Genomic DNA, 70,899 nt, shown 5'->3' with positions numbered 1-70,899 from the left:
TCATTTGATTGTAGACAAGACTCTCTTTATAGATAAATAGTTTAAACGTTACAAGTCTTTTTTAGTTTAACATTAACAACAATAAATCTAATTTATCAATTTGTAACTTTTGTCTTTTGAGTGCTTGTAACTCTTGTCTCTTAATTGCTTGTAACTCTTGTGACATTGTCTCTTGAATTCTTGTAACTCTTGTCTCAATAGTAAGGATATCGTTTCATCTCCGCTCATCATAATAAAATTAAATTAAATTAATGAACCCTTAAATTAGTTTTTATACATAGGATTTAACCACTTTAATTAACGCATGTGACATAACAAAAACGTGCTTTGGAGATCAGACCTGTCAATAGCAATGGGCCTTACTGATATCACCCATATTTTGTTTGGCAATATACAATGTATAATTATATCATCTATTTGTAGGCCCATTTACAGAAAATTTCTGACAGAATTCTCAGAAGCCGAAGAGTACTGTTTGGATGGGTGAAGGCGAGAAGAGAAGGGGGACCATCATATATATCAGGTTTAGAACACGATGATGAATGCGGAAAAATAGATCAGTAGAAGTGTATACATATATGTACGTATGATGTTAATGGAACTGTCATGATCATGATATCTTACTCAAGGGGCTCTTTTGAAATCTTCTAGGCTGATACATATATACATGACAGATTCGATCACAAAGATGATAACATCCACGTCGATGTTGTTAGTTCTTAGATACGAGTGCATGCACGTGTGCTAGCGCCCACACGCAGCTAGCGCACCAGTTGTGAGCACTGCTGCCCCGACACCGGGGAATGGGGTTTGTGTTTAATGGGCCAAAGCCAAACTAAAATGTATTTGACTAACCCAATATCTTGAAAGAAAAAGAAAGTTGTTTTCTCTCTTAATGAATGTCTGCTTCTTTAATTTACACTGAAAAAAGGTGATCAGTCCATAATAATTCTTTCTTCCCTTTGGTGGGGACGATTTATATGTGTAGTTGATTTTTCCTGATCGATACTCTACCTGCATCAATTAGAGCGCATGATAAAGGCTGGCGTAGATGGCTCAGGAACACAACTTCGTGCAGTCATTGTTGCTTCAATGCCAACCACATATATCTGTCAGTTTAGTAAACTGTCTTTTTCCAGTTTTTACATGACTTCATTTCAGATTCTGTTCTTCTCTGACCCTGTTTTTTTTTTTAAATTATTATATATATATATATATATATATATATATAGGTTACGGTTGGAGATTGTCTTTAAAGCTTTTGTTTATTAAAAAATTTTGAAAAAACATTTTAGAAAAATGTTTCATTTTCAAGCTACTCCCACAACACAATGTTAGGCTTTTTTTTCTTTTTCTTTTTTTTTTTTAAATGTTACACATTGAATTTCTCAAAGTTACCACTCTTTAAGAGCATTTTCATTCAACTAATTATCCTTTAGTTAAATTTTAGTTAGAAAAATTACTTTTTTTATTTTTTTATTTTTTTATTTTACTTATCAACTTTTCAAAAATACCTTACATCTCACTCTCTAAAACTTTATCTACTTTATTAAAATAATTATTCAGTAATATTAAAATTTTATTTTTTTTATTTTATCTCAGAACATTTGCTTTCCAAATTTGAAGAGTACAAAAAATTAATTAAAAAAAAAAATAGAGAATTCTACATGAGTTGCTAGCTTAGATTTGGAGAGCAAATTAATAGCAAACCCCAAAATTATTGTAACAATAGCTAGTTTAATGCAGGAGTATTTTTAAGAATCCTAATTAACTAAAATTTGGCTAAAGAATATATATATATATCGATCACTACTACTTTAGCTAATTCAATGAAAATGCTCTTCCTTAAAGGAGGGGGCAGGCAGATATTAGTGGGCCATAGGTATTTTATGGCAGTCAAAAGATGTCGTAGCAAAGAAATTATTTTAATTAGGTTAAAGATACCAATGAATTAAAGAGTGACTTCCAAGCTCTGGAAAGGGGAGTGGAATGTATCATAAATTCTAAATCTCTATAATGATATACACAAAAAAGGTCAACTACTAGTGCCATAGCCAACAGGCACTTGAAAGCCAATTCCCCACTAAAACAGACTAGAACCCTAGAATCCAAGGAAACACTGTGAGCTCTTTGCCCCCCACCATCCCCAACAGAAGCCTCTGGTTTTCATGGCATGAGAAGGATAAAAAGCTGTTTCCCTTGTTCCCCACTCTCCGCTGTAACTAAAGCACAAATTCACATTATCTGGGTCCCTCCCAAAAACCTCCAAAAACACCTCCATCATATAATATTATAGACACCACAATTGATTATTATAAAGCGACCACTACTCTCAATCATTTCGAACCCATTAATCTCCTCCTTCTACGCTCCCCCCTGCCCTCTCTCCATATATACTTCCCCGCCCAACCTTTGAAACTGTGACATAACATATATATCCCATAAGAGAAAGTTTCAAGCTTCAGGCTTCAGCCATGTCCATCACCGCACTTTCAGACCCAGATAAATTCTACAAGAAATCATTCCACCGAAGGAATGATTCTGGCGAGCTTGACGTGTTTGAGGCTGCCAGGTACTTCTCCGGATACAATGAAGCTGCGGGCTATAATGGTACAACTTTTACTCAGAAGGTCATGAGAGATGAGAAACAGGGTTGTAGAGTAGGCAGAATGAGCTTAGACGTGCCAATGAGAAACTCTTTCCCTCAACAATCTCATGGAGTGGAGAAGCAAATGAAAGAAAAGAAATACAAGCAACCAAGCTCCCCAGGTGGGAGACTGGCTAGTTTCTTGAATTCTCTTTTCAGTCAATCGGCTTCTAAGAAGAAGAAATCGAAATCCACCACACAGTCTATGAAAGATCATGAAGAGGAGAGCCCTGGTGGAAGAAGGAAGAGGAGGATCAGCATTAGTCATTTTCGAAGCTCAAGCACCACCGATTCCAAGTCTATATATTCTTCTTCAAGTTCAGGTTTTAGAACACCTCCTCCTTATAATAATGCACAAACTCCTACAAAGAGCTACAAGGATTTTAGAAGCTATTCAGATCACAAACATGCGGTGTCCAATTTGTCAAAGCACAAAGTTTTACAACACAATGAGGTCTTGGATGTCGACAGAAAGAACAAGGACGACTTGCATTGGTTGGATGAAAAATTCGAATTCAACAAAGGGTTTTCAGAAAAATGCAAGAATTCCTGCAGCAACGTGTTCTTGGAGAAGGATAGGATTTGGGTGGATAGATATCATCCATCGGAAGAGAAGGATCAATTCGTGAAGTTCAGTGAGGTGGATGATGGTGGAGAAAGCGATTCAAGCTCTGATCTGTTTGAGTTGCAGAACTATGACTTGGGTTACTGCTCAAGCGGTCTTCCTGTCTATGAAACCACCGACATGGATAGCATCAAGAGAGGAGCACCAATTTCCAATGGCGCTCTATGATACTGTATATTGTTCCTGTGTTGATTTATTCTTACTTCTTGTTGATGTTAGAATCTGTGAGAAAGAAAAAAAAATCTTCAAGATTTTTGCTTTTCTTCTTCTTTTTCTCGTCCTCTTTGAAAGTTCTTCCAGTTCTTTTCTCTGTATGTACAGTTCCGAATGTTTGTTTGTCTTTCCTTTTTTTTCTTTTTTCCTTTTTTTTTTCTTTTGTTTTTTCTTGCTTTTCTGGCTGTGTTGGGAGTGCAAGAACATCAAAAGTCCACCAGTGGAGTGACTTGATTAGATTGTGCGGTGAGTACTAGAGATTTCCACTAAAGTAATGGAGAAAGAAAAATACAGACACGTACCTCATCACCCCATGCGGACCTCATCTCTTCATCTTTTGACTTTGGAGGAGAAACAATATATAATACTGCATTAAAAGAAATGATATAAATATATTTTTTATACATTTCATTTTCAAATTCAAGATTAAATTTATAGATCCACATTAAATTTCACAAATTATATATTTAAAATTTAATAATATAAAAATATGTAGAGATGTATATATATTATATATTTTTCTTGCACGAATATGTATGTGGAATTAGAGATATTATGTGCATGAAATATGTATTGAAATGGGAATATTGTAGGATATACATCCAGCAACGTAGAAATTAATTAAGGTGGTTTCAGAACTTGGAAGCTAAGGAAAAGCATAAAGTTCAAGTTCCGTACGTGCACAATATTTGCAGTGATGCACTTCTTTTTAGCCTGGCTCAAATAATTAGGGGGTTAATGAAATACATTTATGTCTAATCAGAAGATCAACATAGAAAGGCAACTGCTTATTCTATTTTCTCAATATAATTAGCGACAGAATCTAGACAAAGCAACACCTAGGTCCATTCAAGATCGATTTGGGATAACCTAAGGCACAACTTTTAAAGTTATAGAGAAATCTAGCCAAAAATGTCTTCTGTACATGCATGATGATAAGATTATGCTTGGATATTTTTCTGAAGCAAATGACATAGCCATGCATATATATTGTAGTATGTTATCAAATAAAGGTGAGCAAAGAGTTAGTCTTAGCTGTTTCAACTTCTCAATAGCCTGATTCTTAGACAAATATGACCTCTTAATTAACTTCCAGCATCTTAAGTTCTTAACTATGCTGCAAGACTAGCTAACGGGGTAGGTCAAAAACTTCCTTTTTTCTTTTTTTCTTTTTTTCTTTTTTTCTTTTTTTCTTTTTTGTAAATTACAATTAATTTATTCTCCAAATTAATGTAACCTAGACCTATAAATTACCAAATTCTTTCGAGTTACCCATATGTCAGATCTGGCCGTTAGTTAATTTGGATGGAAAACATCACACGTGACTAACACGTGTGTTGGACCACTTTTATGTGACTAATTTGCCCATATATATTTTGTAGGAAAACGCACCGTTTTGATAATTGTCAAAAAAAAAAAAATTGTTCCAATGGGGTAGTCTCACAGTCGTTGTATATCCTAGTCGATCAATTTGGTAGTTTGTATGTCTGAATCGCAGTGAGTCATAGTTTGAATGTATATGTAAATACAAATAGGGTGATAGTTTAGAAGTGCAAAGTGTAATTATCTTCTTCTTTTTTTTCTTTCATGTTCGATACTTCGATCTTCCAATAATGAATTAATTATCCACAAAAATTTAAGGCCAAAACTTGTCAAAACCAAAAGCTGGCAGAGGGTAATATATTGAACCAGAGTTGTCGGATTGACAAGTTGGATAACATATTGTCACTAATTAAGAAGGATAGGTCTGCATCTACAGATCCTATAACAGATTTGGTGAAGAATTGGCAACGTCAACGTGGCCTGAAGGACGGCTATTCCATGAATTGCCAATTTCGGAGGCTGCATGCATGCATATATGTATGTCAGTATGTGGGTGCATAAGCATATGCATGTTTAAAAATTAAGCTCAAAGCTGGTGGTAGCTAGATCGATGATCAATCATGCATCCCTATGGATAGGCTTTAGAAAGAATGACACACAACAATGATGCATGGGGCACCAAAAAGCCCTAGGAGGCATGATATATACTAAATGACGCATGGGACACCAAAAAAGTTCCGCCAAGCATGCATGTAACTATCCCAGTAAGTGGAGGGCCCAAAAATGTTATCATTGAAAGTGAGATGTTATTACGAAGTTTCATGCCCACACACCCATCACAGAGAGAGAGAGAGAGCGAGCGAGCGAGCTTTCCTTGTGGACAATCGAATCCTCCTTTATTTTGTAAAAGCTAATCTTACTAAAGTGAAAACAGAAGCCCCAACCACCATTGCTGCCCCCTCAACTCTCTAGTAAATTGGTCATAAATTAAGTTAAAATGAGTTTTTATTTTACTAATATCCAAATTATCCATCCTGAGTCGTTACAGTCAGCTTAATTCATTAGCAGCATTTTTGATTGCCTTATCTGCCTCTTAAGGTTCCTTCGGCAGTTGTGGCTGGATTATATTACAGTACTCAAGATTAAATTTTCTTTTTGATCTTTGTATTTTAGATTATATAATTTTCTGTTTTGTATCTGATTGTTTGTATTTTTTCTTACTATTCTCTCTCTCTCTCTCTCTCTCTCTCTCTCTATATATATATATATATATGAATTTTTTTTTACTTTCCCACCTGCTGCAAATAAGAACTGTACAGTGTCGATCGGTTCAACGCATCTTCATTTCTGTACCACCAATAAGACAATCAGCACGGCCTAAAATCCTCACCCATTCAACAAGCAAACAATAATTCAAGACATCGTGCCAACAACCAATATTAATCATTTAAGTACCCAAAAAAAATTCAAAATCTCCACTGTTTGACGTTGGGTATTATTGTCATCATTGTTACCACAACTTTTTATTCATTAGTTCAATCGATCGTTTCATTTTTTTCGATCTTACCTATATATGCTTCAAGCAGTTTGATTCTAAACATATATATTTCTCCAAAGAGTTCATAGATCGAGCATTATCATCACCAACATAAACCCCGAAATGATAATTAATCACAAGAGTGATCATGAGATCACAGCAAGTCATATAATTATAAGGAATATAATCATTTTGATTATACTGTTTTGGGAGATCATTTAAGACGTACGCTATGAATAACTGCATCACCCTCCACCCTCCATCGGAAAGTCTTAACCCAAAAAAAAAAAATGCAAAAAAACTATAGAGGGTGAAAAAAAAAAAGAGATAAAAAAGTAGGGAAGTAGGGTTGGGCACCGACTCCATTGGGGTCGGAAATAGGATTTCCAACTTCTTTCTTCACCTGAGTAGGAGGCATTGAAAAACCTGCAAGATGCCTAATTTCTTAGCTGCCTCTACCTCCACTTCCGACGATTCAGCCATTTAAATTAATACACATAATAGCTAGAAACTAGGTTCGAGTTCATTATCTTTGTTATATCATGTTAAATCACCATTGTCCTATAAATTTAGGCTGATATGAAATGATAATTTAATCATTTAAATTAATATTCTAACACTATTAGTTTCAATGGTAGTGGTGGGGTGAAAAAAAAAAAAAAAAAAAAAAAAAAAAAACTTAACCCATCAATCTTATCCACGGTGGTGCTGGAGTGCAATAGTGATTTGTTAATTGGAATATGTTCAAGGGCATTTTGCTCCAACCCTAGGTTATTGGATGAGTCACAACCGAAAGTCCTACAAAAATATAGCTTATCTAAAAAGGAAAGACAAAGACAGGCTCATAGATGAGGCTTAATTAATTAGTGTGAACATAAAACAGCCCTCTCATTCAAGGATAAGCCAAAATCATACACGTATAATATATGCTACAAATTTCTTCCAATCAAATAAGTGCCTTCACTTTCTTCTTTCACTTCAATGTTGAGACTTGAGAGAGAGAGAGAGAGAGAGAGAGGCATAGATCATTTTCAGTCTATCTCTTTCCAACATGCCCCCCCCCCCCCCCCCCTTCCCGCTGCTAGTGACATCTGACAAAGACCAAATTTGTTTGTCATGTCATTTCTTGTTATTAATTATACATTAATCATGATAAATGTGCGTAAAGTAGCACGAACCACGACCATCTTGAATTATTTCCATATTGGATTAGGCTCGCACTCTCTTAATTATATAAAGTGAAAGTCCTAAATTCTGTTTGAAGCCTGTCTTCATTTGGGCGGGCCTCCGCCTCACGTTTTAGGCCCAATGAGTTAGACCGGACTTACAACATTATGACCAATTTAATAATTGGACCTTTCTTTCTTCTTCTTCTTTATTTTTTTTTATTTTTTTTATTTTTTCTCTTTCAACTATCGAGAGAGTCCTGTCTCTCCCTCTCCGCTCGTGTGTAGTATGTGCCACCACTTTTATTGTCTTTTTTGTTTGAGACATCTTTTACTACTTCGACATATAATTTTTGACCACTGTGTTCATGTGACAAGGTAGTCTCGTAGCTAGCTTTAGAGGTTTTTTCTTTTTTTATTTCTAAAAAAAAAAATTAAAAGTAAAAGTTGTCAAATGGACAAAGGTGGTCAGAAGTTGTATCTTAGAGTGGCAATGTATTATATCTCTTTTTGTTCACTTGTCAGATTATTGGTTTTTCCTCCATTTCCTTACTGGATTTCTAAAACTGATACCTTATTTTTGTCTTTGGAGAACCCCATATCTGGTTGCAGTCCATTTTTTGGTGTCTACCAAGCTTTTCCTGCCAGGTACCACATTTACCGAACACCAAGGTGAAGCTTCTATTTTGTGGCTCCGATCCAACTTTATTCAGTGTTAGTTCCCTTGTTGTGGAGCATCTTTTCACTTACAGCACGTAGTTCCGTTTATAAAACATTGTTTCTGCCAACCTCCCTTTGTGGTGGCTCCAGTTCACCAAATGAGTCGAGTCATTTATTTGACTCATTTCTAATAGTTTTAGTTTTATCACGATGATTTCCGGTTGCTTTGGGGCTCTTGTTTGGGTTGCCCATCTTTTTATATTGTAATTTTTCCTTTCCCCTTCTCGAATTGAATAGGGAAAAAAATATTTTTTATTTTTAAGTAAAATGGAGAGCCATTATCTTTTAAGCTAGGGGTTGGTAATTACAATTTTCAACCATTCAAGGAGAGCTTTTTTTTTTTTTTTGTCTCCATCTCAAACTTGTTAGATCTTAATTAACCCTAGTTGAAAAAAGATGTAGTGAAATATATTGCATAAAATCAGGCAATGAGATAGGCATAGCAAGAACAAAAGCAGGCTGCTTGAAGTCAAGAATGGGCCGGGCCACAAACGGTAGCTAGCAATTGATGTTGCCACTTTGTATTTTTCACTTCAAGGTTTTGGATGGAGGGGGAAGGTGGAGGGGATCATTCTCATTCTCTTTCCAACTAATTGCTATCATCCTTGTTGTTATCATTCTATAAATCACCCTGATTACAATTGGCTACGAAAGTAACACGACTGACAACATTGGATGACTCCCTTCCAACCAAAATCACATCCATAATTTAATAACAATACTGAAATTGTGATATTACTCTCTCTCTCTCTCTGTCTCTCTCTCACACACACACACACAATTTGATTCTAGCTTTGAGAGGGACTTGTTCCTTTCTTTTTCTTGGTCAAAATAGAGACTTTTTGTTTTAATAATAATGATAAAAAAGACTTTTTCAATTAATTAAAAAAAATCATTTTTTTTTTTAAAAAAATGTTATTGTTAAATCACTACTTGTCTAAAAAACTTAAGTTGATAAGAAGAGGTAAATTTAATCATTTAATCAATCTTTTAACACTCCTAATCACATGTGGGATCAAATTCCCTTTTAATAGGTGAGGCCCAATACATGAAATATTTAATTAAAATGAAAGATAAATGAATGAGAGACCGGGTTTGAACTCAGGACCTCTGCTCTGATACTATATCAAATACCAATATGACTAACTCACCCTCAAAATACACTTTAAGAGAGGAGGAATGCCCATTGCTTATAAACTTTACAAGTCAATAAAATCTTGACAATGTGAGACTCTTTGATATGCCCCCTCACATGTAGCATTATGGCCAAACACATGGAGAACAACAAGAAAGAAATCGTCCAACCACCCAAGGAACTTACTCTGATACCATGTTAAATTACCACTTATCTTAAAAGCTTAAACTAATAAAAATAAGTAAATTTAATTATTTAATCAATATTTTAATTTAACAGTTAGACCAATGAAACAGGAGGTCAATAATTTCAATCTCTTTTGCTTCCTTGGGCCGAATTGGCTCTTTTTTAAGGTCCGATACAAACCCCATAGGCCTGTTGAATGACCAAGTTAACTCAAAACGTGGGCCGGAAAGACTCTCTACTATGACACACTCTCTCTCTCTCTCTCTCTCTCTCTCTCTGACATCTCTGTCTCATGAAGGTTAGTGGGCCTTCATTCTTCCACAAAGCAAGTGCTGCTTTTTTCTTACAAAATCTCAGAGATCTTACAAATGGCGATAGTGACGGTCCGAGTCCCGACGGATGCACCATCTGGTGCAAATAGGCCCTCTATTCCGGAATGAGATCCCAGGGAGAGATACGTCATACAAGCAATACTCTCTCTCTCTCTCTCTCTTTTTCTTTTCTTTTCTTTTTTAAATAAAAAAATATATTTAAAATCACATTTTTTTTCAAAATTACTAACAAGTATATCAAAACACTCATTTTTCAAAATTTTAAAAACTTTTCACACATTATTATAAGAATATCATGAAAAAAATAAATACTTACCCCTAATAATTGGTGACCCTTAGGCTTGTTTGGTAAGCTTTTTCACTTCTCAAACGCCGAAAACTATTTTCAAATATTAGTAACTAAACAGATTTTCAGATGTGGCCTCTCACCCTCTAACACACTTTTCAAAAATAAATTACAAAACTCTTCTAAAAAAATAAAACACAACATTTTTTAAAAATAACTTAATATTATATAATTTTTTTTTAAGTGCAAATTATCCATGTAAATGAAAAATAAACAGTAAATTTTTGGTGTTGTGGCCGCTATTCAATTCTAGCCGCCCCACATTGGCCACTAGACAATTCTAATGGCTTGTGGCGGTTGCCAGATAGTTTTGGTGGGCACCCAGTGGATATTAGTTAGTTTTAGCAGCCACACGGTAACAACTAGTCAACTCTGCAGTATCTACCAAGGCCGCCAGATCACCACCATGGCAATAACAACGCTACCGTGGTGCAATTTTATTTTATTTTATTATTTTGTTTACTTTTAAAAAAAAAATCTTTTATTTTCTACGAGGGGTGCTACACATGCACCTCTCATCTCCCTCTCATCCTCCATTTTCATTAAACAAATTGATTTTAATGAAAAAGTAGTCTCTGATGTCACATCAGAGACTACTTTTTCATTAAAATCAATTTGTTTAATGAAAAGGGGGGCATGAAGGGGGGATGAAGGGATGTTTTTTAGCATTTCTCTTTCTCAAATGTGATTCCTATTTTCAATTTTAACATTTTTCAAAATCTAAAACTTAAAATACTTTTCAAAACTTTACCGCATGCCATAAACAAAAGAGTTAAAACCTTAAAAATATAGATAATATCAAATTGTCATCATGTATTTGACTCTTAATCAGAAACTCATAATCGTATTAGCCTAATTAAAAAAAAAATTAATTGATGCGAGGGAATTGGTAATTTGGTTAAAATACCGTGTCAGCCCTTAATGAGCGATTCCTTTCAAAGGATTTTTTGTTCACATCGGTCTTGGAGGACAGGTGCATAATGGGCAACTTCTGACAAAGAGCTGGCCGGCTGGCTTTTAGTGGGCACTCATTCAGTGGTCATTCCGAAAGTGAAAAAAGGGCAGTGTCAGGACACTCAAGAAGACCAGTAGCAGAGCACTCCCTTCTCCTTTTTTATTGGGCCACGTTGAGCCTTTCCCACGCATACAAATGGCACTCAGGGGTCTCATCGCACTCCAACAACTTATATTTTATCTCACCATCCATCAATGTGCTTCATGCATGTGTGGGTCCTCAAACCATATACCCCGAATAAAAATATAAAAAAAAACAATTCTATAATCGTGAAAGCATAAAAAAATCAAAAAAAAAAATCAAAAAAAAAAAAAAAAAATGTATGAAGCATAATAATATATAGGAATAAACAAATTACAATTGTGGTTAGGTGACGCACGCAATCACACATGGTGAAGCAGCTTTTGTATAAATATGATATGCCTTATCTTGAGGGGTCAGTCCCACCCTTTAGTGGAAGTCCAGTACAAGGAGTCCAAGTCATATAGAATGATTTTGTTACTCATTTCAAAAACTTCGGATGAGTTGTTCACATTAAAATAATAAAATTATAAAGAGCTAAATCACAATTTTGCCACTGAACAATAATTTGGGAGTCCCACGGACAAACAATCAATTAATCATTATAGATTTGCTGAAATCTTTGATTATCATATTTGAGGTGATTTACGTGTCAAATTTTAAATTATATCGAGTCATGAATTTAAGATTTTATAAATTAACTCTAATTTAATTTATTTAATTAAACGAGTCAAACTCTTATGTCACACGTCATATTAGAGTCATGTCGATGTATGCGTTGTATAAAAAATTACGAGTCTTGATTGCCACCCGTTAAGGTGCTCTACAATGTTTTTATGACCAAGAATGACAAATGGCAAAGCTTGCTTCCCTAGCTAGAGAAAGACCTTGTAAAAAGGGTGCAAACGGGTCACATTTACGAAACGAGATTTTTCTGTTATTAGATCGTCTAAATTTTAAAAAGAGAAAGGGCACATAACCCAACTATTCCGAATATATAAATCCCACGTGGCTATAAGCAACACAAGATAACTCACACCTCTATTGAGTTAAAATTGAAGCAACCTCTATTTAGTATTTAACAAAAACAAACACGAGGCAAATCAAAACAAACGCGCTCAATGGTTGATTATGGTTCTTCAACGACACGATGCCCTTTTCCCATTTGTCCCTGTAATAGAACCAAAAGATGGGTCCTAAACAGGAATTTCACGCTCTCTCAAAAGCGCTACAAAAAGACCTCGACATGCTTTTGTACACGGTAGTGGAAATCATGTTGACTCGCAGTGTATCTGCTTCGACCTCACCACAATCCTGAAAGACCACTCTCTCTCTCTCTCTCTCTCTCTCTATCACTGTTTACTCCGGTATTCAAAGAACAGCACTAACCCATTCCGTTGTCTTTTCTGCTATCTTTTTCCATTGTATATTCCGTTTGGTTCCCGAGAAACTGTAGAAAAAAGAAGTAAGCATGTTAATCTTGTAGCCACCAGTTCTTCTTATCTGAACATTTTCTCATTTACTGTACGTTTGATTGACCTTTTCTTTTTTCTTTTTTCTTTTTGGATGAATAATTGTCCTTTTCTTTTCTTTTCCTCTGATTTCCTTGCTGCCAAATGGAGCATGATTTTGCATTGTATTTTCCTTTTTCTCTCATGCCATAATTGATATGTTAGGACTTTGAGTATTCTTTCTAGTTCTGGGCAACCCGGAAGTGGAATTTTTGTTTGGTCTTTGGATAGAGATGGCATATGATCAATGTTCAGTGTCTTCAGTTTTAGTTCTGGGTCAGTTACAATTCTATGATCGTTAATGCTAAAGCTTTTATTTTGTTTCTGCAATGCTAATTGCAGAAACATTTATGATATATGTCTTATGTCTCTGTAATTTTTTTTTTTGATGTGTCTTATGCCTCTGTAATTTTCTTCCTTTTTTTTTTTTTTGTTTTAACATTTATTATTTATGTATGCATTAATGTGTCCTACCCCTATCACTTTTAAATGATAGAATTAGAATTTGGCAATTCTGGGTTGAATTGCAGACGGGTGATTTTTCTTTTGGTAAGTTGCAGAAGGGTGATGTGTGTTCTCTTTTGCTGAATTTTTGTAGGCAATTTGCACCATTAGATAAATTCTGCGACTTTGATTCTATTCCATGATGGAGTCTTGGAGTTGCAGTTCAGAAGGGAAAGGCCTTTTGTTTTCTGATGAAATGGATTTGCAAACTGATGCTTTTGCTAGAAGTAAAAAGACATCAATGGAATGGGACAATAGACCCACTTATTATTTTGAAAGCAATGGACTTGTTTCTGATAGAGAAGAGGTTGAGGGTATGGAACTCTTGGATTTGGGATTCTCTGACTTGGTGAGAAAACCTTTTCATGGTAACCAAGGAGTGGAGATGTTAAGTGGTGAGGTTGGTAGTGGTTCTAGTAAAAGAGCAGCTACTCCTACGTGTATGGTTACTTCAAATTCATGTTTTGAGGAAGTGGCTTCTGAAGCAAAGCTTCCAAGTTCTCCCATGGATGCCAACAGTCAAGATTCATCACTGATTGATTTGAAGCTAGGGACATTGGCTGATTGCAAAGATGCAGAGAATATCAAGGTCTTGAAAGAGAAACCGGTTTTGTCATCTGTAAGTCCATCCTTGCTGAGAAAGAGAGTGCGCAAAACAAGATCATACTCTCAGACTGCATTCTGCCAAGTCCATGGTTGTAACAAGGATTTGAGCTCCTCAAAGGATTACCACAAAAGGCATAAAGTTTGTGAAGTTCACTCCAAGACTGCCAAAGTTATTGTTAACGGCATTGAACAAAGGTTTTGTCAACAGTGTAGCAGGTTGGTCTTTTTACCCCCCATAGCTTTCAATTTGCTTTGCTTGTTCTTAGGCTGTGATAGTTAGCTTAGCACGTTGTTATATAAGGCCAGACTCTTATTCTCACGTTGGGTTTGGGATGGTCCAGTAGTAATTATCATAGCGTTTATTTCCTAGAGTATGTAGTAGAAATCGTTGTTGGCTCTGTGACCCAATTGCAAATTACATATTTATTTAGGCATTAAGATGAAAAATGATCTAGAAACCAAGAGAAGGTATGCATCCCTTGTACGCAGGAGTTAAGAAAGCCTGAAATGCAATCAAAGAAGCTCAAGCCTGAGATGCATCCCTTCACTTCTTTTCATTTAGGCCCCCCAAAACAGAGATTACATGAATTGCTAGTTAGTTTGAGGGGGAGGGAGATCCACACCCTTAAAACTTCTTTTTGTAATCTTTCCCTTCTGAGTGTACTACAATATGCTAAAAGTTTTGTCATCCAGATAAATGTTCTACTACTGATGTCCGAAATCGAACTCTAGATTATATCAACAATTGAATCCCCCAAACAAAGAAGAAGGCAATGGCATCATCTCGTGAAAAAAGGACAAAGGAATACCACATCAGCACTCTTCTTGAGAATCTTCTGTTTGGTGGCAACAATTAGGAGGATTTGCATGTAGATGATGATTCTTGGTTAACAAAAATGAGAAAGGAAACTTTCTCTAGGCTAAAACCAATCTATTATAGAATTATAATTTTTCTTTCTAAGTTTTTTTATTTTAATTTTTTTTTTTTGGTGGGGGGGAGATGGGTGGCAAGATTTGAGATATGACCTACCCCAACACCATGGAACCCTCTGGTTGTCTGCCTTGTTGACACTCAAATGATCTCGGATGAAATGATTGGATAGTGACATGAAACATATAATGCTTAATTTAGGTTTAGATTTCATCAAACAGGGATATACTATTATTGAGGTTTTTGGCAGTATGCCTTCAGGTAGGTTTTGTCTTTTGCTATATCAGTTGTCTTCAAGTTTATCTTTTAGGTATTTATTCAATAACTTCGTACTTTATCAACTTTCACTGTAATAAATGTAGAATCTAATACCAAGCAATCACTTTTCTCTTTGATTGATTTAATTTTTAAGATCATTGTCCACCACAACCTAGTAAAAGTTCTTACTTGCTATTCTGATATTCTGATATGAACTATGGTCTATATTGTTTAATTAGGTTTCATCTGCTTGTTGAATTTGATGATGGTAAGCGAAGTTGTCGTAAGCGCCTAGCAGGCCACAATGAACGTCGAAGGAAGCCTCAATTAGATACCCTTTCTGGTAAATATAAGTTGCTTCAATCATATCAAGGTTTGAATGCCAGCTAGTTAAACAAGATAGTAATGGTTTTAACTCAACTATAATCTGCCATCTGCAAAGCTAAAAAATCTTTTTTTACTTAAAGCTTGTGGTAAAAAGAGTAGTAGTATTCTTTAACTTTATAAAATTGATTTTATACAATTTTCTTCTAAAGTTATGCATTGGATGTGTTTCCAACTGAATTCTAATGTTTCTAATATTTCTTTTAAATTATATAACCTATCTATCCTTTAAAACATTTAATTGTTTCTTCTTAAAAATATCATTGTCAAGAATCTCTGGATGCGTGTTCCTTCATGTGGAAACTGTCAGACGTGAGTGTAAAAATTGTGTTATTGGTCATTAGTTAGTTTAATGAGCTGACTGTTACAGTGATAAAATTGGACTATATTTTTGTGCAGTTCAATTTCCTTCTTTTCCTTTGTGTCTCTTCCTTGTGACTGGATATGTTATGAGCCTGAAATTTAATGGTTGCATAACAGAGAACCATTTTTCATATAACCCTTGTAATGAGGACCAATTTTCAGATATGAACATCAGGCACTGACATGTGTTTCATGGCTTTGACACTATTCTTGAGTCCTACTATATCTTTGTCATTTATCAAAAAGTGTTGAACCTTTTGACCAGGGCAAATTTTACAGATAAAAACAAAAGGAGAAAAGGCAGTAACCTTCCATCTATAAAAGCTAAGGAAAAGTAGCCACCTCAGCCGCACATCGAGTTACATTTAGTGCTCTCTATCCAATGGTTCTTTTATTATATTTATAAACATTGAAGCCACTATAATGCACTTCTTAACAATTAACTGGCAAATATGGGGTTTATGGTCTAAATAAGGAATATGACCTATTTTTGCAGTTTGAACAAAAAAGAATGATATGAGCCTGTTGAAAAGACTTGTATAAGCAGTGATATGATTAATTTAGAATGTGACATATTTTTGTTGAAGAACTTAACCTCTTTCAGTCTGGATTGTCCAATGGTTAGAATTGTGATTTTTAAGAGCTATGATCATTATGGGATCATAAATTAAACTATGCAAAGGCCCTAGATACTCTGAAATTAGTGCCAAATGTGAAGAGTGTAGAAGCAACTTCAGGTTAGGTCACTTCTGATTGAAGCAGACATATAACAGTGAGCTGAGCTTCCATGTAAGTTTTCAAATGACATGTCAATTCAGTATAGTGAAGCAATTTTATTGTCTATATAATCCTAAAATGACTAGGAACCTGCATTTGAAGAGTGTAGAAGGAGACTATTAAAAAGGGTATATATGAATTTTCCTAATGTTTTCTTGCTTTCTTCCCATTGGTTGTGTATAGGCTGTCCAAAATCAATCTACTGACTACTGGAAAAATGTTTCATGATTAAAGTTTTGTCCATGTACTTGTAAAATCTTAAATGTCTGTGGGACCTTTTATGTTATGATAACTAACCTTTACCACAAGTTAGTTTTCATCTTTGTTTGAATGTAGATTTTTTTTTTTTAACAGATGCACTACGATTTTTCTGACATTGTAACGGTTTTGCAGGCACCAGATACTTGGATACTTCCTTGCCAAAGAGGACACCCTATATTTTCCAAGACATATTTCGAGCTGGCATTATTTGTCCAGGAAAAAATGAACAAGCTAATTGGTTTAGACATACCAAATTAGAAGGGGAGTCAATGTACAGTCCCCAATCAGCAATACCTATCACAAGTGGGCATTTGCTTCCGAAATCTTTTCTCCATCTCCATGGCATTGGCAAACAACATTGTTCTGGAGTTCCTTCATCAGGATCTGAAGACTGTACTTTTACTGCATCAACTGTCCAGGAATTACCTGGGGCCTCAATTTCCAGTTGTGCTCTCTCTCTTCTGTCAGCTCAGTCACAGGACTTGTCGAGCCATTCAACAGGACAGCCAATGGCTAGCCCCCAAATTATGCAAGGTCGCTCTGTCCATTGTGTTCTTGGTCAAACTGATAAACCTGTAAGGGTAAGCTCTGTGGAACAATACGGATCAAATGGACTCTATTCATATGGTATGAACTCCATGGAAGTTGGTAAGATAGGATCAATAATGCCTTCTGATGCTAGTCATGCTGCCGATTTTCAAGTTCACACCGATGGGATTTTTCAAGAGTCAGATATTTTGAATGCCAACTATTTTCCTTCTACCGAAGATGGACCCACTGTTGATTGGCTCCAATTGTCATCACATCTTCAAAGAGTAGAGCGACAGAGAAATTCAATTCAAGTAAAGCAGGAAAATGGGGACTCTTGCTATTTCCCAACCTTTAGAGCAGTGTGCAACCAACAAGGTTTGTATAACATATTCACTTTAAAGCTTTATTGATCGTCTTTTTTTGTGCACTTTGAGAGTGGCGGTACTTAATTTCCCTGGTAAAATTCTTGTATTGTGTGCTGATGCATGATAGGCAGGGGAGTGAGTATCCATGTCAGTGCATGTTGAAGTCGAAGAAAACTGAAGCCAAAAATAAGACTATCAAATATCAATAGAGCTTTTTAGCATATGGTCAATGATACTAAGAGTACATAGCTACTTATGCTGTTGAGTTGAATAACTTTCTGAAAGCAAAAATATGTTGATAGTTTGCTTTGGGAGTTATTAAAATTTAGTATCAATTTACAGAGGCTTTTAATTATGTCGATGTACCGCTTAAAATTAGATATCATAATAAAGATAAATGCCACCGAGAACAGGAGAAAAAACTATGAAGATCCTGGCTTCTTGTCTCCTCTTGTACGTCAATTAAACAAAATTGTGTTGAAGGTTAAATGGAAACATTTTTGTTGGTGCAGGTTAAGGGGAGGCAGTTGGCGATATGCTGCATCAGACTAAACTAACTTTATTGGTACTGTTTCAAAGGTTGATAGAAACTTCAGAGATACCATTAGCAGGAAAATTCCTTTTTTCCAAAAGGTAAATAAGAAACGATTTGTGGCTTTTGCTACTGTAAAGTGATGTAAGTTTGATTCTGTAAGTTACTCTAACTACCTTTATTCCCTTTATCTACAAATATTATGCCAATCCAAGGATTTTAATTATTGAATGAAACAAATCACTTTATCACTGGACATTTTTCAGCTATTGTTGATCTGAAGAATGTGAATGGATAACCTTGACCCACGGGAGAACTAATTTTGTTAGTTTTTATTAAAAGAGAAATGCTACACAAACCCTCTTTTTTTACACTCTCGAGTGCTTGCTTTGTAACATGCCAATTGCAGAAAAAGAGTAAGCAGATGAGATTAAAATACGTTGTAGTGAAAAGTTGACATGATAACTGTCACATTATGGAGTAAGCACTTGAAAGTGTAAAAGATGGAAGTCGTGTAGTATTTATCTTATTAAAATACGATGGAGGAGTGGACGTGAAAGTGGGAGGGTGGGTATATGTGGTTGGAACTTTGTCTTGATCACATGGTGATTATTCTTCAATTATATTTTATAGCCAATTCATGTGTATAAATGGTCCTAAGGTTCTGGGACCATGTCTTGCATATATATATATATATATCTTCATTTCCATCTTAGGTATTTCTCAAAGCTTATTTTACTTCCCAGTTGTACTTGTACTTGTAGTGAGTGGATTTAGGTCTCACATTATTTATTTATTTATTACTTTTTTTAAAAGATGTATTAATATTAACTTTATATACAAAATTTTAACGTAAAATAGAGATGGAGAATCATATTCCGTAAAGCCATCAATCCCCATTTGAATGGTGTTTATAATATTTGCAAAGGAATAATGTTGTTTGCATATCGACAGCCTTATGTGGCCAACCTGTCACTCTCGTGCTTCACGTTTAACTTTGTGGCAATCCAATAACGTCATTAATGACGCATCTTAATTAAAAGGCACTAAATCACCACTTGGAAGATTATTATATCATAGAAATGCCTCGAGCACATAATTTATAGGTGTTCTTGAAGCATCCATTACCAAATCTATGGTGATCCATTCCATGCCAGGATTTTCTCTGATTCTGTACAGTGTACTTCACCTTCTCATGGGAAAAAGGTTGGAAATGACCAGTGACCACCTCTGAGACAAGATGAGAATGAGATGACCCATATAAAAGATATGCACGAGCATGCAATGTAAAGGCTGCATGTATATATAGCTTTATTATTATCAGTGGATGGATCTGAGGTACACCATTGTTCACAATACCCTAGTGCGTATCATAATGGCGCTCGCACGCACGCACGCACGCATTATCAACTGAGTCCATCAACTCTGGTTTGTCAACCCACTTGGCCCTTGATCTCTATTCGATCTCTACAACCCTGAAGCTTTAGTACTTTTCGACAAAATTGTATCTGCCCAAGATGTCTGTGTTCGTTTGTTCCACCATTTACTGGGCTAGAGCAAAGATTTTTGTTGTCTTTTGATACGCCTGGGTTTCACCCGCTGGGCTTGGGCTAGGAAGCCCATTCCAACCCATTTCGGCAGCTGCAGAAGGATTGTAAAAGCCTGTGTAGCACCCAATCTTTTCTCTTGCCTGAAAGGGAAGCAACCCACGACATGTAGACAGATTTCTTGGACAGCCCATGACGAAGAAAGTAAGCGAACACCACTAGATCTGCTCCGTTACAGGGGCAATTAGCATTAAATGCTACAGGACCTGCAACATAGGAGAAGTTACTAGAACCTTACTAGATCCAGTGACCTACCCCAATGAATTCACTACATGCTAACTCCGAGGATGACACGCGGCATAGCTGTATGTGCGAGGGAGAAATGGCCATCGATTGGAGAGAATAGGGTTCAAAAAGGATGGTAAACACTTAACTTATTCATTCGAAGCACACACTAATTCGAAGCTTCTTCTACTCAAGAAAGATGAGCTTTCCGATCAAGTCTTTCATTGATTTAGACATCAAAAGTATCTCTCATTGGCTCACTTATACAGGCAAGGGCGGGGTCCGCATTTGAGATTTGGAGGGACAAAATTAAAAAAAGAAAAATTTGGAAGGCAAAACTAAAAAATATAAAAAAAAATATTTGAAAGGTAAAATTTGAAGTTTTTTTTTTTTTTTTTTTTGAGAAAACGTTGAGGATTGGGGGCCAAGCCCCAAATCTTAGGGCTAGCTCCGGCCCTGATACAAGCCTCTAAGCCACTCTTCTCGGTGTTTGTAGGTTTTTCCCCCCAACGAAGAAGTAGCCGTACGTACGTGCAAATTTCATCTTCATGAGTTGGTGCCGTATGTGAGAAAGAAGTTGTGTGCTATTTGTTTTTCCTTTCCCCTCTCTAAGATCGCATGGCTACTAGCCTACTACTAGGTTAATGAGTTCAAGAAGGAACGTACGCGAAGAACCCTAGGGGGGATCTATTCCCCAACACCAATGCATTTCCATTTTCCACCATGAAAAACCAACTCAAGCAAATGGACCAGATGATCGATGCAGCTGAACCAGCTCATCATGACCCAACTCTAGCGGATGAACCCATAATCGTCTCATCGAAGGGAGAAAAGCCCAAGTTCGCCCCCTCCGAGGGAAAATGAGATTGTAGACAATGAGAGCAATTGAGGATACTGAGAAGGGGAAAGTCAACCGAACCTCGTGGGATGGGACTATGGGAGTCAAAAGAAAAAACAAGTAGGCTCCAATGAGGTGGGTAGCTAAGTCGACGCTCGCTTGAATGACTTTCCGGCCAAATTGAAAGAAATTTCCCGAAAGAAGAATGGTAAGCACTCTTGATCTACTATGGTCGGGTTCTTGCAAAATATCAACCACTACTCATTCGTAGCTAAAATCACCGAGTTCCCCGGCCTAGCTAGCTCCCTGCAAAGTTCAAGGTGCCGGCCACCATGGAGGCATTTGACAGGATAAAGGATCCTCTCGGTCGACCACTTGAAAACCAATCATAGCTATACCCACATGGTCTCTTAATGAGTCTCAAGCGGGATCATGTACAAAGTGTTTTCCACTACCCTAAAAGGAGTCGCTAGAAGGTGGTTTTGCACGCTGCAGGCGGCCGGGCTCAATATGACCATTCGCCCAAGTGTGCAAACGATTCATGCATCAATTTGTACGAGTTCAAAGCAGAAAAATCACCAACTGCCTACCTTCTCACCCTCAATTAGCAGGAGGATGCATGAGACGTACGAATACATTGAGAGAGTATATGGCATGCATGCTTCAACAAAGAAAGGCTGTTGGTGGATTGATATGACGAGCGGGTGGTTTTAGAGGCCCAACTAAATTAAACCTTGGTCAACCTCTTCTCCATTTACAATATATATATAAAAGATCAAACAACAATAGGGCTTTTTTTTTTATTTTTTTATTTAGCAGTGAGCGCATCATGTTCAAAGATGGGGTTTGATCCTTACCCAACAGGTACGGTTGTGCACAAGTTTGTGCACCAAGCTTTTTCCTTCAAAGATTGTCCAGCATGGCATGGACATGGTTGACTTGGTGTGGACCGAGCTTCAACTCATGTATCAACCCTGAAGGGACGTTATCATCGCCTTGACTTTTAGTTAGCATTTTCTCCTTAAATTAACGCAATTCTAAAAATGATAATGCTAACGATAATAGTAAATAACAATTGCTGGTGAGATTTTAAATCTCAAGAATTATTGATTTCTTTAATTCACAAAAATTAAAATTTCTAAGAGTTGATATTATTTGGGAAAAACTTTACTTATAAGTTATAATATTTGATCTTTAATTACTTTTGAAAAAAAAGGTACCCAAACTTTAAAAAGTGTCAATTTAGGGTATTAATCTTTCAGTTTTTTTTTTTTTTTTTTAATTTCAATCATCCATTAAATTCTGTTAAAATTTTCAAAATACTCATTTTTTTTAGGAAAAGAAAAAAAAATTGATAGGATTTAAGTATTGGTCAAAATTTAACGGAATTCGCAAAAATATCCATGCCTGAATCTTTGAAATTTTTTATAATTTTTTTTTTAAAAAAAAAAAAACCACATGGATATTTTGAGAATTTTGATAAGATTTAATAGAAAATTCTAATGGAGTATTGAAATTGAAAAATGAATACTCTAAATTGACAATTTTTTAAAGTTTTGGTATATTTTTTCAAAACGTGATAAAAGAATAAGGGTTACAAGTGAAATTTTCCCTATTATTTTCCCTATTATTTTTAATTGAATAACAATGATATTTTAAGTATGTGTATATAAATAAATTGTTTTAGTGGAAGCATTAAATATATTCTTTTCATTGGAATATATTGCTTTCTAAAAACCAAGGAACTAAGTCCTTATAATTAAAGATTAATTAGGTCACATAATGAAGTTGAAAATTTGATTTCTATACATTGGTAATTTAAAATAATTAATTGAAAAAATGACATTTATACCTGGACTTGGACAACACTATTCAGACTAAATGACCTTTTTACCATAAATTAATACATTTTAGACATGACACTGAGACAAATAATATATAAATTAAAGGTTAAATTGGATTGAAGAATACAAAATTTATAACCATAAATATTGAAAATGAGGTTAAGCAGCCAATAAAAAGGAATATAGTATATTCAAGCAAGACAATTTTGTTATTGATATTTGTGGAATATATGAGAAACTATTGGATCATAGGATGAAGTCTGGATATATTTTTCTGGTGATTACAGAAATTTACAGATTCCTACGTGGAGAATTATTGGTTTTTATTGTAACAGGTAGTTTTGATCGAGCTTTAATGCATAAATAAATAGTAGCTGTTTTGTTATGTGAATTGTTGTATTGGAGTTTAGATATAAAAGAAAGAAGAGAATGAGGGCTGTCCAAAAATTTCAATAATATTGGACAGCTAGCTGTACGTATATCTGGAGATCGAGCCACTCTAGAAACAGAATACTTTTAGAAGTTAACAAATTAAAGGCTATATATACCAGCAAGAAACGATTAATAAGTAACAAAATTACCACAAACTGATCAGTACTTCTTATGAAAAACATTACTTAATTAGTCTTAACTCTGCTTGAGTAGTTCATCAAGAAACAAATAACGTCGACAGGTAAAGTGAAAAGATAATATATAAAACAAGTTTGAGACATAATTAATCTGCATGCTAAAATGCTTTCCATTGTCCTGTCTCTGCATTGTCGATTGCAAATACTTTAGTACTTCACCCCCCTGCAAAATATAAGCCCTACTTATACATATGATCGATCTTGCTGATCCGTAACTAATTTGAAACTCTAAGAACTTAAAGAAAAAGAACTGTCCTTCAGTCAAAAGAGAGAGAGATGTAGATCTTACATTATATATTTTTGATCCCAGTAACTGAACCCACGGGTGAACTTGGAATGTACCTAGCCCACTATTGCCCAAAATTTAGTTTAGATAATAAGACTAGCTAATTAGTAAGCCTAAATAAATTAAAGTAGAGAAGAGTACACAGAAACCCTTCACTGAAAATCAACTTACGTTTTTTGCTGCCGTGCTAAAAGCTTCTCGATGTGGGATCCCAGGGTTGGCAGCTTTGATGCGCTGTATCTCCTCCCTTTAAAAGATGCATAAAACACATCACTCTTCGACCTTTGAGTTACTATAAACGTTACTTCATCAATAATAATATCACTCTTCGATCTTTGAGTTACTATAAACGTTACTTCATCAATAATAGTAACAATAATCATGGCGTTAAAAAAAAAAAAATTATTATTTAGGAGACTGTTTTTGCTATATGATGAACATATATATATACGACCAGAATGATGTGGTAATAAAAATCAGCCATTGATTTTTTATTTTATTTATAACTGATTTTTACTGTTAGATCATTAAATTGTATATCAATCATATAATTGTCTATTAAATAGCATTACCAGAATTTAAAAAAGAAAAGAAGCACATTAGTCGGAATATTAAGATGCAGTACTAGTAGTACTAGTGGCTAGAAGTACTGGAAAAATTATCAGTAAGAAAAAGAAGAAATCTCTTACTTCATAAATCGGTTGTAAGCAGATGGAAGTCTGTGTTTCTTCTCAGGTGCTGAAAACAGTTAAACATAAATTCGATAATGGAAAAAAAAATAAATAAATAAAATGTAAGCATATATAGCTTTAATTTTTAGGAACATTCATTGAGAAGAAGAGTCTTATTATAAGGGTATGTTACGTACGTTTTACAACAAAGGGTGCTTTTGGGGACAATGGCTCGCTTGATGTCGATGAGGATGATGACGAGGATTGGCCCTTTCTGAAATCATTGCAAAAGCCCTGCTTCTCCTTGAAACAAAGACAGTATTTATTTTCATCAGTGACCAGAAAATCTCGTGCATTTCTTTATTTTAACCAGTGGTTGTGAAGACTGAAGAGAATATATATCAGAAAGGCAAATGAAGGCTAATGAAATTAGCAAGTGCCAAGTGTTGCTGTATTGCCGCCTTACGTTATTTTACTAATTTTGGGAAACAGAAAAAAGCTACAGATTTTTCTTCCTTTTTTCTATATGCATGTGATTTTTCCTTATTGGAGAGGTTGGCTAGGTCACAAGAATGTGTAGACTAACCTGAAGAGTCATTGGGTGGTCAAGACATTGGCCTTGCAGTGGAGGTCTGGTGCTGATAAAAGAGAGGTTACTGCAGTGACCACATTTCACAGTAACAGTGTCCAGCAACCTCTTGAATGGAATCCCAACCTAGTAATTAAAACAAAATACAACAATCACAAAGTGGCATATATCTTTCAAAAAAATAAGACTTGGTTTAATCTTTTTTCGGATTATCTATGCTATGATTCATTAAAATGAAGAAAAAAAGAAAAGAAAAAGCACATCGTATGTAGTTATAATATGATGACTATATGTCGGTTATATAGGAAGCAACGTTTTCTATATACTACCTTGACCTAGCTTGAAAGTTTACTGTCCAGAAATGAAATTTCTGACACATATATATAGATAAAGAAGATGATGAAAAAGATTATGTTGCTCTGTGTATGTATAGGTAATAAGAGCTTGGTTAATTTGAATGTAAATTTACCGCAAGAACAGTGTAGCAGAAGTTGCATCGGACATAGCAGAGATGCTCTGATGGTGGAAGCAAGTCCATGGAAACTTTCTCTTCTAGGTTCATAGCGAAGGAGGAGGAGGAGGAGGAGGAGAAAAAGAAGAGTGGTTTGAATTGGGTGTGTGAAAGGTAAGAGGAAAGTTCTAGGGTTTGTGATAATTATAAGTGGAGGTGGATAGTTGGTGAGTGCTGGAGTAGAGACAAAAAAGCAAATCTATGGTTACTATACTGGGTCATTGAACCTTTGCAGACATTAGCTGACACTAAAGTGACTGACCAAATCTCGTCGTTTTCTCGTGTATGTCGGTAGATCGAGCCCATGCTCTTATTTTCATTTCACTTTTCATCTTATGAAAAAATCTTACTTTGGGTGAATATATACTAATTAAAACTTTTCAAAAACCAATATATTTGGCAAATAGAAATGGAAGTGTTCTTTCTAGCTAGATCGACCAGTACTACTTGAACCGCGCGAGCCAAAAGGTAGGTTTAATTTGTTCTTGCAAATATTCTATGATCTAGCTTGATCTCGAATTATTTGAGTTTTCAACTATAAAACCTGAGTGAAGATCTAATATCTCCAATGGAACAAGTTGCTAACATTGAGTTAATTAAAGTGACTAAATAAGCCCTAAACAAACTCCACAAGTCCCAATATCACAAAATTTCTACACGTTTTCAACATGTTCCTGTATGATTTTAATATTAAAACATGGCTCTAAAGTTTCTGGCCTAGTTGGAAAATAATAGTACCAATTAAGCTGTTTTTTAAAATACTATCACATAAAAATATGTTTCGTATACCATAGGTGATGCAAATCAGTTTTTATGAGGCCAGTTTTACTAAAAAATTAATATCTTGTGATTCTGACATCATCATATGAATATAAATTTAGTGACATTTCAAAGCTTATATATATATATTCCAAAGGCTACAAATTAGTATTTTACGAAAACTTCATAATTACTATTTTTACTAGGTGAAGATTAATTGTACCTTCTTCTTCTTCTTCTTCTTATTCTTCTTCCTTCTATATATATAATAATACAATAATATTGTAACCAAGTGATCATACTAAGGGAGAAGTGATGTTTGTGATATTCTTCTTCAATTTTCACTCAAAAGTTCAACAATTGCGTATTCGACATATATATTAAACTTTTTGAGGTGCTCAAGTAAATCTATATTTTTTTTTTTCTTTCATCTGTAAACCATATAACTGCTTATTCAAACCTATTCGTCAAACTTTTCTTCATATACAATCTCTCTAATTTTTGCCAAATTGTCTCAGCCTTTTCTTCTTTAATCACATTTTGAATAACTTCATCCGACAAAATTATTAATTGAGACGAATCACACTAGTAACTTTGGCATTCATCTCTTCTTACTCATCATCGTTTATCTTTGGCCGGGATTCTTTGTCTTTCCCATGCAATAACGCCTTGTAGACTCCCTGTTGAATCAAAAGATCTTTCATCATTCTCATTATAACTTGCCATTGATCAATTTCTTCAATTCAAACTTAAAACTTGCCATATTTACTGTACTTGTTTGTCCATTTAAATGCTGAACCTTATCTCCGATACCACTTATGCAATAAACCATGATTACAGTAAATAACATAAACAATCACACCACAAAACACCAAAATTAATGTGGTCATGCACGAAGAAACTCACTAATTAACCAAAGATATATGGAGTGCAAAAATAATAAAGAAAAACATTCAAAATTTAAAAGTTACAAAATTTACTAAATATCCCTTTCGCATAAAAGAGATTCTTTCCCAAATAAGAAAACAAAATTAAAAATCAACTTCTCTCACTGTCGCATGCTTCGACTCTTTCTCTCTTATTTTGGGCAGCGCAAAACTGAGACAAATAATATAATATATATAATTTTAACTGTGCACCGCTTTAAACCAAACAATAGGGGGTCTCTCTCTCTCTTCAATTCCTAGCTTGTGTCACATAACAAAAAGAAGGGCTAGCTTGAATGTATATAAAAGTGAGAAAGTCGGCTACGTACAAAACCAAATACAATTAAGAAGGAAATTGATTGGGGCCCTCCGACGTGATGGGTGAAGTGAAAATCATCCACGTCAACATTATGTTCTATCCGTGTGTCTCAAATTGACATAATATTGATGCATGACAATTTTTATGTTATATATTAGAGTATATGGCCGGTGTACGTTAAGTTTAAACCTTATCGATCTCATGTAAGATACCTTTTGTTTAATTGGTTAAGATTAACTAGCTAGCTAGTTGAATTCAAAGTTTATGTTTCGATGCATTATATATCTTGCATATATATATATATATATATATATATATATATTAGGGCTGTTAAAATGGGTTGACACGACCCGTTTAACCCGCTAACACGTTAAGGGTCAACCCTAATACGATCCGTTTCGATAAATGGTCAAATTCTTAAACCATAATACGACCCTGTTAAATAATGGGTTGACCGACCCGACTCGATCCGTTTGACCAGTTTATTGATAAAATCTATAAAAATAAAAATAAAAACACAAATTTAAATTAAAAAAAAAATCATATTGTTTGAATAATCATATTATTTTACAGTTGAAATATAAAATATTTAGTTGTTTTGGTTCAACTTCTAAGTTCGAAAACTTGAAAGAAAAAAAAATTCCGCTAATTTTTTTATTCTTTGCATTTTTTGTTCAAGTTCTAACTCAATAAAAGAGAAAGACTAGTTTTGTTTTTTGTGAGTTTTTTTTTTAGTTTAGTCTTTACTCTTTAGACAGTGAGAGAAAGAGAGGTAATATGATTGTTTAAATTAAATTTTTAATGTTAAAAAAAAAATGTTTAAGTATACGGGTCGACCCGCGGGTCAAGCAGGTTGACCATGTAACGACACTTTTATTAAACGGGTCAACCCTTTTATGACCCAAACCCTTTTAAGCTTAACCTTAACCCTAACCCTTTAACTTCATGTCGGGTTCGCGAGTCTTGTCAAAATTTGCCGGCCCTAATATATATATACTTATTTTGTATTATAGAATTAACATGATTGCAACCAAAACCTGATCCTAGATAGACTTGTTTGTATATTAGATATAGCGTGTATATAATAGGACTATATAGAACTATATAGAAGCAAACGTTGTTAGAGTGCTTGCTTTCAAGGATGGAGTGAGATACTCTTGGACAAGATAAACACTTGAACAAGGAATCATTGACACGTACACGCGCTTGCATATTGAGAGACACATCATATAGCTAGTAAAGATAAGATCAAGTACGTACTATATATACGTACGACCCTTCCAAAACGAAAACGATGAGATCGAGCAAGCTAGCTGTACGTAATTAAAGCAGATCGATGAATTAAAAGAAACGTGGCCGGGCGGGCACAAATATCATGCATTCATGAAAAAGATAGTCAAGAGAAGAGGTCCTGTAATCTACTCCTCCTTTTGTGGGTGCAATGCCAAAGAAGGAAACCTGAAAGAGACAGGTGCTTAAATCACATTTCACCGTCGCTAGCTAGCTGTGAATGAATTTTGGAGCGCGCGCGGGTGATGGGACGATTCCTCCATTGCCAAACGAGGAAACATATATAGCTTTTCTCCCGAGAGACTGTCTGCTTTCTCTTTCCCTGGCCTCCTGCAGGCCTCTACTTGCTGCCTCGATCTCTGATACTCTTATACGTACATTTTATGGCCGGGGAGGCTTTTCATGCCCGCCCACGAGATTCCCATTAATTTCTTCGATCCTTTATTAACATTTTCAGACCCTCCACGCACAACCTGTTGTATATAGTACCTGTTCATTAACGGATTTGGACACAATCATTTCGTCTATGGCGTCTCCACTTCATATCCATATCGGGAAGTTTTGATTAGACCTCTCTCTCTCTCTCTCTCTCTCTCTCTCTGTGTTTTTAGCATGCACGTACAGTTTCTTGTCTTTCACTTCTCGATCGAGTTGCTTTTCTCTGGCGTCGTCATAGAATTTAAAAGATATTTGTTCTTTAAATGTTAATGCTTGATCATGTGAGAGAATACTTCTTCAAAGAGCCGTATCAAAAACAACCAAAGACATGCAATGAAACACATAAATGATCAATTCACTAACTTAAGCTTAACAATTAACCTGTTTAGCGTTTATTTATTCTAATCCGATATCACTCCCTTCAATCAAAACACCTCAAAGGTGAGAGAGTATAAAAAACATGTTGTTAATTTCTGAAACTATACTTTAATTACCCTCGAAATGACTTGGCTTTTAAAATTATAATTTCATCAAAATTCAATAATAATATATTACAAATCAAATGGTAATTTAAAAATTACATTATTTTTGGAGAGACGTAAAGAAGACTTAGCATTACGTGTAAGATATAACCTCTCAAATTAGAGTACGTAATGTTACAAGTTACTCTTTTGTCACTTTTTTGTTCCTCCAAAAATGACGTGGTTTTTAAAATCATTATTGAACTTGTTATTGATTTTTTATCAAGTGGTAATTTTAAAAGCCACATCATTCTTTGAGGAACACAAGAATGACACAAGAGTGACTTCTATAATTACTCTGCAAATAACGTTCATTTTTTTTTTTAGAAATACATGTTATATGTAAAATTTGGGCTTCACAGTAGGGTCCAGTGCTAGTGAGCTTAGGCTGAGTCAGTGGGTTCAAATGGGCCTTTGTCAAAACTGACCTGACCAGAGAGTAACTAGGCCCCTTATTTCCGATATCACATGGGCAACGGGTGGGCTATGCCAGGCAGCCCTAATATTTTCAGGATTTTTTTTTTTTTTTCGATAAACAACCAGACCACTTTTCCACATGTTCTTTGAGTAGAGTCCAAATATGCAGTTTTTTTTTTTAAAAAAAATTATAATAAAAAATTACGACATTAAAATTTAAGATCATGTTTTGGACCGATCAGCTTACTAAACACCTGGCAGACAGTTTATTGGTGTCTAAAATCTTCATAATCACAGGAATGCATAAACAATCAATTGAATTAATACCTTAAATATGAAAATTTTCAATAATTGAAAACCCTAGATTATGTACTATTAGCAATTTAGCATACTCTCTAAATTGTCTTCATTTCCTAAATATAAGAAAAAATCCCAATAACTCACATACAACATGCATATTCTCCTTTCCTTCCCTAAACGAAGAAAAAGTTATGGTGCTAACCAAGATTTAGGGAAGTATTTTAGCTTCAATTATCCTTATTTTATTCAAAAAAATAAAATATTATTTTCTCTCTCTTTTCTTAACATTGATTTGAAATAATATTTAAATGATAAGGGAATGTATTATGAAGTGTATTTGAATATGAACGTAAAAAGTAACTTAATTTCTTAAATTTAAGAAAAATCTAATTAAAGGAAGCTAATAGGAGCACTGCTCTAAAAATTAAGAAGATTAGGGATGGATTTTTAGTTTAAGGTGTCACTTAAGCAACCCTATAACTAAATAGTTGATATTATATTATCCTCCCTTTGAGATTTTTTTATTTTTTATTTTTGGATAAAAGTGATTTCATTAAGACAAGCAAAACACTTGCTAAGCAAGAATTACATCTCGAATAAAAGAGGGATAATCCTCCTTCCACACATTATCCAGCCTTTGGGAAATGACTAATTTTGCCAAGCAGTGAGCCGCCTTATTAGCTTGGCGCCTGACATGATGAATAGATAAAGGGTGCAATCTCTGTAGCCAAATTTGAGTATACTCAATCAAATGCCCAAACATACTTCCACACGGTCCATCTTTATTCAGTGCAGCCACCACATTCCCTTTGAGAATTTTAAGAACTCCTACTTTGTTAGTATATTTGATTATACGTTAGAGAGATAACCCGTAAAAGGGTAATACTCTGATTTTTTTTCTAAAGAGTCTTTTCAAACTAAAAAGTTCACCAAGCTTTCCATAGTGAATCTATAGAATTACCCCCCTTAATAATTATTTTTAAATTGGCTATTAGAGTAATTAGTTTAATTAAAATCCTCACATTATTTGGTTTTGAGAGAGAGAGAGCAGCTTTGTATTCATTCATCGATTTACCTTCGTATTATGTTATCCTTGGCCGCTTCTGCTGTTTGCTGGTTTACGTTTTTGCTTTGAATATGAGTTTTATTCTCTTTGCACATGTTATCATAGGCGATTTATGTGATAAATGTTAGTCAAGTGTGAGAGGTTGTCTCTCACAGTCAGTTTAAATAAATTTTTCTAAGATATTTGGCTACCCTTGTCTTATATATAGTCTGATCGGAGGATCTGCTCTTTAACTATTTTTGTACATGGGTTAGCCAAAGATGAAAGTCATAGATAACACTTTATCGTAATAATTTTATTTGTAACTATGACTTAATTTGTAACCTCGTAACATATATATGACTATGATTTTACAGAACTTTATGTTTTGTAATATAAGAGCTTTATGCTCACGATTTTTGATCAATGAAATACTAATTTTTTTTTTTGTTTAAAAAAAAATAGCTTAATTGATTGAATAAGATGCGTTAGTCAAGCTAATCAACTCCATTGATTTTACAATATGTGTTTGTTGTGCACGGTTAACTTTAATTATTTATTTATTTTTCTATTTAACGTGGAAAAAAGAGAGAAAGGAAAAATTACATAAAAGGAAAAAGAAAAATAAAGGCAATAGAACCATCTTTAGAACAGTTAAAAATGAATTAAAGAAATGACCCGACTCATCAAAAGATTTGGAGCTGCCAAAAGAGTGCATAGTTAACTTTATTTATTTATTTATTTTATTTTGAATGTCATAGTCAACTTTATTGATTGTACATGGTCGATTTTATTCCATTTAATTTTATATTTATCTTATTCTATTTCTTATATAGACAATTTCAAAATAGACGTGTAAATAATCAAGTAAAACTTCATCATAATTTCTTGGTTTTTTGCGTGATTTTAATTGGTTCAAGGTTATCTCAATTTTATTTTAATTTATGTTCAGTTCATTTTATTTTCCAAAGAAACAAAGCACAAAGCATTTTTTTTCCCAAAAACTTCCTATAACTTTTTATAAGAATGTTTTGAAAACATATGATTATTTTTTTTAGGTGCCAAAGCTAATTTGTTACTTATAAAAATTATATTTTTTTTAAAAAAAAGTTATTGAAAGAGAAAGGTGGCCATACGGCCACCCTCAACAAAAGAGAAGGGTGGTCATGAGGCCACTTCCAATAGGACAGAGGGGGTGGTAGCACAGGCACCCCTGAGTTTTTTGTTTTATTTCTTTTTATTTTATAAAAATACCCTCAAATATTTTTTTTTTAAGAATTACAAGAAAGTTTACATAATTATCTATTTTTGGCCCCATAGATAATATTTTTAAAAGGTGACCCACCAAAAACACTTCTCAATTTTTATATTTTCAAAATACAAAAGTTAAAAACACTTTTCATAAATGTTAAAAATGCACTTTTATTTGTCATTTTTATTAAATAATATAAAACAAAACAGGCACATTAGCATCAAAGTCGTTGTAGTATAGTGGTAAGTATTCCCGCCTGTCACGCGGGTGACCCGGGTTCGATCCCCGGCAACGGCGCTTTCCATTTTACAAAAACTTTCCTTCACCTGACTGGCTGACTGCACTAAATTTCCAACCCAACCAATTTTAGCCTTTTAGGGGGCACATATCTTCACACTCAACCTGGTAATCTTAGCCTTACTCGTTTCAAATTCGAGGGCCCCCTGCTTATAAAACCCTCTCTGATTTTCGTTCCCGCCATCTATACCCTCACTCTCTCTCTCTCTGCGCGCTGAGGTCCGAGGAGTTCATAAATCAAACTCCGTTAATTCCGTCCATTTTCGAGAGCTCAGCGCTCGCCTTCTCCACCTTCCAATGCCGAAACCGAATGAAGAAGAAGAATCGGACGGCCTGGAAATCACCTCTATTGGATCTTTATACAAAGGGCCCTGGGACAAGAAGTACTGGAGCAGCTCCAGGGTTTGATTTCCACTTTCTCACTTCTCTGCTTAAACCTTTTGTTTTTCTCAGTTCTATTTTCATTAATTATTGATTAACAAATAAAATCGCACTTGAAAAAATCTAAAGGTGTTACTCTGCTTGATTTAATGCGTGTGGCCGTGCGAGTCATTTTGAATTTAATTTTGTTGCATTGACATCGAATCTAGAAACGAAACGTAACGCAGGTTGAGATCTATATGAATGGAAATTTCAAGGAGGTAACAAAGTTAGCATTCAAATTGAGAGGAAATCTTTAATTTAACTGGATTTTACATGATTGCATTCACGCAAATACTGGTTTTAAGGTTTGGGAAGTTGAGGAAAACGATGCGATAAAGCGGTGTATCAGTTCATGATTTTGGAGAAAAATTTCTTTCTCAAAAACAAATATAAAGAACAATTCTGATTTGAAAATTCTGCAATTATAGTGGTTTACTAGATTTCCTACATGTTTGGATGTCCAAATTACCTAGGCATGAACAAGAACGACCAGATGAGGAAGAAAATGACACTTGATTGTGTGGCATAGGCTGTTGAAGATAACATAGCAAAGCTGTAGTTATTGAATGCTGGGTTGTTGCCCCAGCATGCCTGGACAGAAAGAAAAGCTTCAGGTATTGAAATGGTGAGAACAAAAGGAGAAGAATGGCATATTTTGTATTGCTCAAAAGGTTCTCTCTTTGTGTTAGTTATAGCTGGAATCTATCCATAGCTTGTTTTCTATTGACTTTAAGTTAAAGGGGAGAGATTTGGGCAGAAACCAGTTGCGTCGAAAACTTCAGCAGTTTGGATTTAGCCATTAGAAGGGATTTTTTGGTTTTGTTTTATTGTTTTACTGAAAGAGGAGCTGAAGTCATTGAGGGTTTTGATCAGAGTCAAAAGCCATGAGGGTAGGGGTTCTTTTAAACTTCCATTACCATTACGGAAAATTAAAACAAAAATAAGTAACTTGAGTGTTTTCTCCAAATAAAAGGCTTTGCATTCTTAAAGTGCTCCATTTGATGATTTGGTCATTATTACTTGGATGCAATTCTCTTATGAACAACATTTAATATTGCTCTTGCAATTGACTGAATCTTATTAATTTGTAGGGTAAAGATCGATATCCTTATCCCGTTGGATATCAAGTTGTTCGAGCTCATAATGGGAGCACATATAAGATGGAAATTCATGAAGGTCCTAAGGGGCCTTTGTTTGTGGTATGTGGCCAGACCATGCTGCTCTTGATTTGTAATGCTAACTGGTTTTGGGCTGCAACATATTTCTAGCCTATTGATAAAACATGCAAGTTCCGTCCTCTTTGTGCAGATTACTTCTGATGGACATTCGGGTTCTGGCCAAACTCCAGGTATTGCATGGGAGAAGTTTCAAAAGAAAGGTTGCCCTCGCATGAAGATTTGGCATGGAAAGAGATTTTCGGGCAAGATAGATGGGGTGGAGGTAGATATTGGTGATTTTCATAATCAGTGAACTTTGTTATTATTACAAAAAAATTATGGTTATGATGTTACCTTCTTGGTGTTGTTATAATGCAACTATGTTTATCATATCTGGAAGGAAACTTGTGACGTGGCGGAAGCGAAGGATAAAAGAAGAGAAGTTTGACGACTTCAATTCTATAAAATAAACAAGCTATAAAATAGCTTTGAAAAGCGAAGAACACTCAATAATTCCAATAATATTCAAATTTCATTCTCCAAAACTGCATTTGCAATACATCTGTTTGTCTTCTTATAGCATCAACCTACAACCCCAAAAGATGAAAAACTAAACTAAAAGACAAGTGAATCCTTTTAAGAAGGAAACATTCAACAAACATGGTAATTGATAGGCTAATATGGTACCTAATCAACTAAAGAAGACAATTCATTAAAAAGACAATTCGTATTCTATTATGGAAACTATAAACTTAATATTAATGCAAACATAAAGAAATAAATCGGTTGGAATTGTGATCAATCAAGGAAAAGTTCTCATATGTGCAATGTTGCCCAAATCCACTCGATTACCAAAAAAGTAGGGGTCCCAGTCCTACATCAACTTAGCTCTTGATGTATTAACTTGAAATCAACATGATGTTTTATATAGTTGGGAAACATCAGTTTTTTGCCCTCTCATGACTGCAGACCTTGTGTTCAATCCTTTCTACTTCCCTAGTTCCATCAGAACATCTTGTTTTTACTATCATAAAAATCAAACATAGCATAAATCAATTCAAATCAAACACACGGATTTTGGTGGCGAAATAGAAACCTTTTGAAAAACTCTTTGAAAGTAAAACCACACAGGGTAGCCAAACCCAGAAAACTCATCAATTATAGAAGAATCAAATTACACACAGTTTATACTTACAAAACCTTTGTAATTAAACCTGATGTGTACCCCCAACAAATGACCCGTTTGTCTCTACCCCAGTAGCTCTAGAACTTTGGCCAATTCTACCATTGAGTCTCCTCTTGTAACTTAGAATTCTAGTGGCTTGAGGTTTTTAGGAATTTGTGTGGTTTAAACAAAGCCTAAGAGGGATAATATTGAAAGCATATGGATGCAAAAAATCTCTCTTAGCACACTGAATAATGGCCCAAGGGTTTGTGGAAAATCGTGTACTTTAAGGTTTATATAGACCCTAAGATTGTGGAGATTGTGAGACTGGTTCGCTTAATTTGAAGAAGTTGGTGATATAAACCTTGTTTACGTGGACAGTGACACTACATTCTGTTTGATTGTTATTTTCTGATTTTTTAGATTTATGTTCATATTTCTCTTTGGATTAGGGGTATCATGTACGCATCCTGTGTACTCTGGGTTGCGCCCTTCTGCGCTTTTTTGAAATATACATTACTTATCAAAAAGAAAAAGAAAGCATAGTGTTTTAGTGCAAGACGGTTTCTCAAAAAGACAATTTTTTAAGGCAGCATTCGAACGGGAGACTAACTCGTTTTGATGTGGCTTGGGTTTCACAAATTGTAAATTGCGGCGTTTTGACGTGGTCCGACCGTTGTTCCAATCAGACGCTTATGCCAATATGCGATCTTCCTTTAGTTCGGAAGGTCATCGACTATGAGTCTGGTCGTGGTGTTTTGCTAACCTTAATTGTTTCTTCATTTGTTAGCTTGTTCGGACGAGATCCAATCATTTTGGATCCTTAAATTTATTCACTTAAGCCTTTTGTGAAGACGTTGTGCGCTTGCCACACCAACCAATAAGATATGGAAGTCAATTGCTTGATGGACTCGTTCGGACATCCTCTGAACGTCACTTTGATTGAGTAAATTTGGTTCACTTCATTGACGTCTGTCGTTCAAACCCCATGGGACCGCTAGTCTAACCAAGTGGTTCTGCCTTTGAACTTGGTTTCTTGTTTCAAATCACTTCGTTCAAACATCCACTAACTGAGGTACCGACCGAGCCATTCGGTTCTTCAACTTTGACCAAGATTTTGAATTCTAGATTAAGTGTCAAGTTAGCCTAACAAAACCTAGACTTACATCAATTTGTTTTGACACAATTTTGCCAATACAAAACCTAACAGAGCTGGTGAAATTGACCTTTTTTCAGCTAGAATTGTACCTCGTGATAAATTTTATCAATTTATTTCTCTTTTAGTTTATATAATGGTAGGCCTCAATCCTTTTATGAATGGCTCTCGAGTGCATCAATAAACATGAAATACATTAAGATATGCCATCAGTATGTTTGGGTCAGTATGAAACTGAGCATATCTAGTAATATTTTGTGTGAGGTTTGTGTCAAGTAGCTCATGTTTCTTGCAATGTTTGCATCATATGATGACCGAGCTATTTCATTTTTTATTTTTTGCCCTTGCATAAGTAACCCCCTGGGTTTATTGATGGTTATAGTTTTTAATGTAGTCTGTAGGCAGTACGAACATGTTGTTTTTCATTCTTTTTTCTTTTGGGCATTAATCTTTATGCTTCATGGTATCAATTTTTTGGTCAGCTAGCAAGCCGATAATTCATCTTCTTTCCTACACTAACAGTGTCAAAATAGAAACAAATAAACATTGTTAGTCCAGCATGTTGTGCTAGATTAAGTTTATTGTCTTTGCATGTGATGTGCAGTTTTTTGGGTTTAAAAATCAATTAGTCCAAAGACTACTTCGGGAACTGGTGGCAAATGTCAATGGAACAGCAGAGCGAAGTTTGTTTTCCTCCAGCTCTGTCAATGGGGCTTCTAAAACTGAGCATGACAGTAGACGGCCAGATGCATGTACATATCCCGATACAGGAAAGCGAAGTAGGAAACGTGAAATTTTAAGTACATCGTCAGTTGGTGGGGCCAGACTTAAAAGATCCCGACCTCCGGATCTGATTTGCGATGCTGAGGCTCCAAGTTTAATACAAGGGAATCAGAGGAACTATACTCACACGTGTTTCAGGCCTCCCTCTCCAGGAGCGTTACCAGCATCAGGGTGCTTAGTGTTGGAAACTGGGGAAGAAAAGAGTTACTTCTCAGCCAAAGATGGGCCACCATTGTATTCTCCTGACTTCTCTGATCATCTCAGAGAGGAAGTTCTCCCTGCTCAAGAAGAGAGGGAACTTGATGGGTCTGAAAATTGCAAATCTGCTGGAGTAGCAAACAACTTGCCTGCAGAGGAAAAACCGGTATGCACATCTTAGTTCTTTGCCTCTAGACGCTGATAATTTCTTTGATCTTTTGATATCCTGTAAAAGATGTACATGTTTTTTGTTAACCTTCCACAATAAATAAACTTGTGCTAATGCTACTTATAACCCAAGCTCTGCAGTGTCTTTTCTTTTTCCATTAGTAGTAAATTTGTGTAACTTCATCACTCTATGGTTAACTAGTGCAGCATGGAAACACTCTTAACTTCTTACAGCTTGGTAGGTCACCAGATACTCAGGTAGAGGAGTTCAATCTTCAAAATGCAACAGAAGACCAAAATGGAAATGCACTGGTTCCAAAAGACTTTCCAGATGTTAATGATGTTGATCTTTGTGCACCTGATACCTTGGATCCTATGCAAAGTATTCCTCAACTCATTTACTGTTTTGTGCTACATAGGCCCATAGTTATGCCCCTTTCAACTATTAGTGATGTATCATCAACTGCATACTCCTTTTGTAATTGAAACTACTCCAATGCAGATAATACTTCTAATTATGCTCCAAGTACCCAAGATAAAAGTACCTATGGTGAGAAAGAAGAGTTAACTGCAGCTAACATGGTCATTTCTGAAGGGTTGCTAACTGAATCACATCCACAGGAAGAAATAGGCACATCTGGTTCAATTGCAAGTTCTGAAAAGAGTGATTATGATTCAGTTGGTCAGGAAATGGCCAAGTCAATGATGACATTTCTGCTTCCGCAAGCAATTCCTTTGCTTAAGAAGGCCTCTAGGAAGAAAAAGGCTATGGTTAGCCCTTCAAAAATTGTGCCGTGTATGGTGAAGTCTCAGTGGGAAAATAATGAAGCCAGATACACTGTAGATGTTCCGCCTCCTGGTACTGAACCTTTTGCTGATTATTTTATTACTATTATCTGGCATAGTAGATGCATCTCTACACTGAGTCTTCTTTTGGTGCATTAGTTATCCTCTTTTTCTTATGGTTGGATCATTTTCTTTCTTTTACAGTTGTAACACTTGCTGAGAGTGCACACATGGAAAAGGAAGAAAGGCATATCCAAAATACAGTTCTTAATTTGGTAGGACAAAGTTTTGAACATGCCAACTCTGTTGTTCTTGACAGTTTTGAGGATGATCAATGTGGTGATCTTGCAACTAAGCAGGTGATATTGTATTCTGATATTGCTGAAGCTGATCTAGTTAGTTTTGAGGAAGACACCTGTCCTCCCAACACTTGGGGACAGCTTATTGTGCAGAACGAGTCATCAGTTTCTCGTGTTGAGACCAGTGGGAGCAAAGATATCTTTTGTTACAGTGAAGTACACATGACTTTGAATGAAAAGCCTCAGGATGGTGACATGTGCATTTCTGAGTCCGTTTTAGCTTGCACATCACCAAGCGATAATGTTCTTCCCGAAAACACTAATGCTTGTGCTAACTTGGATGAAAACCCACTAGATGTTGAACTCCATTCTGGGGAAAAGCACTTCAACATTGTGCCTGATTGTACTATAGGTAACGTTGCTGTGCAAACCTTTTTCCATAAATTTTGTGTTTAATTCTCATATGATGCGAATATGTCCAAAAATTATTTACCCAATTTCAGTCTAGCCAATGAAATAAGGAACCCATAGTTTCTACTAGCCCCCAAAGCGGATAATTATTAATAATCTTTTAGTTAGTCTCTTTTTCTTCAGAAAGAGGACATCTTGAAAGTAATATATATTTTTTTGTTACAAATTTGGGAGCCAAAAACCATGAATTGCTTGAGACCTTATTTAGTTTAAGGTTATGGACTATTTTAAGGTGGTAAAACTTATTAGTACTGCAATCTTTCAGTTCAAAATTCAGCTCACCCAGATACTTGTGTTTCTACAGCTACTGATGCAAGTGACACTAATCAAAGAGGCACGGGAGATTCTTCACAAATATCATCAAAGGAAATTAGTGTTAACGGAGTGGTTGCTGAACCTGGCATTACGTCCTTTACTCAAACACCAAATAAAGTTTATCCCTGGAAAACGGTCCGTAATGTGGACCTGTTAGCAAGAAAGAATAATGTCCCACTGTCAGAAAGTATCATACACAGAAACTTTGGAGAGCATCTTGACCCTGAAACAGATCCTGCCACAGGAACTTTTCTTTCCTTGGAGATTCATCAAATGGACTCTTCTGATGACAAACCAGGCCAAAAAGACTCGGTTGCTGTTCAAGCCAGACTTGGAGGACAATCCCATAGTTTGCATACAGAAAATACTACTATGAATTTCGAAAGTGTAATAAACAATATGGCTCCTGCTGTATCACAAAATCAAGCATTCGCTTTTGCCTCCAATGACAAGGATACTTCAGATGTTTTTCAGCCATCTGTTTCAGTTTTAGCAAAATCTCAAGTCCATCTTGACGAGGAGATGCTTGGGCACAAGAATCTTGTTGATTCAAACAGTCCCACATCATTTCTGAATCAGAAGACCAGCTTCTGTGAAAATAACAGTTCAAGTGCCAAAGGAGTTCAAGCTAGTGTAGACATGAATCGCAGGAAAGTGGAGCTTAATAATGAGCTACAAAACATTGTTGAGCTTGTCGGATGCTATGTCCACCCCATGCCTATTACCTCACTACTTTTGAGCACCAAAGGGAATGAAATCTACATTTGTGTTTTATGTGGGCTTCTGATGGACAGAGACAGAACCCTGTTCATCTACAAGTTAGGTATCAAGGAACCAAGAGTTGGATGCCCTTCTTTTGTTGGGCACACATTCATGACGTTGCCGATTCTGAAAAATCACTTTGGTAGAGAAGTAAGTTGTTATATGTAATGTATAGTTTCCGGGCATTCTATTACTTCTGAAAAATTCCTTCAGGGATGATCACCTGCCACCATCCCTGCTTATTGTTGACTTTGCAATGTTTTCGGTACTCTGCTAGGTTGAAGTGGAAAGATCTGGTTTGCAATTTACTCCAGATGGCCAGCATCTTGTTTTACTTGACAACATAAAAACACCTTATTGCAGGTTGTATCTGTATGGATTTTAATTATACGAATTAGTATATGGAACAAAAGTAGTGATTTTGAATATTTTTTCTTAGGGAAGGGAGAATTCAGTGCTTGTGTTCAACATGTACATCAGACTGCTCCGAGGAGAATGCAGTGAAGATTGTGCAAGTAAAATTTGGATATGTTTCAATTGTTGTAAAATTGAAAACAGTTGAGAGTTTACACTGTATATTGGTTTGTGAACCTAACCATCTTGTCGCTGTTGGAGAGACTGGGAGACTGCATCTGTGGGTCATGAATTCAGTATGGAGGTGAATTCTACTCATGTCATGTTTATCCGGTTTCACTTCTTTCCATTCTTGGAGCCATTGCTAATATGGTGTTGCTTCTTAATGTTCAGCTAGTTAAATATTTGACTTTCATTTTGATGTCTTTTTCTGGCAGTAATTAGTTGCTCTCTCAAATTAGTTAGTTGCACTCTGAGCTTGTTCTGCTTGACTTTAAACCAGGAAGCACCATGGTGAAAAGCTATTGGTCCTTAATAATATGAAGCAATACAATAATGCATGCACTAAAGTAAGACATCTCTTATCAATCTAAAATAAGACATCTCTAGTATGCTTGTACCCCTTGTTCCCCTCCAACATTTGCACTCATGATTCTTTGATGGTTTTGTGATGCAAATGGAGGAGACTCGTCTGGAACCCCATATTAGTGCCTGCTGCCTACATCTATTTTTTTTTTAATATTATCTGCCTATATCTACCTTTGTAATGTTATCTACCATCGGCTCTCTCTAAGAGGACTGAGAAATTGAACATTTAAATAGTGATTGATAGCTCCTTTTGTCATGCAAAGTTACGGTGGGAGAATTTTGGACAAAAAAATGTATGGAGTGGTTCCCGTTATGCATTCCTTTTTTCTTTTAGCTTAGCAGCTGCCCAAAACACAGTATATGAGTTGTTAGAGCTAATTTTGTAGATACATACATATATATATATATATGTTAGGAGGGAGGGAGGGAGGGAGAGAGAACTTGTTCAAATCCGAAGGTTGCTTGTTAATGTTAGTCAAAATTAATGGTGCATATTCAAGGTAGCATTTTCTTTATTAACTTTCTATTTCTAATCATGAATGTCATTTCTTTTATTTTCAAATACACAATTTGCAGCGCACAGATAGAGGAATTCATTTTACCAGCTAATGATTGCACCTCTCCTGGAATAATGGAGTTGAAGGGGATTCCAAAAAGTACTTCTCTAGTTGTGGGTCATCATGGTTTTGGGGAATTTAGTATATGGTATGTATTGTTATTCGTTTCTTTGCTCCCCCTCCCCCTTTTTTTCTCCTTTTCGGTAGTAAGACAGGCTTCTGATTACAGATTCTTCAATTGAAAGGTTATCAAAATGGTAATACTCGAGCGTACATTTTGTCTCTAGCTTATAGCCAGCATCACAAGAAACTTTATTTTTTCCAAATATTTTTGTAACTTGATTCATAATTGATTATATTTTTGTTACCTTGGATTTTTAACTTTTGGTACCAACCGCACCAAATACAGCTTGTTCTGTTCAACTCCCTCTGCCCCAACACCGATGAAGTGCTCTTTCTGTAAGCTGTCTCAAAAATATATGAGTTTTTAAAAATGAGTATAAAAGCATATATCCATTTAGTTTCTCATAGTACCCTTAAATTTGAACTCACTTTTCTTGGCTTCTAGGGGCATTTTATAAAGATTGTAATGCTTATTTTGTTTCATTAAAATGTGAACCACAGGCAAACTCTCATCTATTTTAGGATAGAGGGAGTATGAAAAATGTCGTGTCTTAAGTTTAAGCTTTTTTTCTTTTTTTCTTGTTTAAATAGTGAGAAATTAGCTATCAGAAAAGTACATATTGACACTTCAAAAAGTAGGAAAATTTTGCATTCATTGCTCATAGTGGTTAGTTTCTTAGTGGATTTAGTTAAAAAAACAGTGCCATTGTTGTATATAATTTTCTAGTAGCCTACAGTTTTGGTTCTATATGTCAGATTAATTGGCTTCTAGACTTCTGAATATAAATTGGCTTATACTTCCTAGTGTAGAGGAGTATTACTAGTTTTTGGTAAGTATGTTATTAAGAATCATATACTTTTGAATGCTAAGCTTTCCTCAACCAACTATAGATTGAAGGCTGTCTCTGATTGCTTGAATGCATTGACTAATTCCTTTCTTTCTCTTTTCTTTCCTCTCTGTTGGGAGTATGGTTTGACATCTTGCATCTGTTCTCAAATTATTAATCTCTAATTAGCATTTAGTCATTAGGTTGTAGAATTTGGAAGTACTTGAAACCTTATTCCTTGGTTTTATCAAACACAATGATTTGCTAAATAATTCATAAGAAAATCCATGCTCTTTATAAAGTTTTTAATCAGCTTATGATTATGTCGATGTACTGTTTCTACATTTCCTAAGCCAAAGTTATGGGATGACTATATTTGTTCTTTTCCTGTAATATTATCTTGTTTCTGTTACACTTGTTTGCATCACATACCCCTTTTATTAGTTTTCTCAGTTGCCTGACATTTCCTTCAAAACTCCTTCCCCCCATTCTCCTAAAAAAGAAAACAATCACATACCCCTTTTATTTGTTTTCTCAGTTGCTTGATGTTTCCTTCAAAACCCCTTCCCCCCATCATCCTTAAAAAGAAAACAAGTCTAGATAAGGAAAGGAAAGCAGAAGAACCAAAAACTAAAAAAGAGAAGAGAAATAGCTTCTGTTCTTTCCAGTACTGATTAGTATCTGATAGGCAGCAGTTTTCATTTGTTTCAGGGATATTTCTAAGCGCATCTTACTGTCAAGTTTCTGTGCTCCTAGCACTTCAATTTATCAATTCTTTCCAATCAGTTTATTTAGTTGGAAAAATGAAGGCCCTGGTTTCAGCAACTCTAATGTCGAGGAACACGTCAATGGGATTATGGCTGCAACAAAAATGTGGTTTTCAGAGAGCAGTGAGAATAGTTCTTTCCTTCCGTCAGAGGGGGAAGATGTTGCTGTCTGGCTCCTTGTCTCAACCATCTCTGACTCTAATGCTCAACATAACTTTATACAAAGTGATCGCCAAAATCATTCAGTAGGATGTTGGAGGCTAGCTCTACTGGTGAAAAATATGGTCATCCTGGGAACTGCATTGGATCTAAGGTGCTAGTTTTATTTTCAAACTTTAGTATTGGTGGGTTGCCAAATAACAAACTTTTCACGATTAATGTGTTTTGCTTAGTGTTGCAATTAGCTTCAGTTTTGGTCAGGGCTGGAAGAAACTAAGTTATTCTTCATGCATGCAGATTAGCTTAGGTAGAATTCATATGGTTGATGTTAATCCCCTCTTTTCCTAGTAATTGATGTTTCCATGTCACAATGTATGATGGCTTAGAGGATGGATTTGTGCTGTTAAATGCTAGTGATAAACAATAAGAATACTTAAATTTATATGTGACATCCAACTGCCTTTAATAAATAGCACGTTTATTTATGACTTGAATACCCAGTTACCAACTGGACTAATACAAGGCTAAATGCGGAAGTCAAAAAGACAAGAAGCAAAAAATTCCTACATATCTAGGGTATTAGTTTGATAATGATACTGATGAAAAGGTAAACATACTTCAAAATGATTCTTGCATTTTTAATTCTGATGCTTTAAGGAAAAAGCAAAAGATAGGTGGTGTTTAGTGCACTTCTATCTTATTCGAAACTCATCTTAGCCATTTAATGCCAAGAAAGTTATAATTCTAGAACTTACTGTGCAGGGCTGCTGCCGTTGGTGCATCAGCTGGTCATGGGATTATTGGCACAAGTGATGGACTTGTGTATATGTGGGAATTATCAACAGGAACCAAACTTGCCATGTTGCATCATTTCAGAGGTATGTTTTTATCTTATCAATTAAGACTTCCATATGTATGTTGTTCCTTGATATAACCTTTTTAGTTTAAGATCAACGAGTTAACCTTTTTTGTGCATTTCATATATGTCTATAGATCTCTTTTCAGTTCATTTTCCAACTTGGCATTAAAATACGTTCTTATATTATTATTATTTTTCTGATTTGAGAATTGCTTTTACGTGTTTATTGCATATTGTGCTACATTAAAATTTCTACCAGTGTATTTGGCATGAAGAGTGCCTTCTATTGACCTTTAGAGTTCAGTTTCTAATTTCTGTGGATGAAAGCAATGTGTTTGAAGTAGAGAGTAGCCTCTTGGCAGAAAAATAAAGAAGAATTCATCTCAGAAGCGAGGCAAGATTTTTTTTGTAATGAAATTAGATTTGCAAGCACCACATACTTAACTAAACTGAACAAGATGGTTAAATAGGTCATATAACTTGCAAACATGATTTTTCCGAACTTTGCATTGCGATGTAAAAATATTGTAAAGATCAATTATACAAATATAGGGAAAAACTGAACAACCTCTCATTAATGTAACATAACTTATTAAAGTAGCATGTGCTACAGTAAGTAGGTATGAATGATGCAAAAAAGTTATGTTTGAACATTTGTTCCTTGGCAAACCATTAAGAGTAATCATAGTGATAATCAGGGCTCATTTCTCTAGTGGCAAAAATGATACTAAGGCCTGAATTCTTCATGTTTCTTTATATTCAGTCCAAAAATTAGGTGCTTGATTTGAATAGTTCAAGTTTGCCATGTATCTCTAGTTTCAGTCCTGAACTTCAGATTCTGATTTCGTCATTGAATTATCAATTGTTTCAATTTACTGCTTGAAGTTTTGAAAACGCTTCAATATTACCCTCACCTTACCACATCATCGAAATGCTAATGATAGTTGTTGATGTGGCAATTTTTTTTATAAACATGTCCATAAACAATTAACGTAATGTGTTAGGCTACACGTTACTAAATCAAAACTTATGAAGGTACATGAGACGCATGTTAAGAACCATAATGCATTTTATTTGTTTCACTATTTTTTTATTAAACTCACTTGTGTCAATATTATTTAGATTTTGTGAGATCAACATATAGCTTAAAGTATTACGTCAGCATTATAAAGAGATGTACAAATAGCAATTGACTTTTACATTGTGATGATGGTAAATCACTGAATCAGCAAGGGCGTAAATTAAAAAAGTTAGTAGTTCATGATAGATTTGGAATTTGGCATGCAATTCAAGGGCTAAAAATAACCTTACATTTTGATTTTTTTTAAAACATTCATTGATATATTCTCTTGTCTTATGGTATCAGGTAGCAGTGTTTCATGTGTTGCTACTGATGGTTCAACGGGAGGTGCTTTGGCAGTGGCCGGTGGTGATCAGTTGCTGGTTTATCTGCAGATTACGCACACCCAAAAAAGTTCTTGAAAATAACGAGGGGGTTTTTGCTCTTAACGTTTTGTTCAGTGAAATGGTATCAAAACATTGATACTCGCAAGGCAGTGCAGCCTAGATTCAGACTGGTCCCATTCAGCTTTGTCAAATGTATGTGGTTCCTGCTTTAGCAGTAGCTGGTGATGGAGGTCAATTGATGGTTTATCTGCAGATTCTGCACATTCAAAAAAGTTATTCAAAATAACGAGGGGGGTTTTTTGCACTAACATTTTGCCGTGTGATATTCGCAAGGCGGTTCAGCCCAGATTCATACAGGTTCCATTCGTCTTTGTCAAACGTACATGGTCCGTGTTCTAGAAGTAGCTGGTGATGTAGGTCAGTTGCTGTTTTACCTGCAAATTCTGCATTCTCCAAAAAGTTCTTCAAAATAACCAGGGGACAGAGACACCAGTTGTTGCCTCAAATGTATTCTGTGAGCTGATGTCAAGAACTTTGATATTCATAAATCAGTGCGGCGTAGATTCCTACAGGTCCCCATTCTTATTGATCAAATGTACATAGTTTTCAATTGACGGATCAAACGGGTTCCCTGTCTTGTTTTTAACTAATAATCAATTTTCCCCATTTCTGAATTCTGATCTATACTTGTGTTGTGAGTAGTGCTTCTCGAGGAACTTTTCCAGTTAAGAATGAGTTTATATCTGCAATGCCTACTTAAGATAAAGTTAGATTTCGGTTTTCTATCTTGCTTACGCCTTAGTTAAATGCCCTATAAATCAGAGGTGGAAGGAATGAGTTTATTTCAGCAATTGTCTGATGTGTTCCCCAAAATTTCTAAACTCATGACATTATAGCAAAATAAATGAATGTCATCCACCAAACGTACAATAAATATTCTATAAGTTTCAACCCAATAGGGGAAAGAATAAAAACAAATAATTATGATGGTGATGATAATAGTCAGCAACTAGGAAGCTTTAAAAGCAATCAAAGGCAAATCACAGTTGATCAAAGTCTCTACTTTGCAGGTACATTTGGTTGGTTGGCAGAGTCTCCTCCAGGGGAGTTGAGCTCTTCCCAAGCTTCAATCCAAGTCACCATTGCATCGGCTAGCTTGTTGAAGTAGGGATCGAGCTGCCCAAGCTTAGCCCTGACCTGCTTGGAGAGTTCCATGTAGCATTTTTGAACAGTCGTGCATTCCTTTGGAAGGACAGCGGATCGGAAGAATGGGATCAGCTCTTCTTGCCAGAAGATACCATTGTACTCCTTTTTCAGGTTAACAAAAGGATTGCTGGCTTTGCTGTGCCATATGTAGGGCAGACCAGTCTTGATTCCCAACCCCAAATGGTCACATATAACCTACAAGAGCATTCATAAGACATTATGTGCACTTCTGAACAAGTGAAAAGGAAACTAGTATGGCTCAGAAAAAGAGAAAAAGAAGAAAAAGAAAAAAAGGCAACTAGTATGAGCTAGAGAATCCATTCGCACTATAATCCCAGTAATCATTTAAAAGAGCTACTTGGTAAATATGAGGGTAATTTTTGGTAAGTATAATGAATGTAAAATAGACGACATCCACCCGATGGAAAATTTTAGTGTCCTTATCTCCATCTTTCAACCAAAGAGCCTTGACTTCTGCCTCCAACTCATTTCTTCAAGAAGAATAAACCTCTCCAATTACTTAAAAAGTTCTTCCTTTCTCAACATTTCATCCTCAGTTAAGGGTCTTCCCTCTGCAATATTATCTAGCTCATGGATTCCATCTAAAGGATCTTTTTTTTGCTTCCCTACGTTGCCAAATACTACTTCATTCCATTTTTTTCAGATCTGATTTCAATGCTCTCGACTTGCACGACAACACATAACTAGGGGATCCCTGAAAACTATAGGACCTTCACCATGTATTCACCTGATCCACAAAGCCCTCTGACTTTAGCCACATATTTTCAAACTTAAAATACCGACTACTCCTACTCATAACACCAAAATCAAGCATCAAAGAGAAGTGATCCGACAAGATTCAAGGGAGTCTCCTCTAAGACACATCTTAATGCTATTTGTCCCAACCAGGGGAGAAAAAAACCTATCGATTCTTGAACAAACCAAGATTCATGATTATTGGACCAGGTGAAGTTCTCACCTACTAGAGGGGTGTCCATAAGACCCTGATCAAACATGAATTCTAAAAATTCCATCATAGGGGACTGTCAAATGTGACCTGATCTCTCACTCGGATATCGAATAACATTAAAATCAACTCCAACACACCATGGCAACTATTTAGTCCTTATAGATAATTTTCTAAATTTCAATTAAAATCCATCAATCACAAGACTTGATTAATTAACTCATGGTAAAACCAGATATCAAACCTAAAGAACACAGTACTGGAACAAAGGAAGAATCTGGAAATTGATAAAGAAAAACTACCTTGGTGCACCAACCAGCCCACATATCATCATATCGTCCAATTGGCTGACCGTCACCCATGAGCCCAAAGTACATTGCAGGTCCAATCAATTCACGGTTGAATGCTAGATTCATACCACACATGGGGAACAGTGTTCCCTTAGGTATTGTCAAAACTGCATCAACATACCTGGGGGAGAAAACATCGAGTAAATAAACAGAACTGGCCTGCACCGAATGAGCACATATTTCATTGATTGCTTATAAGAGATATATCATATACCTGGTATTTCTCTCCAGTGGCTTGACAAGTTGTGTAGGAGCATCATAGTCTGGTATGTTAAGCCAGAGTCCATGAGAAACAGCAGTAGGGGCACCCCCACGGAGACTGAAAGGATATCCACGGACAAAGTCAGCACCTTCTCTGTATGGATCATAAAGAGTGTTGAAGAAAAATGGAGTGGATGGAGTTAGGACATTTTTTATGTGCTGCTCAAGTGCGTTTATATCTTTCCCAGATGGGTCTTTGGCTACCTGCATATACAAAATATGAAAATTTACATATTTGGATAATAAAAAGAGCCAGATGTAGAATCCATAATGAAAGAAACGAAAAGTTCATTGAACACGAGAACGGGTGGATCCTAAAGATCTAGTCAATAATCAAGCAGTTGGGACCTGGAGTGACTGTAGTACTATGTCCATCCAAGAACCAGGTGAAAATAGTTATCTTAATAACACGCATCGGCAAAGTCATTAAAGAACCTGGGGAATTACCAGTCCACTCTATACCCAACTAACAAACTGCATAGATTCAATTCCCGAAAAAGAAAACAATTGCAACACTTCTAGTACATCTTTTAAGCACGTCTATAAAGAATCAGCAACTAGAACATGATGTACTATTGAGTGAAGTAAAGCTAAATCCTCAACAATGGCTATGAAACGTCAAATTCCATGCTGCTGCATCAACAGCGAGGCCTTCTTTTTGAATAAGAAAAAACCAGTTTTGCCAAGGCCACAAACCACAAATTCAGCAAAGCAAATCAAAGAAAAGACATTACTTTCATTTCACGTCCTGCAAGCACCTATAAAGATAAATATATGAGTCAACCATAAACCAACAAAATATCACCGACAAACGAAGAAAAGAAAAAAAAAACACTTACCAACATCACATCAAAACCATAACTTTCACGCCAAAACCAGAACCCCCCGAAAACCCAACCCTCAATCAAAACCCCAATACTCATCTCCCAAACCAAACCCACCAAAACCCGGAACCCCATATCCCCCAAAACCTCAAGATCGAATACCACAATCTCATCAAACAAAAGCTCCATTTTGCTATCAACACACTGTCACCATTACTCTTATTCAAACATAATTCAACAACTTCTCGGCCACCAAACAGAAACTGAACTAGGACAAGAACAAAACATCAAAAGCAGAGGAGAGAGAGAGAGAGAGAGAGAGAGAGCTTACGAAGCAGTCATCGTCGATAGTGAAAATATACTTCTTCTTGGAGACCAGGAAACCGAAGCACCGACAGGCAGAGTCCTTGAACGAAATGCAAGAAGCCTTGGGACCCAGAATCCGATTGATGTCGTTGCGGTTGTGAAGCTCATAGTCGAACCCTTCTGGGACCTTGATGATCTTCGACGGGTCACCGTCCTGGACTATTATCAGGTGGTACGGCTCGAAGAACGGCCTCCACATCTCCAAGAAATCCAGGTTCCGGATCGTGGGGATCACGATGTCCAGCTCATCCTTCAAGAGGGGTATGGCCTTGGTCGAAGGCTCTGCCATTGGTTACCGAGAGAGATTCAGAGGCTGCAAGAGAGAGAGAGAGAGAGAGAGAGAGAAGAGAACTGAGAGATTGGTTCGACGACGAAAAGTGAGATTTTGTCTTTGTAAATATATAAAGTATATGGGTAAGGGAATATATTCCTACACTACATCATTGGATCACCCATGTGAAAGATATGTGTTGTGTATAAATTGTGCAATGTTCTTACGTCGTTGTGCATCAATTATTTCTATATGAGTAATTACTTTTTCTTCCATCTAATATCGCTCGTCGTCAATATATCTGGTACAGTGTAAATATAATGCTGGGTAATGAGGGAAATTAATGAAGGAATGTTGGTAGAAGTGGTAGTTGTATTGATGATAATAGAGCAGTAGTAATGGCAGAATTCGAGGTGCCACCCTCCAGGAGACAAAGCAGTAATTGCTAACAGTGATAACCCTAATAATCTAGAGGTCTTATATTTATAGCCCCTTTACAACTAGACCCATTAATTCATAACAAAATAGACCAAACTAAGGCCCCCTTACACTAGACCCATCAAAACATAAACAGACCCAACTAAGGCCCAACGCACTGGTCCTTATTTACTAAGATCGGTGGCCCAGGTCTGCTACCCCCAAAACGCACCGTTTGGACTCACTCCAGCTGGGACGCACTTCCGCTACTGACGACTTCCTGAGCCACGTGTCCCCCTCGCAACACCATTTCTTCCCCAAACTACTCTTAGTCTCTTTACTTCTCCAAGACTCCATTTTTACCCCTCTTCTCCTTCCGACACTGTGACAATATCATCGTGAATTGAAATCTCAACCCAAAAAAGTACATTAAACTATTATTTACATATCAAAACTCTCGTTCCGTCAGTTAAATTTGTAAAAAAATTTAAATACTTTAATTTAAAATCAAAATTTACATAAAAATATCTTTAAAATTAAACAAATTAAAAAAAAAAAAAAAGAAAGAAAAAAAAGAAAGAAAGAAAGGGGCAGCACCCCCCTTCCCCGAGGGACGGTCTTTCTTCTTTTTTTTCTTTTTTTTTTTTTTTTTTTTCTTTTTTCCTTTTTTTTTTTAAAAAAATATATATATATATATATATATATATATATATATATATATATATATATATATATATATATATATATATATATATATATATATATATATATATATTTATTAAATTACTATTTAATGTCATTTTTGTCTTTAAATAGAATTTAACATTTAAAATTTACATATTTCGTCCGATTTAAAGAGATTCTCTAACGGAATAGGGGTAACGATATGAAAATGATAGTTTCATACTCTCTTTTAGTTGATGTGTCAGTTCATGGTGGCATATTGACAATAACCGGTAATCGATGAAAAAAAAAAAAAAGAAAAGAAGAAAAAGTAATGACCCCCAAGTATTCCGGGTAAATATTAGGCGGGTCCATGCGGTTCTCAAAAAATATCAATGGTATCCAGTGAACTCTTGGATTTACGGTTGTTATTATTGCGTTGAGTTATTATAATGTTTGACATCTTTTCCATTATCTCGTTTTTTTTTTTTTTTTTTTAATGCAAATTATCTCATCTCTTTCTAGGGAATAATGCAATTTAGTAAATTATTATAAGTTAATGTCTTAGTAAAAATCAGCTTTCTATTATTATTGTTATTATTATTTTACAAGTGTTGAAAAAATAATTCGTTTTCATTATCACATTATCAAGTTGTATAACAATCATACAACAGTCTACTAATATAGTATTACTAATAAAGTAATCAAAAATTTAAGATTTGATAACAATCTAACATAAATGATAAATTCTAAGAGAGTAATTCTAAATACTCAATCTCATCTCACTTTCATACAATTGGGTTGACATGACAGTGCACATCAGCCGTTATTTTTTATTTTTTTAATAGAAGTTGATCCAAGGGTTTATGAGAATTGACACATGAGTCAAATTGTATGAGAGTTGAGTTTTTATCATTAAGTGTTAGAATATATGAAAAATATAATATACAATATATTTTCCATATATTCCAATCAGGTCAATATCGAAATATTCTCTATTTAAGGCTTGATTATCATACTTAATACTTATTCACTAGTCACTACCCTAGAAATAGAAACATTTGTATTGTAAACAATTAAGTCAATGAGCACAATGTAACCTTAGAAGCTATTCAGAGTGGTGAACGTAAGTATCTAACACCGAACCACCCTTTGTGTTATTTTTTTTCTCAAGCTTCCGCTTGTTACTTGTATTCCCATCAATTAAGTTTACCCACAAACTTCAACATTAATCATTCTAAGAAGAAGATTCAATGAGCCTAATATTGCTCTCATGAACTAAGAATTAACGTGTCGCATAGTATTCTACTCTAAGCTTATAACCCTGCAATTTTGCAAAGACAACCTCAAACTCAGTTTACTCGAAAGCATGACAAATAAACAGGTCGGAAAGCCAAGAACGATACTGCAGAATTACCACAAATTTGAAACTAAAAATTTCCCTTCTCTTTGTTAATTCTCCTCCCATGGGTCTCAGACTCTCAATCTCCTAAATCCTCTTTGGATCTCTAATAGCTCCCATTAACATACACAGCATGGATTCCCATTGATTCCTATTGATTGTAATCTCCCACAAAAACTAGCCTTTTCCCTCTCATCAATTCCACCATTTTCGTTTCATTGAACCAATAGTACAACCCAACATCAGGAACTCTATACTGCAGAATTGCGTTCTTTTCCTTCTATACAACATATTATTATTATTATTATTATTATAGTCTTTAGTGTATTTGGTATTTTCTAAGTGATGTGTCAAATTCCTATTGAAGGTCGTAAAAGTGGTGTTTTACAGTAAATTCGTATCGAAGGTTTTCTCTTTATCAAAATACCTAGCTTGAGGCAAGTGAATACTTAGAATATATTGAATCGAGAAAGGGTAAAAAAGATCATGCAAAAGCATTATGTTCCAAGCTCTTTCACCTGAAATCATTAAGGCTCGTTTGATTTGCGGAATGAATATTCAATTAGAAAATGTAATAGTTATTACTGGAAATAAAAGAGAATGGAATAGAATGACTATTCATACTCTTTAGTTTGGTAATAGCTCATATATTTTAATTGAAATCCAATCAAAATTAAAAAAATAAAAAAAAAAAACAAAAACAAAAACAAAAACAAAATTAATATTTTTTTTTAAAAAAAAATAAAAATAAAATTGAAAACTAGTGTGTGGTGGGTGGTCGGCCACCCTTGAGGGGCGCTGGGGGTGGAAAATGTTTCGGGAGTGGTCGCACCACCTCTTGAATGCCTCAGGGGTTCACCAAGAGGCGTTCCGGCGGTGGTGCGACCACCCTCGGCTCCATACACTGGCTAGCCGACCACCCATTGGGATGGTCGACTATCCACTGTTAAGGTGAGTTTTGTTTTGTTTTGTTTTTTTTCTTTAAAAAAAAAAAAAAGAGAAAAAAATAATAATAATAATTTGTGATTTTTTATCGAAAATGTAATATATCCCTTTAGGAATAGCTATTTTTCTAATTTTTTAAAGGATTATGTATTCCAATGAATAAACCCTTACCAAACAAAATAATGATTATTCTTATAGAATAGTCATTTCATTTCAGGGGTCTATTCCGCGAACTAAATGAAATCTAATTCAGTAACACAAAATGCAGGCAAGCTCAACAAGATTCACATGCATTAGGTCTAGGTTTAAAGAATGGCATCAAAGGAATCTAAGAAGAATCACACACATCCACATGAGCTTCATTAGAGATAGAAATATAGGCTACTTTCTTAATAACCACCTTAATTTTCAACAAACCATTTCAAAGCCAGGAGGAGGAGGAAGGAGAGCCCTCGAAAACAGAAACATCATACTTAGAATATTTGCCTTTGAGCACTTCAGCACTTCAACCCAGAAAGGAGGATCATTAGAAGTCAATTTTCAGCCCAACTTGGCCATACTTGGAATACATTAGTACTTTGATACCCTTATGTGCAACCCATTTGGTACTTCAACTCTTGGGAACTTTAAGATCTTGCATTCTCCAACTTCCTCCCATCTGTAACCAGGACGATTAATACTTTAACAAAAGTTTCACTCTTTCCAAAAAAAAATTATAATAAGGGGTAATTACATTTTTTCCTTCTAAATTATCGGTCATTACCAACATGTCACCACCAACTGACACCTCAACAAAAAAAGAGCGTGAAATTATCATTTTTGTACCTTTACCTCCTTACGTTAGGGGGTGACTCGCAGGCCACCCCCAATTTTCCTTTTTTTTTTTTTTTTTTTTTTTTTTTTTTTTTTAGATTTTTAATTGTTTAATTTTAAGGTATATATTATATGTAAATTTAAAACTTGAGTTAGGATATTTGAATCTTTTCATGAATTTGACCGACGAAAGGGGGGTAAAGGTATAAAAATGATAGTTGCATGCTCTCTTTTAGTTGATATGTCAGTTTGTGGTGGCACGTGTTGCATGTTAACAATGGTCAGTAATTCATGGGAGGAAAATGTAATTAATTACCCTTTATATATATATATATATATATGACGGGAACCCTTTCAAGACAAGGTCATTTTGTGTACTCACCTCTGTTGGGCAAACACCAAACCCGTGCAAAAATAACGTATAAATTAGTTTAAGGTCAGAGAAATTAATTAGGGGACTAATGCAACGAACCTGTATCTAGTAACAAAATAGTGAAGGAATGTAGAAATTTTGACTAATCCCAACTCCTTTCCAGGACACAGCCTGATTCCTGCTCCAAATAAGAAGAAGTGGCCGTGAGACTCCAAGCTCTTGCCCTGTATTCCATTTGACATATTAAGCACTTAAAAAGGATACAGAAAGCTTAATTAGTTTGAGTATTTGAATGGATAGAGGAATTAACTGACCAGCCATCTCCAAGGATTGAACGTAAAAGGCTCTGGATAGAGGAGTGGGTCATAGTTGAGCTCCCTTGTGTAAACATATATTCTCCAGCCTTTTGGAATGATGAATCCTGAAAACAAAATAGAATTATCACAAATTGACTAAACATCACTTGCCAATTTTGGTTCTATGATTATATCAACCGCAGTTGACCTTTTTGACAAGACACAGGTTAAGATTAAGTTGTTGAACCCATTTGGCTCGAGTTAGGGTTGATGGAGGATGATTTTATACACCACCTGCGAATCCGATACGAACTCAACACGAAATTAGTGAGTTAGGGTTGAAAAGTTTGACCCGTTTGATTAAATGGGGTGCATCACTCATGTATCGACATGATCCAAACCCCACACGAAAATATGAAAGGTTAAATACCCTATTAGTACTTGAGTTTTAGGTTTTTTTAAATTTAGTACTTGAGTTTTCATTTGTTTCATAGGTGGTACCTGAATTAGGGATAAAAACCCGTTTGGTACCTCTGTTGCATTTTTTGTCCAAAGATTAACGGCCCGCCATCACTATATAATAAATAAATAAAACTCTTTAAAAATTAATTAAAAATTTTAAAAAATAAAATAAAAAAAGAATTGTAAAAAAGAAAAAAAAAAAAAAAAAAAGAAAAGAAGAAGAGGGGTCTGTGAGGGTAGTTCGGCCACCTCATGGCAAAAAAAATAAAATGATGAGCTTTGGCTATTGGGGGTGGCCGAACCACCCCCGTGGGCCATAGGGGTGGTTAACCCCTATGGACAAACCCTCAAATTTTTGGCCGAACCACCCCTAATGGCCAAAAGCCCATCATTTTTTTTTTCCTGCCATGGGGATGGGGGGTGGTTCGGTCGCTCCAAACCGGCCAAGGGGGTGATTATTATTTTATTATTTTCAATTATTTTTTAAATTTTATTATTTTATTATTTTTAAAGATTTTTTTTTTTTTTTTTTTTTTTATATAGTGTCATGTGTCAATCTCAACAGTTGACACGTGGCGGGCGTTAATATTTGGACAGAAAATGTAACAGAGGTACTAAACGAGTTTTTACCTCTAATTCAGATACCACTTATAAAACAAATGAAAACTCGAATACTAAATTTAAAAAAGCTTAAAACTCAGGTACCAATAGGATATTTAACCCTAATACGAATTACAACTCCTATTGCCAACACATGCATATACTTATGCTATGTTGCCAAATTAAACCTTAACGTACGTACTACTGCAAAGGCTTTAATTATTTTATGAATTTTTGGGTTTGTTGAACATATATACCATTCAATTCTGCATCTTGTGTTGTCTTCCTCAGTACACCATTCACAACGGTGGCCAACCTCGAGGTTTCAAGGATCACCTGTATAGAGAGAAAGAAATTAATATACTTTTTAATATATATTTTTTTGGTTAAACATGAATTAAACTTTTCTGTTCTTACATTTCTTTTGCTTGAAAAAAATAAAAGAAAAAGAAGCATATAATATTATTTGAAAATTTGATCTGCTTACAGCACGGGTAAAACTCATAGACTTGTAGTCGTTCCAGTCAATTGGATCCTCCAGTCTTTTTCTTTCTCGTATTGCTAAATGTTCTTCCTGATTGAGTTAAACCAGAACAGAATTATATATGAACACCATATATGCATGCATGCATGCATGACAAAAATATTGAAACACGATCGATCAGTAAAAACTGCGACTCACTCTAAGTTCTTGAAGAGCTTTGGGATGATCATGGAGATACTTAATGGCCATCATCGTTGTAATGGAGACAGTTTCATAACCTGAATACAAAAGCGTAAATACTTGATCATATATCTGCTCGTCGTTTAGATTATATTTGGTATTTTCGTTTCCTAGAAGCTCAGCAAGCATGTCATTATGATTTCTCAGAGAAACTCTCCTCTCTGCCATAATTTGCTTCAAGATTCTGATGAGTCTCTTCCTTGCCTGTAAAAAGAATCTCAATTTCACATTCATAAATTAAGATCGAAAAAAGAAAAAACATGCATGACAGGATCGATGGAATTAGTTCTTCGATTATATACCTTTAACCCCTCATAGTAATTTGTGCCTGGAATGCTGATAGGCAATGAAAGTGTTCCTGTTGCTACCTTATCAAACTCCGTTTTGAAAGTTCCATAGACTATATCTGATTCAGATTCCACAATCTGCCTGAAGGTTATGTAAAATGCCATCTACACAGAAAAATGTGTCCTATCAAAAAGAAGGTTCATACCGTTATAATATTATAATTTAGGGAAAAATATAAAAAAGCAGGCAATCTAAAGTAACAGCCGATTTTAAAATAGCGCATTGAATTTTGAAGTGTGCAAAAGTGATTTATCAAACTACCAAAGTGTGCAAAAAAAAAAAAAAAAATCACTTTTTTATTATATTCCTATAATACCCTTACCATGTGTCATATATTCCATTAAAAAATAATAGAATTTGTGAAATTTTTAAAAAATAAATAAATTTAAAAATCAAGGATTATTTTTTTTTTTTTTTTTGTTTAAAAAAAAGTTTAAAAAAGTAAAATAAAATTGAAGGGGTGGCTCGAGCCATCCCTTTAAGCCAATGCGGGCGATCGAGCGCGCCACCCCAGGGCTGATTTGGGGGTGGCCAAATGTGACGTCCACATCACTGGGGTATGGGAATGATCAAGGATATGTTTATATATATATTCGCACTCTTCTTGACACAATGCGTTTTCAAGTCGAGATAACTTCTTGACACAATGCATTTTAAAGTCGTGATGACCATGAACCTATCAAAACTCTGCAATTAAGCGTAGAAATCTGGTTCGGGAGAGTAAAAGCGGATAATATTGTGTCATTGAGGGTGAGTCGTTACATCGAACCACTCCCGGCCAAGGGCCTAGTGGGTGGTTTCAACCACCCACATTTTGCCATTTGGCCAAGGCCTTGGGGTGGCTCAGTCACCCCAAGATCGGTCCTATTTTAAAATCGACTGTTATTTCAAGAGACTTTTTTTTTTAATCTTTTTTTCTATAACTTAAAATGATTAAATTTACTATTTTCTATCGACAACAGTGATTTAACACTTTCGATAGAAAGAACTACGATAATGAATCACCGATTATATACATACGTATGAACTTTGTGTTTCTAGAGAATATTATGATAAAATTATATATATGTATGTACGTACCTCGATGGTTTTTTCCTGAATGTCAATAATTTTGCCATCCCAATTGTCGATAAAAAGTCTCATGAACTTATCAATATATGGAAAAAGCTGATCTTTAATTGCTGAAGGACCAATAAGAGATAGCAGTGACATTCTAATGAATTTGTGAGCAGAACCATGCACAGCAGCAACGTTGGCCTTCCCTATAAGATCTAGCATGGACTTCGGGTAGCCAGGAACAAGCCCTTCTTTTCCTTCATTCATAAGGATATATCTGTTGAGCCCTGCATCCGTAGAGATAATGGTAGGACAACCTAATATGTGGGACTTGAAAACACTTCCATACCTGCAGACAACTCAAGAACATATATATATAACAATTCAGAAATGTTTTCTTTCTTTCTCAATTCATCTTGATTGTATTAATTAAAGAAGGTTTAATTAGTCAAAATCATCCTAGCTAACAAGAAGAGACAATATATATATATATATATATATATATATATATATATATATATATATATATATATATATCCATCTTGAAAAAAGCTCACTTTGCTTTCTGGTTCTCCATGAAAGAAGGTCCTCCTTTGAGAAATTCTACAGTTTCACCAAAAAGAGGCCACCCCATTGTTCCTGGTGGCAACCGTTTCCCTCTATACCTTATCTCATTCCTTTTTAACAGAGCAAAGCAGATAAAGAAGCCCAAAGCTAGACAGTAAAACAAGAAGAGTGCCATTGACGGTACGGTACCAATTAATTAACAATTACTCAGGTTTAGTTTAGTTTAGTCAAGGTATATACGTTTGAGCATGAGGAACGAGGGAAATTAAATGTTAAATAGGCCGCCCAAACCATGCATGCACGCTGGCGATCGATGAGGATGTCTAGAAATGGCCATATCCGATCGAGTTAGAAATGGTCAAAGTCGATCACTCATACCGTTGAAAATATATAGGATCTTAATTGACTTGTGGTATTCCTTCTTTCTTAATTAGAAGATGTTAAAGCGATAATAATATATACTTAAAATAGGGATTGATATTGCTGAATCCATAATCCAGAACGAAAAATATGATGAGATTTTCACTAGAATATATATAGCCATTAATTAATTGCCATTTGTAGCATAACAAAATGAGTTTGTTTTAGTACCAAACTTCATAGTCTCGAAATTTAAATGATCATGGAAATCCATAGCTAATGCCATGGATCGATGCGTACGTGTTTATAATAAAACGAGTAATTAGTTATTTATTGGGAGAAAGTTCGCATATTCCTCTCAAACTACTACCTAATTTTCAATGTTCTTCTCAAATTATTGATTGGATCAAGGGCAAAAAATAGCCACAAAACAATCTAATAAAGTACTTACATGTGTTCCTAAAACATGTGAGAAGCACATGCTTTCTTATTAATGCTATTAAAAAAAAAATGTGAGAAGCACATGTTATTAAAAAAAATGTTAGAAGCACATGCTATTAAAATAAATATATATATATATATATATATATATATATATATATATATATATATATATATATATATATATATTTATCACATGCTAAGGGACAGGTGTCACTTTATTAAATTAGTTTGTAGTTAATTGTTACAAGCCAATTTATAGCTAATTTTTGTCCATTGGGTCCGTCAAAGGCAAAAATTAGTTACAAATCGGTTTAATAAGTTGACAAGCTAGTATCCTAAAACATGTGAGAGACACATGTGACTTTTAATGGAGTTTAACCGTGTTAATTACTTTTTCTTTTTTCTTTTTCTTGAAAAAAAAAATGAAACAAATAAACTGCGAGGAAGCAAAAAAACTGGAAACCCCCCCCAAAAAAAAAACGGTTAACACGGTTAAAGTCCATTAAAAGTCACAAGTGTCTCTCACATGTTTTAAGACATTTATCAACTTATTAAATCAGTTTATAGCTAATTTTTGTCATTGGGTCAATAAAAGTTATAGCAACTTCCACTGTGTGTTTATTGTCGACGCATAATAGTAGCACCTTAAGGTAATTATAAAATATATAAATATCGAGGCGTTACTGTAACGGCCTCAGAATTTAATTTAATTAATAATTAATTCAATGTGCCTAGCTCCCAATACCTATCTACTACGTAAATAAGTCTCAAAGTGATCTATGTAAAGTATAACCCAATACATTTCTGAGCATAATTACAACAATTAACCGCACTAATAACAATGACCACAAAAATAGAGGAAAGTACATTTTAACCCCTTGAACTATCACTACATTTCTATTTACACCTCTAAACTTTAAAAAGTGGCATCTAAGCCTCCTGAACTACCATTGCATGCATGTCAAATTAGACACTTTTACGTTTGTCTACCCAAAATACCCTTGGAGTTACTAAAAAAAACTGCCGTTAAGTTTGAAAAAAAAAAAAATTAATGGAGCTAATATGAAAAATGTCACCCCTTTTTGGTATTTTAGATTTTTTTTTTCCCCTTTTGTTTAATTTTTTTTAATAATTTTCATTTTTTTTTTCAAATGGTAAATTTTTAATAACTTCAGGGACATTTTGGGTAAAAAAATGATAAAGTATCTAATTTGACATGCGGTGGTAGTTTAGGGGGCCATGATGTCACTTTTTAAAGTTTGGATGCGTAAATAAAAATGTGGTTATAGATTTTAGGGGCTAAAGTAAATTTTTCCCACAAAAATACAACAAACTGAAATATATAAAATCCATCATCCTCCATAAGACTCACTGCACATTCTCAAGCCCGACGAAATATCTTGTTGAATATGCATAACAAATAAATGTTTTATAGGCGAAAAGAAAAACAATTGGATTAGTCCACGACTTAATAAATTAAAGTACCTCGTAACCAAGCTTATGGTGTGAGAGCCTAACCTTTAAGGAAATAAGAACTATCTGAATGTCATGAATCTTACAAAAGCATTTTAGAAAATATATTAATTAGCCTCTACAATTATGTAAATGGAAAAAATAAATGCTTGGATTTGAAGTTGTATCAAAGCAATGAATTGAAGCATAATCGATCTTACTCCTCTGACTGGCTGGTTCTATCAAAGCAATGAAGCATAATCTTGTTGCTAGCTATAGGATGTTCTAGCTTTTGCTGTCGCTGTTCCTGTTCTCAGTGATGACAAGGGAAATATTATTATGGCAGCTACTCAAAAACTTCATATTTCTGATGCTCTACAAGGTGAGGCCTTTGGGGCATTTCTTGCATCCTGGATGGCTATTTCTTCAGGTTTTGGAAGTTTTCAATTGCAGGGCGATGCTTTTCTGATATCTCTTGCTATTAATATTCCCTACCTGGCCTCTTTTTCTCTTGGTCTTTTGCCTCTTTTATTTCGGACATTATATTTTATTTGCTCCTTTTATATTTGAAATGCTTTGAAAGTGTTTAGTTATACTAATTTTAGGGCACGTGTTTTAGGTAAGTGGACAGCTTCCCATCTCGTTTTTAGAAGCATTTTATAGTTAAATTGTGGAGTATTATCTGGTTACTAATCTTTAGCTGAAAATGATTTATTAACGCAAGAACTTATATTTTACAGGAGTTGGTGAGATTAGGTTTTGAAAAGAGAGAGAATTGTGGGCTGATATAGGCGGCAATGTTAGAAATAATCAACATATTATTTAATCTAACATGCGCAGCGGAAAACGAATAAACAGGATTCAGGCTTACCTCTAGCCATGTTTGCTCAAGCGTCTCCACGATCCATCTGAAGAACAAGAAAGATTATTTGAGGGATCTTCTAATCTATGCCTATTGCTTGATGGCTGTACTGATGGTGTACACAGGCACTCTATTTATAGGCTAGGTTAGGGACCCTCAAAATGGTAAACACCGTATTTGTTTCCTTCCATCAAGGAAACAATATCGTTAATTGATTTTAAAATCAATTAACCGATTCCATATTTACGGTAATCTAAATTAATAGAAATAACCATAATACCGATTCCATATTTACGGTAATATAAATTAATGGAAATATCCATAATGCCGTATATGTTTATTGAAAAAATAATAAACATAGTAAATACCGTAAATGTGATATAAAGGCCACAACCAAAAAGGAATAATATATTACATTCTCCCACTTGGACTTTATAACACATGACCATATGGTATTAGGTTCTTTAGTTTTGGCCAATCTTTTATGGAATCCTCCAACTCAGTGAAGAAATGTTTCACACGAATCATGGCGGTAAAACCATTATAAAATTAGGTCGTCCCTTCCATGTATCACGATGTAAAACACTCCTTACATGAGTACCTTATGGATAATCAAGCTTTATAAATGAACTTCCTATAAGTCATTCGGGTCCAACTTTATTTATCCTCATGGATAAAATAACAAATGTGCACAAAAAATCTTTATTACAATAACTTTATGTCTATAGACCAAAAAGAGACAAACCAAGTGAAAATGAATTAATGAGTCTCATATATTCCGCATGACTTTATTCTTTCTTTACCGGTAAACTTTAAGTCATGGGATCCGCAATCATTAATTCAGTACTTATATGCTCAATAGACCCTTAATGTCTCTTAATGTTATCTCTCGTACTGAGATACTTAATGTCGATTTACTTCTGCTTCTACTCTTTATTCTTATAAAAGAAGATTATAGTAGAATTACCGCAGAGTATCTTTATGGTCTAACTGTAAAATCGACAAGATTGAGACTTTCAACAAATGTCTCAACCATCATGCCTGTGTACCAAATTCATAGCACGCTAGACTTTTAGCTTTCTTGGTAGACGTAGCAACTATAGTCTGCAAACTGCATCTCTAGGATCTATCCTTCAATAAAAAGATATATACCTTAGAGTAGACTTTCTACTATCTACACAATCAGCAAACTCAAATCTAAACAACTAACCACCTTCAAATGGAAAGTGTATTCTTAGGTTAAGTTGTTCTTCTTGGTTCCTTGCATATACCGCAAGGCTTTATTTGCAGCACTTTATTGACTCGATATACTTATTATCAGTCATATGGTTATGTATAATGCAGACGCTTAAAACTTTTCATCTGCCCTTATTCCAATACCTTTTGGGACATTAATCTGTATTTAATTAGTCCCTCTTAATTGCTACTGAAGGTGCAAATCCTTCATTCTAAATTTTTTCCAAAACTTTTTTCAATGTAGGCCTTCCGAGACAATGTTAATATTCTTTATGTCTCTGTGAATCTCTATGTCAAAAGACATAAGAGGTTTCACCCAAATCCTTCATTTCAAAGTTTTGTGAACTTTATGTAGCAAACCTAAATCACCACTTGCAAATATAGGACTAGAAAGATTACTGTACTCCCACTGACCTTAAGGTATATATACTAATCAACAAGGTTTTCTATAAACAATAACCTTGTAAAAAGTATCTTACCATTGAGAGATCTATCACAGCCCATAAATAGAATTCTTTAATTTGCAAGCTTTCTGACTGTTATTTATAAAACCTTTTGATTGTTTCATGTAAACCTCGTCCTTAAGATCCCTATTCAGAAAAGTTGTTTTCGCATCCACTTGATGTAGCTCTAGATAAAAAATGAGCTACTAATGCTATGATCATCTTGATGAACCATCCTTAGACACTGGAGAGAATGTTTCACGATAATCAATGCCTTCCTTATGAGTAAAACCATTGGCTACGAGTCTAGCTCGACCCTTCAGCCATGGACTTAACTCTCACTTCATGGCACTGAATCTCAATGTGGAGTTTTCTCCACTCATAGCATATGAAAACAAATTTGGATCATCTTTATGTCCAATGTCAACATCAGACTCTGGGAGATATACAACATGATCACTAAGAATTGTTGATCTCCTTATTCTATAGGATTTTCTTAATTCTACTTCCTCTGCATTTTGCAATGAGAGAATAGACTTTTGAACCTATTCTGTATGAGTTGGTTGTTCTAGAAATGATTGTGGCTCAGGATAATCAATCTGATTTTTCCTGAATACAATCAATCATCCTCTATGAGGAGGAGACTTGGCCAACTCTAGTGCTTCCTCAAATTCCAATTTATGTGAATGAGCACTCCCACTAGGTTCTGCATCTTCTAGAAATTTTACAATCAACAACTCTAAGATTATACGAAGGATAATAAAATATTAAAACCCTTTAAAGTTTACTAGATAGCTTATAAAAGATCCGTTGGTTGTCCTTGAATCTAATTTCCTTAGGCGAGGATTATAAATCCCCTCTTTAGTAAGGCAACCCTATATGTGTAAATAATTTAAACTTGGCTTCCATCTTTTTCATACTTTTAAAAAAAGTGTCTTAAGAATAACCTTAGATGGAATCCTGTTTAACATATACACAACGGTTTTCAAAGCTTTACTCTATAAGGGTGATAGCAGATTAGTATTACTAATCATTTCCTTTTGTGTGTACCTACCTTAATACTCTATGCCTATATTAGATCTTATGATCTTCATATTGTTTCTCTTCTTCTTCCTTATAGGTATTGAAAGCATTCAATACCCCAGCTTTAATATTTAGAAGATAGAGATACATAAACTTTATATGGTCATCACTAAAAGAGATAAAAAATATCTCTGACCATTTAGGCAATGAGTATGAAAAGGTCAACACCTTTTAATGTACATGATCTCAAGAATCTCAAAATGCTCTCTTTGGCACCTCTAGTGGTCTTGTTGGTATGCTTTCCCTTATGCAATCCACACAAGTACCAAAGTCAGTAAATCACCGACTTTTATTTTCTGTATGGAGATATATTTCAATCTCCAAAGCCATAACAAGAGCATTTTTAAATTCTTAAAGACTCTACTTTACGTCAACATCACTATGCAGAAATAAACAAATAATTTTGTTTCAAAAATTGGGACGTAGGTCAATTTTAAATAGACTTTAAATAAACCCCAACCAATATTCCACCAAAAAATAAGAAAAATTTCAAGTTTAAAATAAAATTGAAATTTTTAATAAGCCAAACTAGAAAATAGATTTCAAAAAGATTATGGAATATAAATCATTTTTTGAGGTCAAAATTATAACTGAATTTTAAAATTAACCTATAGATCCCAACAAGCTCAAATTATAAACACGTGTTATCCATTTTTAAAAAGGACTCTGCATTTGTGTTGACAATGTGGATTGTTAAACCATAATCAATCCACAATATATTTGATTGAGTCACTAACAGAGATTCACGACATACTAGATATGGAGATTATCTTTATTTTAAGTCATTTCTTATACTTCATGCAATCTTTCTTTATATGCCCTTAATTTTCCTTATTTCATGAGAAATATGTATCTTGATTGCCATAATACTTTATTGGCACCTTATTCTCATGCTTTAAGTGTTGGACATGATTGCATTTATTGGTCCTTCCTTTGACATGAATAATCATGTGAACACTTTATAAATTCTCTCATATCCTTGAACACACATGGTTAGAAGTTTATTTACTAACCATTTATCCTTACGTGTGTTACAAGATAAAATTCTACACTTAGAAGAGAGAATTCAAAAAATTGAAATAGACCAACAATGACTCAAAAATCTCAATCTTTAGGGACTTAAGCTAATCTATAATATCCTTCATTCCCATAATGGGATTATAAACACTTCAGAAACTGTAAAAGGTTTGTCTTTAAAGCTTTTTCTATTAGGGTGCTGGCCAAGTTTTGTTTGAACTTACTAAATGTTCATAAACAACCTTTATAAAACTTTGGCTCTAAAACATTCAGGAATAAATCCCTGATGACTTTAGTGACATGAGATTTCATGAACATCTAACTTAAGTGATTAAATCACTCCCACCGTTCATGCTTAATAATCTCACGTGACGTACTTAATTCCGCGGGAGTAGGTGGTTTGTCCACACGGAGTACCAAAATTTTTAACACCCCAAATGAAAAAGCATATCAATCATTTTTCCAGTCAGAAAAATATTATCATAATGTATTGGAATATAAAACCACCAAAAGGTAGAGTAACAGGAATAGCTGCAATAACCCAAAATTAAAATAAATACTTTAATGCTATGAAGTAACTTTATTTTAAATTAGCCAATGCCAATTTAAATAGTAAATTTCAACCTACCTTTGGGCAAAGGTTGCATCACGCATGAAATTTACTCTTTATTGATAAGACTAATAAATTTAAATATTAATAAATAAAATTCTTCGTACCTTTGGGCAACCGAAAGAAATTTTACTTTTAATACTAAATTTGTTATCTCATTCTAATTAAGTCATAAAAATAAAAACTTCCCTTTGGGGATAGGTAATTAAATTTATGAGTTAATTACAATACGATGTTAATTTTTCTATATGAAGTTCATGTGTACGATCCTTATGCAATTATTACAAAATTAGGATGCTTTGGCTCTCCCAAAATCATAATAATCACGCTGTAATTCATGAACATCTAATAAATCTTTATGAGGTTCATGCGTGTGATCCTGATGTAATTATCATACAAAAATGGGATGCTTTGGCTCTCCCATAATTATTATGATAATTACGTGTGTGTAATCTTGATGCAATTGTCATTCAAAATTGGGATGCTGTGGCTCTCCCAAAATTATCATGATAATTGCTACTTCATTAACATCTAACAACTTTATAGATGCCCCCTTAATGGCCTTAGGAATATAACAAACCAATACTTAAATGGGGTAAACAGCATTTTCCAAGGTGCAAGCAGATGAGCTCCCAGGAAAGTGAGGGGGGTCACACCGGACGCACTTAAATCCCAAGACTTTCCTTGCCAGAACTTTCCCCGACATTGCATTCTTAGATATTACTGTAAACACACCAGTATATATGGTATTGTTAATTATTCTTAGGTCTAGGCATCAAACAATTTATATTTAAACAATATAAATTTAAAATATATATTCTTCAATTCATGTATTAAATAAACAATAATTTTAATACACAGTACTGTAAATAATAAAGGGAATAAAACTTTAATATGAGGACATAATAAAACACATGGCCTAATGGTTTAGTAAGTGGCCAAGGCCCTTTACACTTGGTGAACCCAGGTTCTAAACACCATAAGGCCTAAATTCTCCTCTTAAAAAGAACTTGATGGGTTACTGAAAAGAGTTGCTGTATTGGGCTGACCCAATTGGGTTAACCCATTTAATTTGGGTTGGGTATCTGTATTGGGCTACTATATTGGGTTGGGCTTCTGGGTCACAAGACTCCAAATGGGCTACTGTATTTGGGCAATTGGGTCAACCCACTTAATCGGGTCAGGCCTCTGGGTCCATGTATAGTGCTGGCCCAAACTAGGTCAGCCCACTTAAATGGCCTAAAAACTGCATGGGTTTTAAAAAACCCTACCCGAAAATATATCAAACCCAAAAACTTTAATGGGTCGTAACCCTACCCAGTCACCAACCAACCCGACCCGCAATGTTCCAGATGGGTTGAAAACCCTAAAAATGGAACCCTAGCCGCCACCCCTTTATGAAAATACCCATATCAAAATTACAACAACTCAAAATTAGGCAATATATCATAATACACAGAATAGTGATAAAACAAAAAATAGTTTTATCAAATTTATGGGTTTTCACAAACAGTACGTGAACAACAAATATTCACAAAATAATCGCTAATGCGTTTCTATCATGTCACAAAAGACGAAATATTGCTCAAACAATATTGACAAACAGAAGTGAACAATACCAAATAGAATATACTTGATTCAATATTGATAACACATAGTAAAATTATATGCTAAGCAAAATAGCATAGATGCTGGCTCTGATACCACATGTTAGAAATAATCAACATATTATTTAATCTAACATGCGTAGCGGAAAACGAATAAACAGGATTCAGGCTTACCTCTAGCCATGTTTGCTCAAGCGTCTCCACGATCCATCTGAAGAACAAGAAAGATTATTTGAGGGATCTTCTAACCTATGCCTATTGCTTGATGGCTGTACTGATGGTGTACACAAGCACTCTATTTATAGGCTAGGTTAGGGACCCTCAAAATGGTAAACACCGTATTTGTTTCCTTCCATCAAGGAAACAATATCGTTAATTGATTTTAAAATCAATTAACCGATTCCATATTTACGGTAATCTAAATTAATAGAAATAACCATAATACCGATTCCATATTTACGGTAATCTAAATTAATGGAAATATCCATAATGCCGTATATGTTTATTGAAAAAATAATAAACATAATAAATACCGTAAATGTGATATAAAGGCCACAACCAAAAAGGAATAATATATTACAGGCAAAGCAACAAGAAAAGTCTCATTTAATTTGCAATGTTGGGGACATCATCGTAGAAGAAGAAAAGTTGGTCTTTTAAAAATTAAAAGTCAAAGAAGAATTTACTCTACAAGCTTATCAATGAGGTACATTTGGGTTTTGTCTTTCCATATTTTTATCGGTTACAGAAATTGTTAACCGACAAATAGAAGAGTTTTAACGTTTAGAATTTTTTTTTTTTTAATATAAATAAAGTCTTGTATAGAATTAAATAAATCAAAAAAAAATGTAGCCAACAAAAAGACTTTGATATGTGGATGTAGGCCATAGGCTGAACCAATTACAATCTATGTTTTCTCTCTTTAAATTATTATTAGTTCTTATACAGTATCAAAGTTATAGGATAATTCCAATATTTGATCCGATGCCAATTTTTATTTATTTATTTTTATTCACTTATCCTTTTGCATCTTCAATCATAACCAAAATTAAAATACCTACAAATATCCATCGTATGCCAATTTTTTTTTTCTCGGATTTTTTCATCCTTCCACATTTTTTTTTTTATCATGTGCCTGAACTATTTCTCTTCCCACACTCATGTGAGTCTCTTTCTTTAGCAAGATGACACGCCACAAATACCACCCACTCAATTCTCTCTTGTTGGGGAAAAAAAATACCCAAAAAGGCTTCATGCTCATAGTTGGCCCAATTCCGGCCATAGTAGCCACTTTCAGCCAAAGTTGTCGATATCCAAATTCCGGCTATAGTAGCAATGCCGGCCAAAATCGCTGATGTCCAAGTCCCGGCCATAGTAACCGATGCATGTCAGCCATAGTCGCTGAGGTCCAAGTTTCGATCATAGAAAATGATGTTCTAATTCAGGCCATAGTAGCCATTTTTCTTCTTATAGCTCTTAGATATTCAAGATCAAATCTCAATATCCGTGATCTACCGTTGGAATTGCGGGGGCGTATTAAGACAAGAGTTACAATAACTCAAAAAACAATAGTTAAAAAAACATTTAAGAGATAAGAGTTACAATTACTCTAGAGACAAAAGTTATAACAGCTCAAGAGACAAGAGTTACATGATAATAAATTATATTTGTTATTATTAATGTAAAAGTAGAATACGCTTGTAACGTTCAAACTCTTTCTATATAAATAGAGTTACGTATACAATCAAATAAAGATATATACAACAAAAAGAATTTGAGATGTGAATATAAGCCATACCAAACCAACTAAAATCTATATTTCTTATATTTTTTATATCTTTATTTAAATTATTACTAGTTTTTACTTGCCGGCACTAGCAGTATGGCTGTATGGGTGCCAAACAAATGACAAAATAGGAAGCAAAACAAGAGCTTTCCTTCTTTAAAAAATGTCAGCTATTTAGGTGAAAGAAACAAAAAAAAAAAAAAATTGAAAAATCAGATGAGCAAAGGCTGTATCCAAGCTGTGAACCTGCTGCAAACAAAGCAAGAAAAAACGTGATGAAGAGCTGTTGTGCAGAAGACAAGCTACAGTACGAAAAAGAAATAGAAAAAATTAAAAGAGAAGACCAAAGAGCTGGTGCTGAACGTCCAGGAGGGGGAGAGGAGTCCCATTATTTTTGGTACAAAGCTTTTGGGTTTTTCTCTTCCATTCAGAAGGGCTGGACGTGAAAAAAAAAAAAGGGAGAAATACTGGGAGGATTTTTTTTTTTTTTTTTTTTTTAAGACTTCCAGAGCTGGGTGTTCTGTACATTTGGCCAGCACCCCCCCCCCTTTTCTTTTTTCTTTTTTTTGTCCTTAGTTTTTATTTTTCTTTTGTTTAATGCTTAGTACTTTGAACATGAAATTTATTTATATGATCATTAGCGATTAATATTTTAGCTAGGGCTAGAGGTGAATTTTAGCATTTTTATTATGTGTTCTCGAAAGTTGAGAC

The 70,899-nt window shown here is 34.8% G+C and overlaps 6 protein-coding genes and 1 non-coding gene across 11 annotated transcripts; 4 read left to right on the top strand and 3 right to left on the bottom strand.

The window, feature by feature from the left end:
- Positions 1-2,221: 2,221 nt before the first annotated feature.
- On the top strand, positions 2,222-3,722 carry LOC133858450 (protein BIG GRAIN 1-like E). Its single transcript, XM_062293922.1, has one exon. The coding sequence runs from the start codon at positions 2,475-2,477 to the stop codon at positions 3,438-3,440; it is 966 nt and encodes a 321-aa protein (XP_062149906.1). The 5' UTR covers positions 2,222-2,474; the 3' UTR covers positions 3,441-3,722.
- An 8,800-nt stretch (positions 3,723-12,522) lies between these two features.
- LOC133869818 (squamosa promoter-binding-like protein 6) lies at positions 12,523-18,498 on the top strand. Of its 3 annotated transcripts, none has more exons than XM_062306900.1 (5): positions 12,523-12,731; positions 13,376-14,103; positions 15,316-15,419; positions 16,994-17,767; positions 18,270-18,498. In XM_062306900.1, exons 2-5 carry the CDS (start codon positions 13,421-13,423, stop codon positions 18,272-18,274), a joined length of 1,566 nt encoding a protein of 521 aa, XP_062162884.1. In that variant the 5' UTR covers positions 12,523-12,731; positions 13,376-13,420; the 3' UTR covers positions 18,275-18,498. The 3 variants fall into 3 exon arrangements, with proteins under 3 accessions (XP_062162884.1, XP_062162891.1, XP_062162900.1); XM_062306907.1 differs by having other exon boundaries at positions 12,523-12,790; XM_062306916.1 differs by lacking the exon at positions 12,523-12,731 and adding an exon at positions 12,854-13,053.
- Positions 18,499-23,476: 4,978 nt separating this feature from the next.
- LOC133863099 (protein CRABS CLAW) lies at positions 23,477-25,629 on the bottom strand. The gene is made up of 7 exons (XM_062299097.1): positions 25,448-25,629; positions 24,976-25,104; positions 24,587-24,689; positions 24,408-24,456; positions 23,890-23,965; positions 23,722-23,782; positions 23,477-23,595 (listed from the first exon to the last, which is right to left on the bottom strand). Exons 1-6 carry the CDS (start codon positions 25,538-25,540, stop codon positions 23,723-23,725), a joined length of 510 nt encoding a protein of 169 aa, XP_062155081.1. The 5' UTR covers positions 25,541-25,629; the 3' UTR covers positions 23,477-23,595; position 23,722.
- Positions 25,630-32,981: 7,352 nt separating this feature from the next.
- Positions 32,982-33,053, top strand: TRNAD-GUC (transfer RNA aspartic acid (anticodon GUC)). Its single transcript has one exon. It is a non-coding gene; the product is annotated as a tRNA-Asp (tRNA).
- Positions 33,054-33,119: 66 nt separating this feature from the next.
- LOC133869800 (uncharacterized) lies at positions 33,120-47,059 on the top strand. 3 transcript variants are annotated; one of them, XM_062306883.1, is made up of 14 exons: positions 33,120-33,455; positions 34,568-34,675; positions 34,785-34,916; positions 37,559-38,101; positions 38,338-38,485; positions 38,606-38,962; positions 39,094-39,600; positions 39,964-40,886; positions 41,014-41,099; positions 41,176-41,394; positions 42,255-42,383; positions 43,897-44,265; positions 44,874-44,989; positions 46,337-47,059. In XM_062306883.1, exons 1-14 carry the CDS (start codon positions 33,351-33,353, stop codon positions 46,450-46,452), a joined length of 3,858 nt encoding a protein of 1,285 aa, XP_062162867.1. In that variant the 5' UTR covers positions 33,120-33,350; the 3' UTR covers positions 46,453-47,059. The 3 variants fall into 3 exon arrangements, with proteins under 3 accessions (XP_062162867.1, XP_062162858.1, XP_062162872.1); XM_062306874.1 differs by having other exon boundaries at positions 38,311-38,485; XM_062306888.1 differs by lacking the exon at positions 46,337-47,059 and having other exon boundaries at positions 38,311-38,485; positions 43,897-44,296; positions 44,874-44,987.
- A 179-nt stretch (positions 47,060-47,238) lies between these two features.
- LOC133869790 (probable UDP-arabinopyranose mutase 1) lies at positions 47,239-50,825 on the bottom strand. The gene is made up of 4 exons (XM_062306865.1): positions 50,317-50,825; positions 49,115-49,365; positions 48,853-49,021; positions 47,239-47,778 (listed from the first exon to the last, which is right to left on the bottom strand). Exons 1-4 carry the CDS (start codon positions 50,638-50,640, stop codon positions 47,437-47,439), a joined length of 1,086 nt encoding a protein of 361 aa, XP_062162849.1. The 5' UTR covers positions 50,641-50,825; the 3' UTR covers positions 47,239-47,436.
- A 3,794-nt stretch (positions 50,826-54,619) lies between these two features.
- On the bottom strand, positions 54,620-59,463 carry LOC133858764 (cytochrome P450 85A-like). Its single transcript, XM_062294225.1, has 9 exons — positions 59,279-59,463; positions 58,746-59,070; positions 57,620-57,769; positions 57,276-57,521; positions 57,081-57,167; positions 56,851-56,929; positions 55,550-55,656; positions 55,335-55,459; positions 54,620-54,707 (listed from the first exon to the last, which is right to left on the bottom strand). Exons 1-9 carry the CDS (start codon positions 59,461-59,463, stop codon positions 54,620-54,622), a joined length of 1,392 nt encoding a protein of 463 aa, XP_062150209.1.
- Between the last annotated feature and the right edge of the window lie 11,436 nt (positions 59,464-70,899).

Source organism: Alnus glutinosa, chromosome 1, assembly GCF_958979055.1.
Source record: "Alnus glutinosa chromosome 1, dhAlnGlut1.1, whole genome shotgun sequence".
Lineage (NCBI taxonomy): Eukaryota > Viridiplantae > Streptophyta > Magnoliopsida > Fagales > Betulaceae > Alnus > Alnus glutinosa.
Note: the sequence above shows the minus strand (reverse complement) of the source record. Positions and strands in the feature narration are given on the sequence as shown.

Excerpts from the sequence above, each read along its gene's own strand:
- LOC133858450 (XM_062293922.1), top strand. The coding sequence starts at position 2,475 with ATGTCCATCACCGCACTTTCAGACCCAGATAAATTCTACAAGAAATCA.
- LOC133869818 (XM_062306900.1), top strand. The coding sequence starts at position 13,421 with ATGATGGAGTCTTGGAGTTGCAGTTCAGAAGGGAAAGGCCTTTTGTTT. Across the intron at positions 14,104-15,315 it reads TTTTGTCAACAGTGTAGCAG|GTTTCATCTGCTTGTTGAAT; the intron begins GTTGGTCTTTTT and ends TTGTTTAATTAG. Across the intron at positions 15,420-16,993 it reads TCAATTAGATACCCTTTCTG|GCACCAGATACTTGGATACT; the intron begins GTAAATATAAGT and ends ACGGTTTTGCAG.
- LOC133863099 (XM_062299097.1), bottom strand. The coding sequence starts at position 25,540 with ATGAACCTAGAAGAGAAAGTTTCCATGGACTTGCTTCCACCATCAGAG. Across the intron at positions 24,457-24,586 it reads AGCACCCTTTGTTGTAAAAC|CACCTGAGAAGAAACACAGA; the intron begins GTACGTAACATA and ends AACTGTTTTCAG. Across the intron at positions 23,966-24,407 it reads GCTTACAACCGATTTATGAA|GGAGGAGATACAGCGCATCA; the intron begins GTAAGAGATTTC and ends CATCTTTTAAAG.
- LOC133869800 (XM_062306874.1), top strand. The coding sequence starts at position 33,351 with ATGCCGAAACCGAATGAAGAAGAAGAATCGGACGGCCTGGAAATCACC. Across the intron at positions 34,917-37,558 it reads GCAAGATAGATGGGGTGGAG|TTTTTTGGGTTTAAAAATCA; the intron begins GTAGATATTGGT and ends TGTGATGTGCAG. Across the intron at positions 38,102-38,310 it reads TGCCTGCAGAGGAAAAACCG|CATGGAAACACTCTTAACTT; the intron begins GTATGCACATCT and ends TAACTAGTGCAG.
- LOC133869790 (XM_062306865.1), bottom strand. The coding sequence starts at position 50,640 with ATGGCAGAGCCTTCGACCAAGGCCATACCCCTCTTGAAGGATGAGCTG. Across the intron at positions 49,366-50,316 it reads CTATCGACGATGACTGCTTC|GTAGCCAAAGACCCATCTGG; the intron begins GTAAGCTCTCTC and ends TTGTATATGCAG. Across the intron at positions 47,779-48,852 it reads GGGCTGGTTGGTGCACCAAG|GTTATATGTGACCATTTGGG; the intron begins GTAGTTTTTCTT and ends ATGCTCTTGTAG.
- LOC133858764 (XM_062294225.1), bottom strand. The coding sequence starts at position 59,463 with ATGGCACTCTTCTTGTTTTACTGTCTAGCTTTGGGCTTCTTTATCTGC. Across the intron at positions 57,522-57,619 it reads ATTACTATGAGGGGTTAAAG|GCAAGGAAGAGACTCATCAG; the intron begins GTATATAATCGA and ends TTCTTTTTACAG. Across the intron at positions 55,657-56,850 it reads ACAAGATGCAGAATTGAATG|GATTCATCATTCCAAAAGGC; the intron begins GTATATATGTTC and ends TTTTGTTTTCAG.